We start from the raw sequence: 51,713 nt of genomic DNA, 5'->3' as shown, positions 1-51,713 counted from the left end.
CACAGCATTTCACGCAGAAGGGTACAAAAAAATTGCCTTTGTGTCCAGTCATAGTGTCGTACACTTCCTCAGATATGGTCATGACATGCCGCAGAACATAATCCTCAGTAGCTGTTGGAGCCGCTGCGTCGGCTGTGCCAGAGGCTTCCACCCAGACAGACCTTCTGACAGCAGATGCAGCTCTGCGGGGAGCTCCTAGGGTTTTTCTGTGAGGCCTGGGCTGACAGTCAACTTTTCTGCAGAAGGTAAGCTGTTGTGGACGAGTTATGTCACCAGGTAAAGGAGTTATGGGAAGAAGTAAGCAGGCTGCATATTCTGCAGCTTCAGAATCTTAATCCCCCACAGCAGTGGAGCAGAAAGATGGGGGAAGGGGAGAGTTAGAGGCCATGCAGTCAGCAAAACAGGGCTTAAGCGGGAATACCTCCAGCAATTGCATGGAGCTAAGAAGGTACCTACAACACAAGACTATGGGGAATCCTCTTGCACCCCTTCTGGGAAATCATGCTCGGATACCTCTCTGAAGTGCCTGTACACCAATGCATGCAGCATGGGGAATAAACAGGAGGAATTAAAGATCTGTGTGTGGTCGCAGGGCTATGATCTCATTGTAATTACAGAGACATGGTAGGATAGCTCACACAACTGGAATGCTGCCATGGATGGCTACAGGCTCTTTAGGAAGGACAGGCCAGGAAGGCGTGGTGGGGGAGTCTCCCTTTACGTGAGAGAGAACTGGAATGTATTGAGCTCTGCCTAGGGATGGATGATGAGTGGGTTGAGAGCTTATGGGTAAGGATTAAAGGGCTTACTAATATGGGTGACACTGTTGTGGGTGTTTGCTACAGGCCACCTGATCAGGAAGAAGCAGATGAGGCCTTCTATAGACAGCTGGAAGTAGCCTCATGATCACAGGCCCCGCCCAACTCTCCAGCTTGTCCAGGTCCCCCTCAATGGCAGCACAGCCCTCTGGTCTATCAGCCACTCCTCCCAGTTTTGTATCATCAGAAGGTAGGGGCCTTGGTGATGAAGGATACAGAGAAGGTGGAGATACTGAATGCCTTCTTTGCTTCAGTCCTTACTGCTAAGGCCAGCCCTCAGGAATCCTAGACCCTGGAGACCAGGGAGAAAGTCTAGAGAAAGGAAGACTTTCTCCGGGTGGAGGAGGATTGCGTTAGAGATCATTTAAGCAAACTGGACATCCACAAATCCATGGGCCCTGATGGGATGCACCTACGAGGGAGCTGGTGGGCATCATTGCTAGGCCACTCTTGATCATCATTGAAAGGACATGAAGAACAGGAGTCACTCCAGTCTTCAAAAGGGGCAAGAATGAGTACCCAGGGAACTACAAGCCAGTCAACCTCACCTTGATCCCTGGAAAGGTGATGGAATAGCTCATCCTGGATGTCATTTCTAGGCATGTGAAGAATAAGAAGGTGATCAGGAGTAATCAGCATGGATTCACATAGCCTTCTATGATGGGATGACTAGCTGGGTAGATGAAGGGAGAGCAGTGGACGTTGTCTACCTTGACTTCAGCAAGGCTTTCGACACTGTCTCCCGTAACATCCTCATAGGCAAGCTCAGGAAGTACGGGCTAGTGGGGTGGATAGTGAGGTGGATTGAAAATCGGCTGAATAACAGAGCTCAGAGGGTTGTGCTCAGTGGCACAAAATCTAGCTGGAAGCCTTTAGCTAGCAGTGTCCCCTAGGGCTCAATCCTGGGTCCAATCCTGTTCAATTTATTCATCAGTGACCTGGATGAAGGGACAGAGTGCACCCTCAGCAAGTTTAGTGATGATACAATACCAGGAAGAGTGGCTGATACACCAGAGGGCTGTGCTGCTATTCAGAGGGACCTTGACATGCTGGGGAGATGGTCAGAGGGGAACCTCATGGAGTTCAACAAAAGCAAGTGCAAGGTTCTGCTTCTGGGGAGGAATAACACCCTGCACCAATACAGGCCGGGAGCTGACGTGCTGGAAAGCAGCTCTGCAGAGAAGAACCTGCGAGTCCTGGTGGACAACAAATTGGATGTGAGCCAGTAATGTGCCCTTGTGGCAAAGAAGGCCAATGGTATCCTGGGCTGCATTAGGCAGAGCATTGCCAGCAGGTTGAAGGAAGTGATCCTTCCCCCCCTGCTCAGCCCTGGTGAGGCCACATTTGGAGCACTGTGTCTAGTTCTGGGCTCCCCAATATAAAAGAGACATGGAGCTACTGGAGTGAGTGCATTGAAGGGCTCCTAAGATGAAGAAGGGACTGAAGTGTCTCTCATACGAGGAAAGGCTGAGAGAGCTGGGACTGTTTAGCCTGGAGAAGAGAAGGCTCAGGGGGATCTTATCAATGCGTAGAAGTATCTGAAGGGAGGGTATAAAGAGGATGGGGCCAGACTCTTCTCAGCAGTGCTCAATGACAGAACAAGAGGCAATGGGCACAAACAGAAACACAGAAAGTTCTGCCTGAACATAAGGAAAAACTTCTTTACCATGAGGGTAACTGAGCACTGGAACAGATTGCCCAGAGAGGCTGTGGACTCTCCTTCCTTGGATGTGTTCAAAAGCCATCTAGACACAATCTTGGGCAACGTGCTCTAGGTGACCCTGCTTGAGCAGGGGGGTTGGACTAGATGATCTCCAGATTTCCCTTCCAACCTCAACCATTCTGTGATTCTGTGTATCAAAGTCCACTTCACTTCCAACTTACTTCCAGCCCTATGGAGACCTTGGTACTAGTTTTATTGGTCCTCCAGGTTGCCTCTTGTTATTGCTGGCACATGCATTTTGAATTTCCTTGTGTGGTTGTGGCATAGAATGAGCTAGAGGGATGCCTCAAACAGCAGCATTGGCCTTCAGAGGAAGATGAGAATGCACAAACCTACAAGACCTCCTGGGATGGCGCTAAAATGCTTTATGTAGCAGAGCCAAGCATGGCATAGTTTCAGTCACTTGCATCCATCATCCTCCTTTTTCATCAGAACTGTGGTGGAACTCTAGTTACACTAGAGAAACAAACCACTCCTGCTTCTAAAATTCTAAACAACCCAAACAAAAAGACCCCACAGGCCAGAGGTTACACTAGAGAAACAAACCACTCCTGCTTCTAAAATTCTAAACAACCCAAACAAAAAGACCCCACAGGCCAGAGGTAACAGAGTCACATGCTTTGTTAGAGAAATCTTCCCTGCCACCTTTTCTGTTGCAAAGTTGAATATAGATTAAGTTCAGCATCCCTTGTCGTTCTACACATTGTGCAATAGTGACACAAATAACTGATGAAGACCTCTGCTAATGACATTTGGGGGCTTGTTCCACTATGTGTTCTCGTCCGCTTCTGTAGTCTACATCTGGGAGAAACACAACCCTGAACTAGAGGAGGGGACAGTCCTTTCAATTTCTGCTGTGACTTGTGAGTTCTGCTCTCAGCAGCATTCAATAGAGATTGGAAGCTATAATGCTATATACTGTCTAAACCCATGTCTATATAGTGCCACAATAAGACAATTCAGAAATATTTGACCTGATTTTACATGTAATAAAATAAGTTAGATAATCACTGTGTGTTAAGAAGAACTAGTTAACCTAGTGTTAATGCAGACACCAAATGCTAGAAGATGACATTATTACTCGATAAAAAGTAAGACATGGTCTGTCTTTGTCAAGGTTACTTATAATTTATCTTTTTCGATTGGAATCAGAAATGGGAACATTCAAGAAAATCAGGAAGAGTTCTGTTGCAATACATTTAAGCCAATGCAGACTGACAGATTACCTGTGAAATATTTCCAGCTTTCAGAAATATAAAAAAGGAACTGTGTATGCTTGCTGATCTCTGAGATTTTAGCCACAGTAGCAGACTAGATTACATTTGCAAAGGAGTTACCTGTTTCGTCTGCTGTCAACTGAAATTAAAAGCTGTTGTCATGGTAATTCACCTAGTATGAATAATTAGGAAACAAAGCATTACTACTTCACTTTTACTGCCTTTTGCTAGCAAACCTTTTAAAGGTGGTTATTACAGCATATTATCAGTTGACGTTTAGAACATCTATCTTCCAATAACATTGCATAACAGTTTCAGTTTAAGAAAACCTGTTTAAATTGAGAGAACACTTTTGCCCAGAGACACAATGCAGTTGTTTTATTCTGTAATTTTATAAAATAAAACTTGCATAAACCTTTGCCTAATCAGGAGCAAATAACCATTTAGGAGAAAAAGAGATAGCAATAGCAATGGAGTGTTTCATAAAAACATACATGAGTAAGTTGCAGCATAACAGCAAAGAGACTGAACAGGGTAAGGGAAAAATAGACACTTCTAAATAAGAATTTAAAGGTAACAATAAATCAACAAAGTAGAGAGCTGCAGGGACTAACTTACAAAGAGAAGAGAAATCAGAGGGAAAAACGTCTTCCACCAGCAAAAGCCACATGGTATCTAATGAAAAGTCCAGGCCTCAGTGAGCAAAGGGAGTAACAAGTAGAGAACTGTGGGAACAACATATCATGGATAGGGCCATTTTGAATGAAATCTTACCTTTTGTTTTAATCTACTTTTTAAATCCAGAAAGTGAACTGATCATAAAAAAAATACAAGAAAGTGAACTTATAAAATGAGTGAATTAATAACAAGATAATGCACATACAAGCCTATCTCAGTATGATCGCTTAGTTAGAGAGAGACTTTTATTTGAAAAGCACATTATTATTTTTGTCTGATGAGATTTTAGGGGACTGTGTCCCACATGCTTCCATGCTGATCACTTCAACAGTACAAATGGACCTCTGTACAACAGCATTAAGTCTTCCAACTCAGCAGATCAAATGATATCTCTTCATAGAAATAGCTCAAAAAGATTTAAGTGTATCTTCTTGGTAGCATATGCTAGAAGGCAATGACAAACCTGTGTTCAGATCAGGAAGAATGCTTTGCATAAGAAGGGCTGCTGCTGTACGGTTCACAACACCCTCCTTCTTACCATTCTAAGCCATGGATCTAAACATCATGTCCAGGTCTAGGATGTCACAGGAACAATTTTTAGGGAACCCTTAGAGGTAATTAAACTATTACAACAGAATGTAAAACTTTGTGTTAGGCTCATCTTTTCAATTGTCTTCCAATAACAGCTTCCACAATTGCTTGCTTCCATGTGTTTTGTGTGTGCATGTGTGAACATACTTGCTGACAGATACTTTGCATCACTGCAAAAATTGGTGCAGTTTTATGCAGAGAAGGTTTGTTTTCCTGACAAAACTGACTGATGTATGTGAGAAAGACAGTCCTGCCAAGAGAAACCATTACTGATGAAACTTAGTAGTATAGAACAGACTGATACATTTTCATACTACAATAATCAAATTTTTCAGGGGTGTTTTTTACCAAAACAGGCTATAAAGTGCTTCCAGTAGGTAGTCAGGATTTCTTGCCTGCTGAAAGACTGTAGCTTTATATGACAAGTCATTTGAATATTTTCTTCATTCCTCAAAATGATATGCTGCTGAAATACAATTAAAATAGTTGAAATGCCAGGTTCTATAGTTGCTTCAAATGGAAAGTTCACCTGAACTAGCAGCAAAAGGGAATCCAAAATAGTATTCCTCCCCACCTTGCTTCTGTTATTTTTTAATCTACAGGCAAGTGCAGAGTATGTATTTCTGTGTAATTAAGAATGTATCATTAGACAAACTAAATTTATCTTATGCCATTTAATAACCTTTATAAATACATCTAATCAAGTTCCTATATGCCTCTGGGTATTCTAATATAACCTAGCTACTAGAATTCTCAAGACCTCATTTAGGATACTGGAAATACTGGTACAAAAGCCTTGGCCAACCTTCACAAGTTATAGTTATATATGATTACTAACAGAAAAAAAAAACAAGTATTCAAGCAGTGCACACCACAAAACATCTTTTTTAGTAGGAAAACTTTGGCAAAGATATAGATGCTCTGAAAAGAGGTGTCTTTCCTTAAATAGCTACAGCTATTACTTACTACTCATGAGAAAGCATACATATTTTCTTCTTCTGGAAAGGGCAGCATACAAAGTTCATTTTCATACTATGTGTATTTAAGTGAAAGAATTTTGCAATATCAGATGTTTTCTAACAGATAAATTCTGTCAAAACCCCATGGGGGGACTAGTAAAGTATGACAAATAAATGGGATACTGTTCAAAAATATATATAGGATTTGACCAAGTTAATTATATACTCTTCACCAGTATAGTTTAGTCTTTAAATGCAAGGATGAACTGTCCAAGTAAATTCTGTGTTTTACCTATGGAAGCTTTCAGCAGCATAATATAATGAGAATACAGAATCACTAAAACCAAACAAAATTTTCTTCTGCTATTTTTAAATAATCCCAATTAACCAGAATTTCTAAATTCACTGACATTCACATCCCATACAACTTAGCTTTTCCTTGTCTGTAACAAGTAAAAGAGAAAGAACATTGATAAGCTCTCAGAGTATTACACATACTCCATCCTGCTGTACATAAATCTGAAGTTAACATTACACAGACAAAACCAGCTAACCTTTTACTTAAGATAAATATTTAGCAGCATAGAACAAGAGCAAAATTGAGGTATCAGTACACATTTTCTGTAAACTTTGATATCAACTGAATGAAGGTAGCTATGCATCCCTTGAATTTAGGAATTGAAGGAAATATATCATTCTGAGATAAAAACAAGTCAGCATAATTACTGTGATCATAGATCAGAAGATCATATCTTAGACCATATGATCATAGATTATAGAAATATATATATTTTTCTTTTTACAAAATTCCCCTCCTATAACCATGCACATAATTGCATATATCTGGTTCAAAATATGTATCATATAATAATAATGGGAAAAATGAGAGCATTTTTATTCTCAAGGATTTCAACTTTACTTCATATTGGATGAAGTTATGGTGGTAAGGTATTTTTAACATTACTAAACATGAAAGATTATATACAGGTGTTTATCACAATAAAAGCTGAAAATGTGTTTACATACACATTTTTGACTCCTAGTACATATTGCCTATAGAAATTGTGCACAATTTATGTTGCAAAAAAAACAAATACAAATTGTTGTATGTTGTTGTTGTGGTATACATATATATGCATGTATAATATCTTTTCCTCTTTTATTCATTCATACCAAGAAGTAAAATCCATTACTATCAAGAAGATTCAGTAAGAGAGTAGTAATAGCAGTTAGGGGTAGTATTCTGACTACGCACTGTTCCAGTACCATACTCGTTGCAACTCCTATACGTACTCAAAAGGGCATTAAACAAATCACCGTCTCACTCTCAGGTATGCCTTTTTTTTTTTTTTTTTGGTAGGAAGCAGCAGTCGGATTAGGCATTTGCATTTGATAATTTTACCAAAGCACTGCCGTCTGTGGACCTGGAAGTCTTTCCTTAATTCAGGAACTGAATACTAAACAGTTTCTCTCAATTGTTTACTACTAAAAGAATCTTTGCCTTTTCATAAAAGACTGCACAACAGAACAAAAATAATTAACATGGGCATTAGAGAATAAGTTGTAGTAACCAGATCTTTTTTACTGGTTGCTTGTCCCTTTAGTGCTTGTTTTAACAAGTATCCCCAAAGATATATATTAAAGATAAAATGTGCTTATTAATTAAAATAAACTATGTAAACACCTAAATTAGGTATTGAAATCGCTCTTTGAATCCTGTAATATGTATTTTGTTCCTCTAATATAGATTTTGATACCTAGCTGTTTTAGATACCAAAATTTAAAAATCACCACAATAATGTGATGAGGCTTAGAAATACCTGGATATGCAAGACCAGGTTTCTAAAATTCTCTTCAAAACATTCTTTAAGTAATCCTAATAAACTTTATTATCTGTGAGCTCCATTTTATTACCGATGGACAGATCGTCCTCCTCACCATCCCTTCCCCAAGGAACTTGATCACTGAGATTTCACCAAAACAGCTAGGATCAAATGTCAAATCATGGTGTCATGATAAAAACAGAGGAAGCCTCAAACTTCCTGTAAAACACTAAGGAAATTTGTAAACACAACAGTCTGAAAAGATTAAACAAGTTGATAATCAAGTAATGCACCAACTGATGCCTGCTTCAAAGGAATGGGTATTCCTAGATTCTCCCTAAGCTGCACTTCTTGAATGTTGGCTGAGAGCACAGTCTGTCATCCCCAACTAAAGATCAGCAAGAACTTCAGCATGAAGAGTGCCTGGCAGTCTGATGACTCACCAGTAGGATAAGTTATCATCCCTGCATGACTGGCAGTGTCTCTCCATTTCTCCCTTTGACCGCTTCTGTAAATAATGATAGTAAATAAATAATGATAATGAATTTTTACTGCACTTTTTTTTTTAGTATCACTGAATAAATCCTTAATAATAGCCAGGATTTCAGTGCAGTAAATACTGTATAAATATGGCAGGAGGGAGAGGAAGAAGAAATAATTAAGTAGAAACTTGGGTAGTGAATTCCTTCAGAGCCCAGTTCCTGAATGCACTACATTTTTTTTTTTAACTAATATCTAAAACATTAAAGGTACCAATTCTTCCCTTGGATACGTTACTTCGACTATTACATCAGTGTAAATCAATATCAGAGGCAGAACTTTGAGCTTTGGACAAAGCTTAATCCAATACCATACTGGAAAAGTCAACATCTGGCAAATTTATATTAGCAGTTTGCTTTGAAGAACACAGTCCAACATACACCATGTAAACACCAGAAAACACTCAGCAAAAGCTTGATTCCTATAGATTTCCAAAGTACATTAGCAGCATTTTTTAAGTTTCTTGCAGAATTCTTCAGATTCTTTAGAAATTGTAAAGATTTTTTTAACATCACAAACATACAAATGACACACACGTGTCCAAAACTCAAAAGTCAATATACTTGGGCTACTATCATGTTTTTGAAACCCCTCTGGGATCTCTCAAATAAAAGACTGGGGGTGTGAGAATTGTCACTAATAAAGCAAGAAACAAATACTAAAAGATTGCAGGTTTTTGGAATATAAAACCACCTAGATCATTATCAACAGAACGAAGAGACTGGATTTTTTTTAAAGCAGCACAGTAAGTGTTCTATAAAAATCTTAAGATTTTGCATAAAGTTAGAAAATGTTACACAGAATTGTTAACAGTGCTAAACTGGCCTAAGCATCTCAAATAAGGAATGTCCTCCCAAACTGTTGGGTGAGAAAGCACATTTTGAATCTTATTTGAAATAGTTATCAAATTTGAAAAATAGATGATTAAACCTTAATCTGTTATTTGGGAAAGATACCTCTAAGGCTGTCTCTATAAATGGCATTAATTATAACCTATACAGTGTCCATGTCTGTGTAAGAGTGCAAAGAGGAGGAATAACAAGTAGTCTATCACCTAAGAGCAATTATATTCATCTAATGTCCTTCCCTGCATTAGATTCTCCCATAAGTATGGGGGAGGGGAAGAGGGATAAGGAAAGCAAAACAAATCAACTTCATTTGTGTATGCACGCAAAACAACACACAAAACACTGTCCAAATTGTAAAATAATGGTGACTGGGTTCATGGCACAATCCTCAGAACAATGTGGCTAGATCAGATGAAAATAACAGAAGACTGTATGGGCAGAAAAGGAAGCAACAGAATTCCTATACAGTATGGTACTTTCCACGATGTGAATTCAGATACACTAGCTAATGTATTTATGATGGTGCTCCAGAGCTAGAAAAGCATTTCCCTTCCTATCACTGTGTCCAAGAGATTTGGGGTTTTCTTTTTTTGTTTTTTTTTTTTAAGAGGAAAAGCAGTAATAATAGTAGCACTGATGCAAAGGCTTTGTCACACTGACAATTGGAGAATATTAGCTGGCTAATGCTTGTAAAGTGTTAGCTGTTCTAGAAAGCAGACATTTCAAAAACACCATTACCACCAGAACAAGATCGTATTTCAAGCACAGCTCAATACACAAATGGAATCAAAATTTTTCTTGACTTCGGGTAGTCTTCAAATTTCTCAAGGTACCATCTGAAAAACAAAGAGAAATCTGGTTAGTATTGCATTTTCAAAATGCTGTCAAGGAAATTAAAGTAAGTAACTGTACAATGCTTTCAAATTATTTGCTGTATTTCTTTGGCTCTAAACCAAAAAAAGGTCTCTAGCACCTACTCTGGGTAGAGTATCACACTCATCCTAATGAAATCTAATCTCCAGCTACAACAAAACAAAACTACTGCTGCCAGCAATGGGAAATCATAATAATATAAATATAAAATTAAATATTATCTAAATTTAATATAAAATATAAAATAATGGATGTTGTGAGAGCAGGCAGGGAAGGAATGGCCTGCTGTTGTAAAATATATAATACTGTAGAAGCAGAGGAAAAACATAATAGCCAAGGGGATAACATGCATTGAATTTTATAACTACATGTGGGAGCAAGAGATACTTTACATACTGGAACAACACTCCTGTTTTGGATTGAAATATCTCCAGTTCCAGTCAGGACATGGATAATTCAGTCAAACATCAGACTAGCCCTACTGTTAATTCCCCCCAAAGACCTTCACTATTCTCAAATCCACAGTTTCAAAAGTGCTGCTTTGAGTGTTCTGCAGATTTTCGCTTTCAATCTAGAATAAGCGCTTGTGCCCTATCTGAATGGTAATACACGCAGGGGAAGCCCTGTGGATCCTTCTATAGGAGACATGCATTGAATTGACCCGCAGCTGTGGCATACCAGCATTACATTAGTTAGCTACTTCAATCATTTATTCCAAGTTTTTCAAACTGAACAGCCAAAACCAAAATACTTCACTTACGTGGATTTGATAATCTTTAGTTCTGGGGGTTTTTGCACCCCTTTTTCATATTTATGGATTTCTCCTTTAATACAAATTATTTCCTTTAACAACCTTTATCTTTCTATAATTTTCTGTAAGTAAAGAACTCTGAAAGAGTTCCATCAAGACTTAAGATGGAAGGAAACAAACCACAGAATGTGAGCCTGAAGAACACAACATATAAGGAGAAGTTCAGGACTGGGATTACTTAGTCTGGTGATAAGGAGCCTAAGGGGCCTGTAATCGCTGCCTACAGTTCCTGGAAGGGGAGTTACTTAAGACAATGGAGCAAAACTACAAAAAAAAAAAAAAGCAAACTCCTACAGTTGAGATGCAATAGTTCTATGCAATGGTGCAGGCTGGGGACTGACTGGCTAAGTAGCAACTCTGCAAAAAAGAACATGGACATCCCGGCGAACAAGTTGAACATGAGTCAGTAATAGATCCCTGCAGTTATGAAGGCGAACTACATACCAGGCTACTTTAACAAGTATGGAGCCACCACGTCAAGGAAAGCACTTATTCTCCACTATTCCGCAGTTGAGAGGCTGCATCTAGAATACCATGTCCAGTTTAGGGCTCCTAGGCCAACAGAAACATCCACAAACTAGAGCAGAATCCAGCAGACAGTCACTAAGGTGATTAGGTAGCTAGAACGTATGATACATGAAGAAAGGCTGAGCGAAACGGGTTTGTTCAGCTTGGAGAAGAGAAGCTTAAGGTGGAAACTTATTAGAGTCTTCTACTACCTACAAGGAAATTAGAGAGAAGACAGAGCCAGACTCTTCTTGGAGGCACACAGCAAATATGTGCCTCCACAAGTGGCAGGGGGTATAAGCTGCATCAAGGAAAATTCCAGCAGGACATAAGGAAAAAATTCTTCCTCTCGAGAATGGGAAAGCACTGGATGAGGCTGCTCAGAGAGTTGTCAAGATCTCCATCCTGGGAGACGTTCAAAACTCAACTGGATGAGCCATGAGCAAGCTGATCTAGCCTTGAAGTTAGCCCTGGCTGATAACTGGATTGGATGACCTTCAGATGTCTCTTCCAAAGCAGACTGTTCTATGACTCAGCTCATTAGTAGTAGATAATAAAACAAGGGGAAATGGTCACAGGTGACAACTTGGAAGGTTCAGGTTGGGTATTAGGGAAAACTCGTTCATGGAGAAAGTAATGGAGAACTGGAACACCTCAGAAACAAGGTGAAGGAAAATCTCCATCTCTGGAGTTTTTTCAAGACTCTGCTAGACAAAGCCATGGCTGACCTGATACACTGTTGGCAATGGCTATTTTCAGTTGATTTCCTCCTTAAATTGAGGTTTATTTCTTATGCAATTGAGTTTCATAGTAGGAATCAAATCAGGAAGCTGAAAATAACCAAAATGTTTAACACTTAAATTATAAGATTAAGGTATTCAAATTATCTTAAATGTGCTATTCCTTAAAGAGAATAACTCCAAGAAACAAATTTTCCCTCAAACTTGATTCTTCTGTTAACAGAGGAAAGGTCAGCATGTGATTACAGTACATTATCAGTTTGATAGATTATTTACAGAATGGAGACTTTATTAAATATTATTTATTCGGCAGCATAATTGTTGCCACAGTTTTTTCTATACACTTGATAGATTATAAACCATGACCATAATGGAAGCCTACAGAATGATTTTCGATTTTTTTTTTTTTTTAAGAAAGAAGTTAGAGCTGCAAGGGAAAGAGGACTATAGTACATGATCAAGTAAAGACAATTTTCCTAAATGAGTCTATACTCTTTTCAGGTCCAGCATGGACTGTGTTCATTTAATGAAAAGTCATTGTTTTGACCTCACTGTACACTGTGTGTTCATTCTCCTTATCCTTACTACTACTGTGTTGAAATCTTGCAGAATTTAGTACTACGCAGAGAGTAGTCTTTATTATTCAACACTGCAGTAGCCAAGTCTTTCACAAGACTTGTTCTGTAACATCCCTACAGGATAAGGCATGATTTATAAAATGGAAATGAAGTGTGGCATAGAGACAACAAAAATTTTAAGACACAAATACTTACTGGTGGTGTTGTTTTGCCCGTGAACCCAAGATGAAAAGTGTGCACAATGCAAATGCAAGGCTTTGAATGGTGCAGCAGGCAATGGCAAACCCAAACCATTCCAAGATCTCTCCAAAAAAGTTGGCTCCACTGACATATTCAAACATTCCTCCTGAAAAGCAGGACAGATTTATTCTAATAGCACCTTAGTCAAGGAGAGCTTCAAAGCTCTCTTACTGGAAGTGTAATAGGAGCTATGTCATCCATTTTTTAGTTAACATAATTTTTAATGGCAGAGGAAGCAATATTTTTCAGTTCAAGTTGTACTATGAAAGATCATTTCTGACCTCATTCTAGAATACAGATCTTCTCGAGCTCCAATTTTTCCCTTTAAATCATGAAAGAGAAAAGCATATTTACTAGTATCAGAAGCCATTTTATGCCTCTATAGATAATTACTTTACAACAATACCAAACTGACTCTTTGATCATGAACTCAGCCTTTTAAAAATGTAAAATACACCTGGCATTAGTTAGGATATAGTGTTTAATTTCTTTATTCTATTGAAGTACTTTAGAAACTAAGTTAAGGATAAACACAATATTATTATTATGAATTAAAGTTGCTATACCTTTTACTCAGGCAAACTTATTCTTTGGTTAAAGATGTGTTGCTCTTTTGTTCCTATCTCCACCTAGGTCTAAAGAAAGCTTACTTTAACTACTTCAGTCTTGCCGTTCAGTGAAATAAAAGTGAATTGCAGTCTGTATTAGACACGTTGTACAGCCAATTATGCATAAACTATATTTACATCTATTAAAGATACAAACCAACCTTGGAGAAACTGCATAATTCAGAGCTATTATTTCCTACTCTCATAGAGCATAAAATGCCTAGAATACTCTAATGCTTCCAAGACTGTCAGTAAGCCTTACCCATTCATTAAGCTTCATAAAAAGTCCTTCCATATTCTGTATTGTCCCTTGAAGGACAAAACTAACACAGTCTAACTTCCTTTGGATTTCTGTCCTCTCTCCCTTGTATTTTCCTCACAACAGTAATCCTTGCTTCTTCTGATTCCTTGAGATCCATCCCTCTTCAGATATGGGACAACAGCCATGGTGGACACAATTGCTTAAGCATCTGAGTACCTTCTGCCTTTCCCTGGCAGTGGGATTATAATTTATGTCTTTTTTTTCTCTACCCACCTGCTGAGTCTCCTAAAAGTTGTGGAATGCTGTGTTAGATTTGTACCACTTTTTAAAACAGAATCAAAATTGGCCAAGAAATTCAAAGGTTTTTGCAAACCACATGGTATCATGTAACTTACTCCTTACAATACTTGGCTTAAGAGAAAAATGTTTCCCAAACTGTGAAATTAGTTCTTAATGTAGATAACAAACTCCTGCTTCTAATCCTATCCTATCATATCTCCCCTAAACTACATGAAGCTTTAGAAGGTCTTCTTTTGTTATGTAAGTTTCTGTAATATTTTTTACTTACCTCTTGGTATCGCATAACCAGTTTCCCCTGGTTTTCTCAGATTTCTGAGAATATGATCAGAATGAATATTGATTGCCATGCCAATCAACCACCCTAGAAAACCTGAAAAGAAATATTTAAAATAGTAACTTTAATATGCTGAGTTAAAGTGCTTGATCAGAAAACAACCTACAGTCATATATTTTATACTACATATTAGGCAACATATTATCTCAAAGCAGTATTAATGCAAGCACTATAAGCAATTCCAGTGACATTATGCACAATCACAATCCCACACTGAGCTCTTCTGTCAGTAGAGCTCACAGCAATTAATAGGTCTCTTGATAGGAACAGTACTGTGAGTATAAAGTTTTATTCTTATGTTGCTAGACTTATATAAAGGTGTGTATATTCTCCCACCTTCTGTACAGAAAATCAAATACACAAACATTTTAAACAACACTGAAAGAATCAGCCATTCTGATTCCTACCAAAAGAACATATTTTAATTTCTTATTTTCCACTGACAGTAGCTAGAGTTTTCACAGCAGACAACTTCTGTACAATAAAAGGAATAATAAGATACAGTGGATCCAGATGCAGGACTAGCAAAGACAGTTTAAGCATGTGCTTCCAGAAGTTAGGCTTAGTCTAAACCTAGTCTTGCTGAGCACTGTGGCTACTGAGCTTGTATCACATTCCTTTAATAATGTTCTACAAAGAGAGAGAAAAAGGTTGTACTTTTCCAAGACCACGGAAAAGTTTCTGTCTTACTGTCTCAACTTCAACTAAGTATTATTCCTTTTTCTGTGACCTAAACCTGAAATGTAGTTTAAGAAATCTGCGACAGAGACTGAATGCTAAGAGTTTTAGGCTTCTGAGGTAAACAAAAGGATTACCAAGTCTGTACAGAGTTTCAAATTCACAGATCTGTCAACCTTGCAAATAGTAGATCAGTGTGAATACTGTTCATATTATGTGATCCACAGAACAAAGATAAATATTCAGTCACTTGTCGCTTCTCAGCTGTGATCCCACTTCTGCTGGGTAGAAGTAAAATACTCAACCAAGAAAATGTATGTTTAGGTTGACATTCTTTTGAAGAGTATGAAGATAGTTTATGCTCATCTTTGACTTCCTTTGAATATGTGTTTGGTGACATTAGCAACAGGGAGAAGTTGGAGGTACACAGTAAATGGTATTATATTACCTTGGTTACAAGGTTATCTTAAACATGAGAATTGAACCACCTGTATACAACCTAATTGTGAAGACTGATGCATGAGTAGGCTCTCATGAAGTCTTATAACCACCACCACTATCACCCAGAAAAACATGAAGTAGAACAATGAAAGTGAGAACTGGAAAAAGTGATGAGTGTTCTCACAGGCAGCCTGTGGGGTTTTCTTCAGCTTACCATTTACTTTTAAGAAAACCCCAGCTACAACAACATCCTATACTAGCCGAGGCCTTTCATTACAGAAACTGAAAACACTATTTTTCTGTTCTAAGTCACTTAGTTGTGGGTCCTATCAAAACAGCTGGTCTAATGAATTAATCCCCACAATCCTCAAAGACCTCCAAATGGGCCAAACACTTGATTTCAGACACTCCACAACTCTGTTGTGGACAGATTCCACAACAGAGTTGCTGGAATCCACAGTGCAAGATCAGAGGCCATTGTTTTTGCTTGCTTTCTTGTTTTCTGCATATGCTACTCCTAAATCCTGAGATCCATCCTAAAATTTTAATTTAATAACAATTGGAAAAAGACCGTAAAATTACTGGAATGATTGGGTGACAGAAGCTGCAGTAGTGGAAACTACTTTCTCCCTCAAGAACATGCCACTGCTAACAGATTTCATTTGCAAGCATAAACTAAGCTGCAGCTTTGCAGCCTAGTTCAGAAAAGCCTTTAATAAGAGTAAACTTTGATTGTTTGAGATATTTGTAAATGAGATGTATGATATTAAGGCATATATATCATATTAAGTAATTCTAGCTTAATAGGCCTATGCAAACTAGTTAGAAATCATTCTGACTAGCTATGTATTTACACCTTGGCTGCATGCTGCTTTGAGGGGAAAAGGAAATAGTCAAAATGCTATCCTGAGCTACAAAAGAGATAAGATCCTATGCGATCTTTCCACACTTTACTGGAACAAAGTGCTGGAAAAACTGTATTCTCACCATTTTAGCGACTTCTACGCATCATGGACCTTGTGTCAAATATCAAAGGGAAAGATGTAGAGATGCTTCTTCTCCAGTCTTAGCTGTAGATAGGCACCAGTCACCTTGTATGAATTGACTGCAAACTTGGAACCACTCCTCCTGTTATCACCTGGTGCTACTTATGGGCACATTCATGCCACTGGTCCCTCTGATTTGAAATATCAGGCAGTGATACCAGGGTTTTCTACTGGTATCAACAAAGAAACACTTAAAAAATACAGAAAAACCCTGTAGTTTTTGACCCTGAAGTGTTGATTGAATACCCAGTACTGAAAGCCACAGCAAGCTTACTTCTTCTGGAACCAGACCCTCAAGCTCTGTCTGATTTGCTGGCCACACTTTCATCTTCAAAAAAACAAAACAAACAAACAATACACACACACAAGAAAAAAACAAACCCTACTTGCTGCACACTTTGTATTTATTCATTTATTAATTCATGTAGTCATTCATGTATTCATTTTGGGACTGTTCATCCTAGCAAAAAGACGACTGAGGGGAGATCTTATCAATGTGTATAACTATCTGAAGGGAAGATGTAAAAAGGATGGGGCTAGACCCTTCTCAGTGGTGCCCAGTGACAGGACGAGAGGCAACAGACACAAATTGGAACACAGGAAGTTCTGCCTGAACATAGGGTAAAACTTCTCTACTGTGAGGGTGACTGAGCACTGGAACAGGTTGCCCAGAGAGGCTGTGGACTCTCCAACCCTTGGAGATATTCAAAAGCTGTCTAGACACAATCCTGGGTAACGTGCTCTAGGTGACCCTGCTTGCTCAGGGAGGGTTGGACTAGATGATCTCCGGAGGTCCCTTCCAGCCTCAACCATTCTGTGATGTTTATACTGCACTGTTCTTTGATTAACTTATCTGATTATATCACCACTGAAATAATATTAAGTAGAAGTTAAAACACTATTTTAAAGGTCTGTCTTAGGTATTAACAACCAATGGCCATTCTGCTCAAGAATAGTTTTATCTAATTTACTTAATATTGAGAATCAAAGTCCTTGCAATGATCTCTGGTCCTCTGCAGACAGTAACTTTTGCATCACAAACTCAACATAAGATGGTGTTCCTCTTATGTCATTATTCATATAAAATGTATTATACAGCAGAGAAGCAGATGTACCTATTTTTGCTCATGGTCAATTTTATTTAATCAGTCAGGTACCTGGAAAGTCCTAACTCATCATTCAGTTTTCACATCTGTCTTGGTGTCCTCTAACCACAGATCTGCTCAATTCAGGCTGGGGAAGACCTGTATTTTATGACTTCTGAGTTGTTCTAGCACTATCTACTTCTTTAAAACTAGGTAAGTTTTTGTTTTGTTTTTGGTTGCTGCCTTACCATCATTATACCTGGACAGATATGAATGACCTCCCTGATGCACATGGGAAGAGCATAGCCTACCTCTTTCTGAAAACAGATTCAGCCAGCTAAAAGTAGTCAGAAATTACTCCTTCCACATGAGAAATAGAATGCAGCTTACTACGTGTAGACAGAAGGTCTATTTAGACAGTTACTTTTTGAAGAACTACTGCTGAAAGGCTGGAAAAGCCTGATATTTTCAGATGTAAAATATCATTCTAAAGCTATGTATTTTTCATATACTCAAAAATGAAGTAAAAAGCCTAATGCTTAAAAGTAAATTTGTATTTTGAATTCAGCACTGAATTGTGCTTCAATATGCAAATTGTTTGCTTCTCTTAACACTGATGACCGTATCAATTTGCTAATTGCTAGAGAAGAAAAACTGAGCAGTATCTTGAAAAATTTTAGGAATGCTATTCATGCAACTAAATGAGAAGTGAGTATTTCCTCTATCCATACAGTAATTTCAAAGGAAGTCTATTTGAATTACTCTATTAACAAGCACACAAATTACACTTAAATGTAACAATATTTCTACTAAATTACTTAAGTTAGTATAAGCATGATAAAAAAATCTATACTGAAAGTTAGTATCATATCTAAGAAGAAGAATAATTTTCTTAAAAGAGGAAATTAGATTTAATTTATCATTAGTTCGAAATGCTTTGGAAAATGTTATCTGTGTTTTCTGTATTTATCATATACCTGGAAGGTATAAAGTTTAAAATCTGAAGTTTGCAAAACACGATATGAACTACTAAGAAGATGTCAGATAACGCAACAAGACTGGAGCTTGCTTTAAGAGTGCCTAATTACTCTAGAATTAAAATTAGTTAAGTAATAAGCACCCTCCTAAGTGAAAACTACTGCACCTCAAAAAGAAACAGTCAAGTCTTTCTTCATAAGCAACGAGCACATTGACATAGGCTTTTTCCACAGCATACCTCTTTTGTTTGAAGACCACTTTTTTCCCACAGTGCTGAATAATCATATTCTCTGCATCTGTACTTCAGGGTCATTGTACTTGCCTATCCTTATTCTCAGATCCTCATTATGGCTGAATAATGAGTCTGCACTCTACAAAGTCAAGAGTCGGGTATGCACTATGGTCTGCATGACTTGGCTTCCACCTAAGGCAAGTCTGGATATGTAGACAGGAAGGAAGCCATAGTGTGCTCTAGTAGAGTCTCTGATCCACAGGTTGAATCACACAATATAGATGAGCTCACTAGACTATTAAATTCAAGAGGCTTTTTTCCTTCATCAGTATGCTTTCTAAGAAGGGATCATCTGTAGCACCCAGATGTCAGATACTATGATGGAAATTAAATATCCCATATTCTCCAGTCATTAGAAAATATCCAGGTAAAGACTTTGCCCATGCAGTCATTAATCATGCCTATTCTGGTGACAGACTGAAGGTGGAATGCATATTGGTTTGTCCAGCCTTGTGCAACAAACTTGAAGACAATGTTCTGTTGCCCAACACCTACTGACTTACAGATGCTGCTCTGCTTGGCAGAGCTACTGTGATGACAGAATTCTTTTGAGACCATGGAGGGTTAGCCATCAAAATTAGTGGTTGAACAGGTATTTAAAAAAAAAAAAAAGTGAGAAAAGACAAAGGCATACTGCAAAGGGATCAATGAAGTTAAATCATGCAGAGAAAGGAAGGAGTTCCTAACTAGAAGCGTGGATGAACTGGGGAAGAACACAAGGCTGACAGGGAATAACTAGCAGCAGATAGTTATACAGGCAGGTGCAGATGGCATTTGGCCCTGTATATAGCACTAACCATTTCATGGTACCATGGGTGCTCTTGATGAGTTCATAAGCTTTTTAGTGGCACATGTGTGTAAGATACATACTGGAAGACTGTGATGGTAGTGTTCTCACATTGGTTTGGAATGTAATGATTTTATCTTATCAATTGCTGTATTGCATTTGAAGCAGATTTTAAAGTTTCCATCAAAGAGTCTGGTTCACTGCTCTCTGAATTAAATTGACACATAGTACATGGAGACCATGAGGGAACCACATTAAAATCATATTGCTGCTCCAAATCTATTGCTAGTGTAGACTCAAGCTACTGCTTTCCCAGAGTTAACTCCTAAACATCTGAAAACAGACATTCAGCCTGTATATTAAGGATCCACAGAGGGAGAACACAGTTCTTCAAAACCCTCCACCCTGGTAATTAATCAGCCTTGCTCCTCCAAATCTTTATTTTCATCACACATTTAGTTCACTTCAACTTCCAGCTACTGAACCTTGTTTGTCTGCTGCTTTCAGACCCATTTCTGTTCCTCACGTAACTTCTTATAGACTGCAGCAATAATTTCATAACATTCCTTGGCAAATGAGTGTTCTTGCTATTGTTTTTTCCCCCTAATCTTCTGCTCAGTTTTGTCATTTTTTCCAGAGGCATAATGCATTGCCAGATGTTTTTGAAAATTTAAAGCATGGTAACCCAGTTGTTCAAGGTGTATCCTGTGTACAACAGAGCCATTCTGCATCTGAGTGACTACAGGCACTAACTGCAGGTGTTTGGAGTTGGATGTATGGAGGTACCTAGCTGGGATGAACACAAAGTAGTAATTATAAATATCCACTATTATGGCTAAAAAAGAAAAAAAAAAATCAAGTTATATTGATCTGCATTGAAAAGAAAAAGTTGGAAAGAATAGAAAAAGAATCATTAGGCTTGACTGTTTAAGAGTCCTACCAATTTTTTTTCCAAATATTTATTGCAATAATAGTCTCATTAAAAAAGCAAGTGAGTAACATTATCCTAACAATTGAGAAGCTGAACATTTCTGATACACATAGCATCTATTGTAATAACTTTTTAAAACATTGTAGCCTTGTAGCCACAGAGACATCTGCCTTATGCTGAGTAGTGCAGGAAATATATATTAATATAATCTTCCTAACTGGTATTATTTGCCCCACACATACACTTAAATTTTCAGAGCTGCAAACTGCTATACCTAAATATTCTTGAAATAGAGCATTCAAAGAAACTCCAAACCAAAACCACTCAACAAGACTTTTATTACCTTAAAGTCTTTCAATTAGGGGGAACTGATTTATGCTTCTTGACTCAGTTTACAGCACTGTATTGAGATAACCTTTTGATTAGGCACAAAATTAGGACACCAGAAGCCTAAATTTAATATTCTGTTACAACAGATTCTTTGTACAATTTTGATCAGGTCCATTGGAACCAGGTTTAAGGAGACAAGAATTTCAAAGATACAGTCAAGCATCAAGAGAATTTCAAGTATATCCAAGTGTCCAGCTCCCACTAAGGCACAAGGGAATGATTTCAATTTTTCCATTTTTAGAGAATAAACAGTATCTCCTCCTAATCTGTGCAAGAGAATCTATTTAGCTTCAAATCTCTTCAAGCGTACATTCTTCATACAGCATTTAGCATAATAGTCCTCTGTTCTGATCTGCAAGAAGACTGTAATAAAGGTAAAGACTTCTCTGCCTGAGAAATCTGTGAGAAACACTAATTTGCTCTGGCTCCAGAATAACAAAAACCTGTATTGGGTCAGATCAGTGATTGACACAGCCTAATATTCTGTCTTTGACTGCAAAGCTGAAATATTCTGGTTTATCTTCAGCTGTGAGAGCCTTCAGTAAAGACTTCATTGAAAAACCATATTTGATTTTTGGTAGCCACAAGCAAGAGAAGATGTTTAAGAAAGAATACAGAACAAAATCAACATTTTTTTGCTATATTTTCCAGTCTTTTAATTATATGGGTGACATCAGGTATAATGTAATCGCAGTTCCTGGTAGGACTGAATGATTGGCCCCTCCTCCCACGTGAGGTAATTTTTTCTTTGACAAAGCCTGATCCTATGACAAGATTCTTTGGTTTGTGAAAGCAAATAGCCTAATGACAAGGACTTTTAGGACTAGAAATGATATAACAGTAGTTAGCAGCTGCCCTTAGTAGATTTTTATTCCATTAATTTGTTCAGTTCAGTCTGAAACCATACAAACTTTTAATGTCTATGACATCATGAAACAAAGAATTTCAGTTTAATCTTCATATTACATAGAAAACCTCTTTTGTTTGTTTGTTCTAAAGCTGTCTGCTGCTAGTTTCATTTAAGGCCCTGACCCTTATACTGAATGAGTACATGACCCTTATTCACCTTTTTCATGCCAGTTGTGGTTTTACAGAATAAACATGGGAATAAGCTCATCTAATATCAAAGCCAGAACAGTAAGTCTCAATTCAAAGCTGGAATTATTTTAGCTTTTTATTGTACACCTATGTTACAGCAAGCAAGACAAAGTTATTTAGAATACTGAATAACTAATAAAAATAATTATAAAATATGATTGAAGATATCAAAATATAATAAGTAGACATAAGAAGCAAATCTTCTACAACTGATGTTCTCAGGGCATGTTTCAACTTACCTGCAATGAAAAAAGGCTCTTTTAACCAGGTTGAAGGGTATTTTGCATAGTTGCTTAAGCTTCGTCCTTGCAAGTATCCATTGTAAACACAGAACAGAAGTGCTAGTACAAAAGTGAAAAGTGGTGTTGGCTTTCCTTCCCGAATCAGAAGGGGAAATACAAGTGCCCTATAACAAACAGGGAAAGAAAAATTACATTAACAAGTAGAAGAGATATTTTGGTATCTGAACCTGCAATCCATATTCCATATCCTGCTTTCCAAATTCTCATTAGAGTCTTTGATCCCAGTTCAGAAGGATAATTATGCTTTAACACCTAAAGATTTATCTTGCTGCCTAATGGAAGTTACAAGATCAGTCCTCTCCCTCCCCTTTTGAGAGAAATTTTGAACTTTTTATCTAAGGCAATTACTTTGAGCACAGTAATAAAGAAAACTGATGTTAAGTGCAACATTTTCTCATTTGTTACAAAATCCTAAATGGTACAATCAAGTATTCTGAAGTGAATGCAGTCTCATAATCTCTACACAAAATCCACCAAGACTTCCAAGTGTGTGTGCGTGCGGGGGGGGAGTGAACCTGAAAAACACTGCAGTGGGTTATAAGCCTTCAATCCAACAGAGACACCTTGCAACAATTTTGTCATCATCCCAAGTAATCTTTAGCTGTACAGAATGTGAAACACTATAATAAGGTGAGCCACTATGAAAACATACAGCTATATATATTTTGTATGTACATATATATATATATACAGAAAGAGAGAGAGAGAGAGAGAGAGAGAGAGATAAGCCTATCTCCACAGCTGAGCTGGAACACTAGAACAAATAAAAAGAAAAATTATGGCTAGACCAGACAACAGACCAACAAGATACACCTAACATAGGGACATACTTGTGATCTTTTGCATATTGTGGGCATTTTTGCTGGAGATTGCAGTAAGTGACATGATTTGTGAATTATCTGTCACACATCATAGCTTGTGCAATTCATTCAAGTTGCAAAATTTGCAGATCTACTAGATATTTAGATATCTTCAATATCTACATAGTCCATGTGACCAATGAAAAATCTGAAATACCTATGCTCTTGGCAGGGAAGAGGGGAAAACAGTCCCCTTGAACAGAATCTAACTGATCTGAGTTTCCTTCCTGCCATGAAAAGTGATTTAAAAACATTAATCAGTGGGTCTTGAAACCTTTGCCTACTCCACAAAACCTGTCAGAAACATGATGAATTCACAGTTGCCATTCTACTTGGGAACAGAATCCTGATTGCTTACGTGGAGAATTACACGAGTAAACAAACAGGCTCCAAACAAAAAAAGTTAAGCGAGGCTTGTGCTCTGCCCCATATAACTAACCAAGTCCAGATCACGCATTGACTTGGTTAGACTCCACGATGGTAGAGCACTGGGATTGAAGTCTGAACACTCTGCAAGCATTTGCCAACTACCCCAGGGCTTTCAAAGCAGCCTTTTCAGAGGAAGAAGCAAAGCCATAACAATGCAGTCTTGGGTTGGCCAAATCAGGCAGTCACCAGGCTAACCATACGTGACCTCCCTCTTGACCACAGGCACCCGGATTACTTCCTTCAGTCAAAAGAAATAGCCTCTCAGAATAACTACTAGCAGACAACTCGTAACAGCCGCTCAACTTTACACTACTAAATCTCTGCTGGATTCGTATGGTGGCAACATTATCTGCTTATTACCACCAGTAACTACTGTCAATAGCTCAAAGTGAACAGAATAATATTATCTGAGCTCCAGCTCATCCAAGTAGTTCTAGGAAGTACCAGAATGCCATTAACACATAGCAACATGGGCCAGTAAGACCTGGCTTTGCCAGTATTTTAATAAACACTATTTTGAAATGCAGAATTGCAGAATAGCTCCTGTGTCATATTAAAATTACATATTTAGTACTAATCTGAACACACCTTGTGGAAACATTTATCCTTAATATTATCTTGTGAAGCAATAGCATAAAGGTGCACCATCACAACAGCTGTGACTGCAGCATGTCGATACAGCACACTAGATAAAGAACACCTAACGCTTCATCTGTACTCCATTTCTTGAGAGTGCCCTAGCACTTCATTGCACACCCAACAACAGCAGCAAAACAAAGCTGCTTGCAGCACTATGATTTTTTGCTCAGCTCACATCAAGGCATTAAACATCTTAATATAAAGAAACAGAAAATACTTCAGCTGTAACCATAGCAAGCAATTTAAGTTAGTTACCGGCTGAATGCTAACGCCCGCACTCAGAAAGCTCAGGAAAGCAGTCAGGTATCCGTGTCAGGAAGTGGCCGTGAAGCAGCACAAAGACCCCCTTCTCCCCGCTCACAGGCCCCTCAGAGTGCCGGCCGAGCTGCCCGCGCCCACACCGCGGCCGGCAGCCGCTTCTCCCCGCGGCGAGCCACCTCCAGTTTCCCGAGCGAGACCACGAGCTAGCAGCCAGGGGACTGCCCAGCGCAAGGGCTCCGCCAGCGCTCGCCGGCACCACCTGCGCCCCCGCCGCGCTCCTCCTCCCGGCTCCCCGACCCGGGGCCGCAGGGCCGCCGCGGCGGGCTCCGCGGACGGCGACGCCTCGCGCCCCCCGCCCGGCGCCGCGGCGACTGGAGGCCGCGCGCCGCACCTGTGCGCGTAGTGCACCACGAAGAGCCCCAGCAGGACGCCGTTGGGCCGCTCGGCGACGCGCGCAGCGCCGCTGCAGGCGGCGAGGCCCAGCGGGATGAGCAGCGCCGGCAGCTCCTGCAGCAGCCAGGCCGGCCGCGCCGGCAGCAGACAGCCAAAGCGCCGCGAGGAGTAGCGGCCGTAGGGCATGGGGATGAAGCAGAGCAGCAGCGCCGAGGCGGCGCCGAGGACCACCAGCCCGTAGGAGAGCAGCTCCAGCAGCCGCTGCTCCGCCGGGCCCGACAGGCGCTGCAAGAACCCGTCCGCGCCACACACGGCTACTGTCCCCGCACCCATAACCGCACCGCATCCCCCCCCCCCGCCGGCGCCTTCATTCATCCCGCGCCGCCGCCACGCCCAGCGCGGTGGCGGCCCAATCAGCGCCAGGGGACAGGCCCAGGGGCGGGCCGCTCCTCAAGCCCCGGAGCTGTTCGGCCTGCTTTGCCGGCCGGCCAATGGGATGGCTCCGCATTCGCGTGCTGCCGGAAGAGAGCGCTGCCAGGGTGATGATGTCACGGCGGGCACCGGCAGGCGCACTGTGGCGCTTCTGGTGCTGCGCTGTGCCGGCTCCGCAAGCAGGCAGAACCGGGACAGCCCGGGCGGTGCCGCAGCGGAGGGCCCACGCATGCGCGGAGCGGCGTCGAGCACGTTGTGCGGCGCGGAGCGGCTGTTCGGCCCCTCTCGCGAGCAGTAACCGTCCCAACGGCGTGGCGCGCGCTGGGCTTCGCCAGGCGCCTGGCCACCATGGGCCGCCGAGCGCGCGACCGCAGGCGGCAGCAGCAGCGCCAGGAGCGGGGAGGCGACGGCGGGGACCAAACGGTGAGAGCCGGCCGGGCCGGGTCGGGCCGAGCGTGGGGTGGGTGGCGGCAGCGCCTCGTGGCTGACGGTGCCGGTGTTGCAGGGCTGGGCCGGCGGCTACCCCGAGATCGTGAAGGAGAACGAGATGTTCGAGCGGTACTACCGGGAGCTGGGCATCGTGCCGGCCGGCGAGTGGGACGCCTTCATGGAGGCGCTGCGGGAGCCGCTGCCCGCCACGCTGCGCATCACCGGCTACAAGAGGTGAGAGGCGGGACAGCCGCGAGGGCCTGGCCCGGCCGGCGGGGAGCGACGGTGGGAGGCAGTGAGTCGCTCACACTTGTTGCTGCGCGCTCCTGGACCGCTGCTCTTATGTCGCATAGGTGGAGATTCAGCGTGCACTCTTCCTAGCGTTTTTTTTAACTTTAAGGTCTCCACTATTTTTACGGCAGACAAGCACAGTCATCTGAAAAGATGTGCGTTAATCTAGTCTTCACCAGAAACCCTCTCTCTCCTTTAGCCATGCTAACGAGATTCTCCATTGCTTGAAGAACAAGTATTTCAAAGAGCTGCAGGACCTAGAGGTAGATGGCCAAAAAATTGAAATACCACAGTCGCTAAGCTGGTAAGTGAACTAAGGTGCTCTGTGGATTCACGTCGTCTAGTTTGATGGGTTAGTTTGTCCTTTCTTTTTTTCTTTCCTTTCCCTCTACCCTTTTTCTGTTGTCTTTTTTCTTCAGGTATCCGGAAGAGTTAGCCTGGCACACTAACCTGAGTAGAAAAATCTTACGCAAATCACCAGAACTGGAAAAGTTTCATCAGTTTCTGGTTAGCGAGACAGAATGTGTAAGTTTAAGGGCAGTTGATTCTGATGGATCTTGATATTTGTTTATATGCTGAGCTGAGTTTTATTTCAAAACATTATCAAAAATTGACTGTACCTTTTCTTTCAAAAGTTGATTGGCTCAGGAAAATCTGGATATTTTCCTGTATTGCGGTTGACAGTGATTCATCCTGTAGTTCCAGCACATAACTGCAGTTATATATACTAATCTCAATTTTTGTTTGGGAATGTGACAATGTGTGCCTCTAAAATAATTAGTTACTGTTAGAATTGATTACTGTTAGAAAACTGGCATTTGAGTTTTTGGAAAAAGAGTGTATGTATGTATGTATGTATTAAGAATGGATGTTTCTCACTTGTGCTTGGTTAAAGCCAGTTCCTCATCTCTTTTGAGCAGTACATACATCCCTAGAATTAATAAAACCACAGTATTAATCCAGCTGAATTTTCTGGCAACTTTGTATTTACCCCATGTTTATGTTTGGTGTTAAGTGCTAACAATTTATTTCTAAGTTTACAACTGTCTTATTGACTGCTTTTTTAAATATACTGTGAAGACTTCTAAAATATATATACATTACAAGAGAAATACTTTCATTGGTGGAATAAAAAGGAGTTTGTGGGATTTTGTTTTTGTTTTTTAAGGGAAATATCAGTCGTCAAGAAGCTGTTAGTATGATCCCACCTCTGCTGCTTAATGTTAACCCTCATCATAAGGTAAATTTAAAATATACTGTATACTGGCATTTTTTCTTAGAAGATACCTAAGTTAACCTAGAAATTATTTCAGCATCCGTATGGCTATCATCTTATGTGTTAGTATATTTCATGCTTTCTGCATGTAGACAACAGCAATTAACTGTTTTTCAGATAACAGGTATGTTGCCAAAGGAACAGCTGCTTTTTTGTCTATGTTTGGTATCACGTAAGAAATACTCAGTTTTGAATTAGTTGCATAATCTTACTTTCAGTGTGTAATTGGACTTAGTTGTATATGAGTTAATGTGTTCATGTTTCAGCTCCTTTTTAAAGAAGGATGACTAAATATTTTTAACTCTCTGCTATCCATCACAATAGGAACAGGCATCCTTTCCAAATGATAGTGTTTTCTACAAGTTAGTTTTCCTTTCTGTATGCCTTTTGAAAAAGTTGCGAGCTTCTGCTCCATAAACCTGTTAGGCAAAGTTATTTGGGTGAGGTGAAACACGCTTTTGATTGTAACTGAAGAGCATAGGTTGCTTGCTTCTAACTGAGGTGACTAAGGAATGCCTATGATATTTTTGTGTGGCAGATTGTAGGAATGATATCTGGCAGCAGGACTGGTAACAAATGTCCTGTTCTAACTTTAGTGATGTCTCCATATGCTACATATGTTTGCAGAATGCACTTGTTTGCAGTCTGTCAGGTGGTCTTATTCTTTCAGGCTGTGTTAGTGGGCTAGTTAAAAGTGCTAGGAATTTTTCTTTATTCTAGAATACTGTGCATAAACCTGGACTGTAGCTATTTCTTGTTGGCTGGTCCACCAAATTTGCAAAGGATACAAAAAAAATATTTCTGAGGCATTGATCCAAGTCCCTTGCTATCTCAAGCAGCCACATTGTGCACTCCTTTCTTAAAATTTAAGTTTTAAAACTTCTGACCTGTATGTTTTACTGACCCGTTCATACATATTTTTATATCAACAGTGCTTAACGTAGATAGCACTTCTGTTTACTTACTCTATTTCTGTCCCCATTTTTTATCCTGTCAGCCAATTTCAGCTAACTTTTACTGCTAATGGCTTAGAAGATAGTTAGATTCCTATGTTTCGTGAAAATTCATAAGCAAGCAAGAGTAAAAACTCAGAAAAACAGTATTAGCTATCAAATTGCTTGCTGTGAAAGTGACTCTGTAAGTGATTCAATCACAATCAAAGTTTGTGATGAACCAGGAGCAAGAAATATGCTAGCAATCAGGTCTTAGTGGCTTGAGAGCGTTGTGTTGCCTGAGGGTGGTTGAATACTTCTCAGGTGTTTCTTCCAGGGTATAGTAGTAGACAGTTTATGCTGCCCTGATTTTTGCATTAAAATGCAAATATGTAGGGAGGATAGTAATTCATTTTTACAAAATATATATAATCACCTGTCAGATATTCTCGGATTAATTTACTGATAGTTAAAGAAAAATATAACTTGTTCTTGAAGGTAAGTTTACCCTTAGTGAGTGAGTGTGAATGTGTGTGTGTGTGTCTGTGTCTGTGTTAAGTTCCAATTAACGTCAGTCAGAATTGCTTGTGAGCTGATAGAAGGACCATGTCCCTGTGTCTGTGTTCAGATTTCTCTTTCATTTTTTTTTTGTCAGCTGATGCATTTGTTCCCTACAAACGATAGCCTTTTGCATTTTGGACTCTGCATTCCTGGAGGCATATAAAGAGCAGAAGTGTACTTTGTGTTTTTGCAAAGCTGTGTGGAGAACAATCATAATTCTGCAATTGTATGCAAAAATATTTAATTTAAACAAGAGCCCAGAGTTAATTTCTCAAGTACATTAAAAATAAAGGGTAGATTTTTTTAACCTTCTGTGTTTTGTAGATTCTGGATATGTGTGCTGCACCTGGATCTAAGACTGCACAACTTATTGAAATGTTACATGCAGACATGAATGTTCCTTTTCCCAGTAAGTTTGGAAAAAGCACCTGAAACTTTTGTGACTTTAGATTTACATTTTTTTCTTGTAGAAGATTATTTTTAATATCAGAGATAAATAATAACTGCATTTAACTGAATTCTCTAAGTGTTGGGGTTAGATGAAATGGAAAAATAAGCATAGAATGCATTTCAAATTCTTTGAAGATTATGCCAAGGTAGTTTCCCACAATTCAGGTAGTGCATGTGCATCCTGTTCTCTGGATCTTGTTTTACTTCTGTCTTTCCCTTGAAACTTTGTGGGCTTCCTTGGCTTGAAATAGAGAGAGGAGTTGTATATTTTCACAATTCAGACTATACTAGGTGCGACCAGAACTTAATTTTTGTGTAATAACTAAGTTTATTTAATTAGGTGGTGCCCCACGAGCATTTATGTTTTAGTGGTGTCCTCTATACAGCTTACTGCATCAGTCATAAAATAAAGGATACCATAGTTATCCTTTTTAAGCTTCAGAATCTTTACTTGCAGTTAGATTCTCACAGAAAATACTGCCCACAGAAACTGTGAGGAGGGTTTTTAGTTGTTTGTGGGGGGTGTTGTTATACAGTCTCTGCATGTCAGTAGATTTTCTGTCTTTGGAGGCAGTGGAAGTTTTCTCTCTGTTGTGAGAACTTTTCTTTGAGAATGAAAAATGGGAAGGCCTTGCTTGTGTCTTATATCAGCTGCACAGAAGCCAGAAATCTTGAGACTGTATTTGACATATCAGTTCAACCTCATGGTGCTTTATTTTATTTTATGTTCAGTAAAAGGTCTTTTACTTACAGTCTTCTAAACTAATAAAAAAATCTCCAGTAAAAGACTTGCACAAATATGAAGATGAGGCAATAAATTCTTTAAAATTATTTTACTATTGAATAGTAAAGCATCTTCCTGATATCTTATGTTTCCAGAGGGTTTTGTAATTGCTAATGATGTTGACAACAAGCGTTGCTATTTGCTGGTTCATCAAGCTAAGAGGTTAAACAGTCCCTGTATCATGGTGGTAAATCATGATGCCTCAAGCATCCCTAATCTACAAATAGACATTGATGGAAGAAAAGAGGTCCTCTTCTATGACAGGATTTTGTGTGATGTCCCCTGCAGGTATCTTGCATGTATTCTTCAGTATACAGATTTTACTGTACTAAGTGCAATATTGAAATTTTTTGTTACCAAGTTACCCTTTTTGTGTTGCTAAGTGAGATACGATTTATAGTGACTTCCAAAACAGGTGAATCTGTTAAACAGTCTTGGGTAAGGGTATACCAAATCAAGGCAAATTTTTTTCACTCCGAATAGTTCTTTAATTTGATTAGTTAAAAGGCTGTGAATTTTGATCTCCTTACAGTCAGAATGTTGAAATACAGCTTCGAAGCAAACAGTACAACATATGAGATCTAGTTAATATGGGAGAGGAGATGTTAATTTCTTGCTAATATAAATGACTGATACAAAATGAGTTGTATCCACATATAATGCAAATCTGTTCAACCTCTGTTATAGTGGAGATGGAACCATGAGGAAAAATATTGATGTATGGAAGAAGTGGACTACACAAAATAGTTTGCAGCTCCATGGGTAAAAATGTTCTTTACACTTATGCACTTTTTTCATTTCTCTCCTCCTTTTCCCATCTCTTCAGGATTTGCATGCATTCATACATTGATATATGACAAAGCAGAGTTTAAGACTAGTTGCCACTTTCTGCTCAAAGTAAGAGCTTGTGTGCTCTTCTGAGAAAGTGTTAATATTTCAGATGTGAGGTTGACCGCCAGTGAAGTTTGTGAATCTAAACTGTTTGTATACTTAGGAATATCTGGCCTATTAACATTCACTGAATTATTAATTTAAACAAGATAGGTAATAAAGTAGGGAACAAATCATTTGGACGAGATTCTTAGCATTTAGGTAGGTAAAATACTTTTAGAAAATACCTGATATAATCACAGGAACTTGTAAAATTTAGTAGTAATGTTTCAATGTTTAGAATGTTAGAGATCATACATACAGTTTCAACTACCAGTCAATGGCTGATTTATATTAATTGATGGTGAATGAGCACTTAGCCTAGTGCAGATGCATGGTAAAAAGCAGTAATTTAAACATAGATGAAAGAGCGTAGAACATTTTAATGTGCATTTGTAACAAGCTAAGAATGCAGTCAGTTACTGTGACTTAGCTGCCATATGATAACTTGCTACTACTTGATAAATTATTCATACTTGCAGCTTTTATTTTAATTGTAAGTACGCAGCTAGGGTACAAGCTGATAATGCACCATGGTGATACTTTTCCCAGAAGGCCAATACTAGCTAAGCTGTATTGTCATTATTATTTTTAATAGTCAGATTACTCTTCATTTTAATTCTAGATTTCTGAGAAGAAGAGTAAGGTATTTGGGTTATTTTTCCAGTATTGGACACTTCATAATAAACTTGATGGGGTGCTCTATAGAGCTCTAAAATACAGAATGTTATGTTAAAATTTATGTAAAAAATATTAATGCTTGACCTAATTGCTTGATCTAAAAGTTGCAGCTGTGTAACAAATGTAATTGTAAATGTCTGCAGTATAGAAATAGCTGACTTAGTTTAAAATTTTCTTTAATTTGTGCACTGGTGACAACTGTGGAACTCAATATGTGCTAACTTAGTCCAAGGAAAGAAAAGCGTCTGCAGTATAGTTTCACCTGTAAAAATTTTTATGGGAAATCTTTCTGGTTCCTGAGTGATATCTGGCTAGATCAACAATGTTTTGTTAGATTGCAGTTAAGAATTGCAACCCGTGGTGTGGAACAACTTGCAGAAGGTGGGAGAATGGTATATTCTACATGTTCACTGAATCCTATTGAAAATGAAGCCGTGATTGCATCTCTGCTGGAGAAGAGTCAAGGTATGAATGTGACCTTGGAGAATATGGGAAAATTCTTTTCTTGGCATGAAAAAAAGATACGTGGATAATAGAACTAGTAACGAGTATAATATAGGTAACGTTCCTAATATGCAAAACTATGGTATTTTTTTGGCATCTTTAGGATTTTATTGGCATTGATACAAGCAATCTTCTTAAATGGGCTTAAATCATGTGTGAGTATAAAACCTGAAGAATTTCTGTTAATACACAAAAGACTTCTACAAAACAATGAGATTGAGTTTTTATTATCTGGCTTCTACTGACTGATTCCACTGATTGGAGCCTGTTTCTGACATTCATGTTTCCTTTGGATAACATAGCTTGGAACCCTGTTGCTGTTTGCTGTAAGGATGAAAAGCCTAGAATAGGTCACAAGCATATATAAGCAGTTTGAGGAATGTTACTGTGCACCAGCAAGTGAGAGTCACTGATATTTTTAGGATCCTTTGACCCGCATGTTGACATCCTTATAATCTTAATGTCTTTAAGCCTGTGTTTTTCTGCATTTTGATTTGCATATGAAGTTGCTGTTAAATTTCCATCATCTGAGATAACGAGGTAGAAAATTTGAGATGAGCTGGGAACCTGCACTGCCTCAGCTTGTGATAGTAGGGTTGAGTAGCCCCTATTTCTAGGTCTGAACTGGTGGACGCTGTTCTCTGAGTCAGTAACCTGAAGTTTGGAGTCATCTAATTGGATTTTGCTTGAAAAGTTCCACAAAGTTTATTAAACTGAGCTTTGTACTGTGCAGAGGTAGCTACATTATTTCTGGAGCTGAGCTGATTGTGGAAGTAGAATAGCCTGTTATGTTTTCTTTATACTGATCACTGTTCTAGACCCAAGGGGTGTGTGTGTGTGTGTGTGTGTGTGTGTGTGTGTGTGTGTGTGTGTGTGTGTGTGTAATGTCATGGTCTCTGAAACAGCAGTTCAGCTAAAATGCCTGCAGGTAATTAGGAACTGACTATATATTTTCCACTCAAAAGATGTTTTTATTTAAAGATAGTTTCTTTGGCAGACTGAATGAACGGAACAGCATAGATCTGTTTCCAGTAAATTACAATATACATTGTTTATTGAACGTTGTAGTAGGCCAGAGTTCAACTAATTTATAGATGACCAGGCGAGGAGCACAAAGCCGTATGGATGTAGACTGAGAAAATGAGGGCAGCAGATGTGGTTTTTGGGGCAAACTCAGTGCTTGGAAGTGAGGACCATGACTTCAGTCTTTGGTGATGGCATCTGGATCTTGTCTCTGCCCAATGGAGGTGTTCTGAGGCTTACTTTAAGACTATGACATGTCCCAGAGAATGAATGTCTGCCTTGGGGCTTGAATGCAGATGTAGCTTTAGGGAAGGGTAAAAGTACTGCAGTGGTCTGTTAGGGACATTGGACCAGAGGAATTTGCCTCATATGATGAAAATCAATCCAGAAGGTTTGTTGGTTCTTCTGTATTAACTTAGTATTTAGTGCTTTGTGATACTGCTGCCCATGGAGCAGATAAGAAACCTTTCCCCTTAGGGCTGAAGGAGTAAGGAAAAGGCGCTTGTACCATGTGAGTACTGCTGCAGGGGGTTATAGTACTTCTGATGGACCATTTAATGCTTGATGCAGTCTGGAGGCATCAGTTGAAGCCATGGTATGGGTATTCAGGAATATTCAAAGGACAGGCAGAAATGTCAAGTCACATGAGTCACATTTGAAAATGTCATGGGAGGGGCTTGCCTGTGAATTTCCATTTCACTTTTTCATTTATTTGAAAGATTTACCTTCAACTGTTACATACAGATGGTCGCTGTAAGAATAAATGGTTGATCATGTAGAACAGGCTGGTAAATTCTGGAAAACATGAGGAAAAGCTTACCTAATTTTTAAATAATTAAAGAATTCAGAATCATGAAAAAAGGTTTAAGGTTATTTTTCTCTAGAGCCATCGCCTACTTAAACAGTCAGTTTTTATATCATTGTTTCTAGATTCAGGACTGCTCAAAGTTTTTAATCTGTAGGTTAAATAATTATAATTCTGCTAGTGTTTCTTGAAGTAATTGGCATATTTTAGGTACATAGCCTTTTGTTCTGTTAGGCTGTTAGTACTTATTCTCCTACTAAAAAGTTTGGACTTTTCCCTTCCCTTTCTTAAAAAAAATCCCTCTCACACTGGAATATAGTAAGATTTAAATCCATAAAATCAGAATCTATCAAGCATTTTGAAAGGCATAGTCATCCCAAAAGAGTACTTCTCTGGAAAACACTTAATGAGTCTAGTAATTCCAAATACCAAGTAAGCAAGAATAAAAACTTTTCTATAACTGCACTGTCTGGAACAATGATGTTTAATTCTATAGTTTGTGGAGTATTACTTTATGCAGCTGTTACAAAAAATATCCAACCATTAATTTTTGGTTAATTTATACAGATTGCAAACTTCCATAGTTATTGTGAACAGCTCTTCCCATCTTTCTTGTTAAGTTATGCTGTAGTAATTGTATTACATTTTGTTGCTTGAAAGGCTTAAAAAGAAGTTTTTCATGTTACAAAGTCTTAAGACTTTATGGAAAACTGTTTATAAAAGTTAATTAGGAGTCCAATTCTCAATTTTTGTTTTTAAAAATTTTTATATTCTTGGGCTTTCAGGTGCCTTAGAACTTGCTGATGTCTCTTCTGCGTTGCCAGGTTTGAAGAGGATGCCAGGAATTACGAAATGGAAGGTTTTTGTCTGATACTTCTGTAAAGTTCTTGGTCTATACTGGAGTGTTAAATTAGAGGAGAGTTTTGAAATGTACAATTTTAAGTCATTAGATTGAGCTAAAATAATGTTAGTGATTTGCTGCTTAGAATTTTACGCTATATAATATTGTAGAGGAGAGGACTAAAATTCTTTCTGATGATAAGCAAAATACAGCTTATCTCCTTTGTCTGCTTTCTTCTTTGTCCTTTATCTTTCTTTGCTATACCTCCTTTACATTCTTAATATAATGCCCTTTCCTTGTGTGTGCCATTTGTGTCCTGTAGATGGCAGCATCATTTATTTCAGCCACTTTATTTTTTCTTTTCAATCATTAGACTCTCTGTTAGATTCTGCACTTTTGTAGCTGGTCCATTTGAATTATTCCAAGAAAGGGTTTAACAGCTTTTACTTCCAAATAAGCTAGAGAAATTGCAGTAATGTGAGTAATCCTAGTATATTAATAGAACCCAGAACCTTTTATTCCAGGCTTTATTTGATTTCAGTTCTGGAAACAGACTAGTAGGGAAGGGTAAAAATAACCCAAGCTTCTTCAACTTCTTCTAAGAGTACGGGCAAGAAAAGTAGAAGACCATCCTGGTGGTAGGGAAAGAAGCTCTGATTAAATCTTAATTATGAGTACACGCCTTTGCAATGCGATTGGTTGTTCTGTCATCTCCCACCATTTCACTACTTGCAATGGTACAGTCTGCAGCATTGTGCCTCTATGAAGCTAGGCTAATGAGCAAGATACATGGAATGAAGATTTACTTACGCTCTGCCATTAGAAAGCCAGCCTAGAAGCTGGCTGGTTTCTTTCCTCTTCTGATCTAAAAAGTTTAAATTGTACGCTCGTACCTGAAGGAAAAATGTGAAATGGATAACTGGCTATATGATCTTCATCTTAATTTGTTTGTGCAGTATAAGGCTACAAAATATATTCATAAAGATTGCTAAGAGTATATTGTGTTCCAGGGAAGACTTATTTCTGTCATTGCTTTTGAAATACAAATCTTCCTAACAGATATACTTTAAAAAGTATACTAATAAAATCTGTAGAAAGTTGCTAAGACTGTCTTCTCTTCAGCCCTTATTTGCTGCTACTACATTCTTTCAAGTCTTATTGGCTAGTTCATTATTGAACACATTAGCTTGCTTTGATGCTGTTTTTACTTGGTATAGTCTTTTGTTTCCTGGAGAAACATCTGCTTAGTGGGTGCTGTATGACTTAGTGGTTATGTTGAATATTCCTGAGCATCAGCTGCCTGCAAATCTCTATAAACAGCATAAGAAAAATTAGGTTTTGTTCAAGGGACACTGAGGTGCTTGCAAATATACTATACTCTGTCCTCAAGCCAGCTAAGGAATTAATTCTAATGACTTCTTTCAGAATCTTAAAGGAAAAAACTTTTTTAACTTCAGATACGGTAAACTACTTTTGCAACGCTGTTAGTTCTCCCCTTATGAGAGGCTAGTGAAATGGCTGATAGGGAAGAGATTAGCATATTCTCTTACCTTGTCACTCCAGTGGTTATGGTTTGATGTTAGACTGCTAAACCAAAACTGAACAGATTAGGGCTGTTAGACAGTTACTGCATCACATCCAAAATCGTTTTAGACTCATTACACTTCCAATTATTTATCAGTCCCGCTGTTTGTTTCTGTCAAGCTGAACTTGTGACTTGCAAAGAAGAGCAATTTAGAATCACAGTCTGTCTTCTCTCCATCTAGCAATATGACATGTAGTGGGTTTAGACTTGAAATATTAAATCTGGAAGTACAGTCCATTTTGTTTCAGTAGCAGGAACATGTAAAGGCATGATATTTTAGGTGTGATCGGATCATTGGCACTATAGCGCAGTTACTGAGAAATACCATACTGCGTGATGTTGAAATCTGTGTTTGAACTTTCTTAGTAAAATTGTCGTCTAGATAAATCTTAGATTTCAGTTTCCAGTAGGCCACTTAATCAAATCTTTAAGAATCACAGAAAGTTATATGGAAACATTTCAGTATACCTGACAGTCCTGAAGTCACCACCACTGTGGTGCTACTATTTTTTTTTTTCGTAAAAACACTGAATGACCCTTCACTTCAGTCATGAATTTCATGTGTTTTCTTTCCCACACATCTGTAGATGTGACTTTCCTTACAGCCCTAACATCCACTATGAAAAACAGACTTCTAGAGATCTCGAAGTTAAAATTTTTCCTATTTTATTTTTTCTTCACTTTGCTAGTCTTGCTAAATCAATATTCGGAATGCCTTGTTAAAGCAGTTGTGGCTTTAACCTTTTTACTTGTACTCTAAAGAACTGGAAAATACACAGGGATATGGTTCTTCAGTAGCTTTCCTTAAAAACACTCCTGTGAGCTATATAGGGCTGCAACATGGGGCCCTATGCTTACCAGGCTGTGTTGCAATCTTGCATCTTACTTATATGATAAGAAATACTTCAGGTTCTTCATTTCCAGTCAGCTAGTCTCTAGAAGAATAGTCACCCTTCTTGCTTGTATATTGCTTGGAAGGTACTCCCAGTAGAATGTCACACAGCCAGTCTCATGGAGAAAGAGAAGTGACATATCTTAAATAATCTGTATAAATTCCACTGCTGTCCTCTCCCTTTTGGTTTTTGGGTTTCTGTATATTCTGGAAGCTAATGGCATTCACTGCAGTTGATTCTGCGCTAGCCTTTACTTGACTACTCACTATTTGAAGTGTAAAGAATGAAGCAAAGAGGTGTGGCTGGCAAAAATTTCCTGCGCTTTAGGTGAACACGTGCAATACATACAGGAACAATGCATTTGAAAGAACTTAATTTACCGTACCAGAAAATAACTTCTCTTTTTGGCATCCGAACATTGTTTGAAAGTATTTTAATTAAAACTTCTAAAAATGTTGGCCCAAATTGTTCATGTTATTTTTTTTCCCTCCTCTGAAGGTAATGCTGAAAGATGGGCAGTGGTTTGAAGAGTGGAAAGATGTACCTTCTAATAGACAAACACAAATACGTCCCACTATGTTTCCTATAAAAGAAGAAGAGAAGCTAAAGGCAATGAATCTGGAGCGTTGGTAAGTTTTCCCAGAGTAGACTTTATGAAGCTTAGATGGTTACCTTTTATGGTGATGGGCAAATTATAGTTAGGAATTCAGGTTGAGGATGTGTTGCAGCATAGACCTATGCTTTTATTAGTGAATATATTCATATGTAATGACAGCACACAACAGTTAGATTCTAGTAATGTCAGAGAAATTATTGGATGTGGCTTACAAGGAAAAAAATTTTCATGCATATAGGTCAAATTATTTGCAACCAATATAGATACATAGGCAGAATTACTAGAAAAGTAGGTAAAACTTGAATGTTTCAGCAGTGTGACTAATTTTCTATGAAAGACTTTCCACAGCTATTCTAAAAATACAGTGTTTAGAAATGACTCATTAAAGCTCAGCAGTGAATGGTGAAATGAGTATATTGCACTGATGCAAGTTATTTGCCAGAGCGCTCTATTTTAGATCCTGTTTCTACCTTGATCAATTAATCTGTGCAATCCTAATAGGGATACTTAGTTTACTCTAGAAGCAAATATAAATGTGACACTTGTAGTACTCTGAAAACCCGAAAGCTGATGATGAACAGATGGCAACCTTTCTTTTTCTAGTCTTAGGATATTGCCTCATCACCAGAACACAGGAGGCTTCTTTGTGGCTGTATTAATAAAAAAATCTCCAATGCCATGGAATAAACGCCAGCCTAAGGTAATTTCTCTTAAAAAAGCTAAAATGATAACCTTTTATAACATTTCTGGAATTTTTTGAAAGTTTTCATAATAAATATGAGACTACTGTTCTGTTTGTACCCTTCAGTTATGTTTCAGTGTGTCAGGTAAAGGTAGATTCCTAAATCCCGTAAGAACTTTAACAAATCTACTTTGAAAGTAGGAAAAAACAATTCTGCAACCATAGTTATATAGCGGGATAAAAGTTGAACCTAAAATTAAGGTTCTGAAAGAATGCAGAAGCAGATTAGATTTGGTAGCTAAAGCTGTTACTGCCTTTAGCTGTGTGTGTGTGGTCCCTCAGCTGCAGTTTTTCTACTGTGTTGTAATAAGCTAATTCTGATTTCAGTGCATCTTACTCTATGGTTGTAAAGTGTAGCAGCTTCAGCCATCTGGCTTGAATCCACTGTTGTCAATTGTCTGTCTTTCTTAACCAACACGATTTAAAGTTGTCTGGTTTTGTTTGATCTCTTAGATTATTCGTATCTTTGAGAAAAACCTTCTTGTGTGAATCTCTTATAGCTGTTCCCATTGATTTGATCTGCTTCATTAGAACACCATATGAGTAAAATTTAGGAGGCGGTAAGGAAAAAGCATGCATGCAGAAACAAGCTTCATCTGAATAATTCATACTGTTGTGAATTTTATGCTCTTACACTTTCATCGAAAGTGTGCAGCAGGATATGTGTGTTATTCTGAGTGCTAGGAGGAAAAGAACTGATCTTGAATTAAATTGGTCTTTTCTGTGAATTCTCTGCGAATGCTTGAGCATTTTATAAATGGTACAAGAATACCTTTCTTGGAAAGTCAGTGAGAAATTGTCCAGAGCAATACTACAGGTAAATGCAAATTTTGATGGAATCTTGACTTAGAGTATCTCCCTAAATGGATCTTTTTAAGTGTACAAATTAATGAGAATTAAGCATGTGCAAAGAGGGAACGTAGATACCTTTTATTACCAGTTAGATACTACTTTTGCTTTGTTGAAAGTACTTACTGTAATTTGAAACAGGTTAATCAGAAATTACCACAAAGAACAGGAGATACTGTAGAGACAGCAGCTAATTCAGATGATGGTTCTGATGACATCACTGAAGAACCAATACTTGCGGAAAATGAAGAGTCTAAGAAAATGCAAAAATTGCAGAATTCAGACACTGAGCAAAACAAAAAGGAAGGCGTGTGTGGGTAAGAGACCATGTCTAAGTACTTGTATTGTAACAGCTTCCTAACTGCTGGATATTCTTTAGTTCTTAAATTATTGGATTCATTTAAAAAGTGGGTCAATAAGCAGTTATTGAATATACTCATCTGTCTTACAGTGCCATGTTTTCTGTCTTATATTTCAGCAAATTAGGAAGACAACCACCTCACTTGCAAAGTCCGTTAGGCCTTTCTTCTGTGTTAAGTAGTTAAACAACTACTTTCAGAAATTAACCTTTGGAAGATCTTTCTGTTATTCCCTCACAAATCTCTGCTCACTTGTATGGGCTTTCTGTTCTCAAGCACTGCTTTCACTTTCTTGTTTTAAGAAAATAAATTGTGGGTAGTGCTGTTTCAATTAATGAAGCACAAGAAAATGCATATTTTTATTTATTGCATATTACCGTTACTTGTAAAGTAAGTATTGATTAAGTGAACTAAATCTACCAGTTTTAAACCAAGCATTTTTACTAAAATTTGGCTATGCTATTTGTTTTTTAGACCACCACCATCTAAAAAAATGAAGTTGTTTGGTTTTAAAGAAGACCCATTTGTGTTTCTCCCTGAAGATGATCCATTGTTCCTTCCTATCCAGTAAGTAAAAAAAGTTTCTGTTTTAGCAGTAAGAATCCTAGTTGTTTAGGGATATTAGTAGTTTAGTTCATCACAAAAGAGCAGTCTAGTTGTTCATACATAAAATGTTTTCCCTAACTTAACACCAGGTGCCCTTCTCCTCAACACTTACATTTTTCTTAAATGAAGATAGCCAACTAAAATAATGTGGATTCAGTAGGCCACAGAAGATAGATAGCACTGGAAATTTTCAAGTTTGTCTTAGTGTCTATGGCAGCTAATATTTTCTGATATCATGAGTCTTAGAAATGCTAATACATGTTCTGGAGCTGAAGTGTCAAATGACTGAAGGTTTTTGCAGAGATCACTCCAGGAAGTAGGCTAATCAGTGCATTTTGAATATCTGATTTCATTGTTCAGTTAATCGAGCATTAATGAGTGTTTTGGTCATAGGAAGTTTTATGCGTTGGACCCTTCATTTCCCAAGATGAATTTACTAACTCGAACTCAAGAAGGGAAGAAGAGACAGCTGTACATGGTTTCTAAGGAGATAAGGAATGTGCTTCTGAACAACAGTGAGAAGATGAAGGTATGGTTCATCTCTTCAGATTTTCACAACAGAATTCATAAGCATCAGTGGATGCCTCCTTTAACCTTGTTGCAGAGCCTATTGCTAAAACAGAGAAGTAGCCCTCTTTTTTTCTTTCTTAGCCTGAATGTTTTCCTCTTTTTCCATCCTCTTTTAAAGAGATAAAGAATTGTCTCTGATAGAGAAGTCTCTGTCTCCAAGATTAAAAACAAAAGGTGTTTTTGCAGTTGGAAGGGAACTTAGAGTAGAGGAAGGGAATATAACTGCTGTATGTGTACCTAAATTGTTATAAGGTCTCCAGATACTTTCACAATCGTAAGTTTACTTTGACACCATTATATGAGCCCCTTAATTATGAAAATGTAGTAAGGTTTGAAAGCCTACCAAAATAACAGATAACTTCAGTTGAATTAATAGCTGGTTATGTTACACTGGGGCAGTATTTGAAAGTAATTGGTTATATTTTACGATGGTATGGTAGATGTATGTGTACTTGGTAAAACAATCGAACATTTTAAAAAGTTGTTAAGAAACTGAATGATCATGTCATAAGTAGTAGTTTGTGTGAATCAGAAATTGTGGGAAAATAAATTTACTTTTTCACATGACTTTCATTGGAAAACACCTCACAAATGCTAAGGATTTATCTTAAAAATCATGGAATAATTTAGGTTAGAAGGAGATCATCTAGTCCAGCTTCATTTGTGCTCCAAGCAGGGCTAACTTCAAAGCTAGATCAGAGAAGGCTCATGGCCTTGTCCAGTTGAGTCTTGAAAATTTCCAAGGATATTTAGTACTTCCTTAATATGGAGAAGATGGATAAGTATTTTTTCTTTTGTACTGCTGACAAGAAATGGCTACATAATTGACAAGATTATAAGAAACTGATACATTGTATTAGGCACTAAGTCTTTGGGTACCACAATGGATAGTGTCCTAATGTTAAGCATTTGTGTGTTTTTAAAATCCTGCCTTGATTGACTTTCCCAGAATCACCCAGAAAATTCTTGCTAAAATTAAAATTAGATCTTAATAGTTCAGTGCCCTCATTTTAAGGTTACCACTTCTTCAGTGTTCAGTTTTCAACAACATGGAAAAGAATAAAAGTTGTTAATCTTGAGAGGGATCTACATTTCAGTACTGGGATTTGTTTTCTTCTCTCCCTCTCAACAACTAAAACTTGGACTGCATTTATAATATAAGCCGATCTAGGTTTTGGATTTTGCCATGAATTTAATTCGGTGTCCAACATAAATGAGCGTACATGGCGGCAGAACTATCTTCCTTCCTACATTTAGTTAAACAATTGAAGCTAAACAAAGTTAAGAGTGCTAATTTAGAATTTATGCTCTTTAATGATGCTTTTTTGGCTTTACAATTTGCAGGTTATTAACACAGGGATAAAAGTCTGGTCTCGTAACAGTGATGGTGAGCAGTTTGGATGTGCCTTCAGATTAGCACAGGAGGTAATTAAATAGCATTGTATTTTCCTGTTTGGTTTCCCATAGAACCTAGAAGGCATCTGGCAGAAATTTTGTCAGATTAAGGACAATTTGTGTTTTCCGTATAGTTTAAAATGTTGTGAAAATTATTTTCTGATATTAGCTAAAGCAGATACTCAGTTTAACTTTTTTTTTCCTTTAGAAAGTAGCGATTGCATTTTGAAATGTATGTATTTATTTAACAGGGAATATATACTCTATACCCATTCATTCATGCAAGGATTATAAATGTCTGTATAGAAGATGTTAAAATTCTGCTAACCCAGGAGAATCCATTCTTAAGTAAATTTAGCAGTGAAACACAGAAGAAAGTCAAAGATATGGGTAAGCTTTCTGGTTTGTGTTATGACCAAATGAGCATTATATAGTATTTTTAAAACATGGAAGACTCTATGAAAATCTAGTCACACAAGCTGTATTCGCTAAAAATATTGGCTAAATTTATCTTAAACATAGCTGTTAATTAGGTCATTAAATATTACAAAAGCCCACTGTGTTAGTAGACATTGTAGACCGTTCTGGTCACAGCCTTTGAGGTTTATGAACTCCAGAGAACAGAAGACTTGCCAAACCTGTGACTTTTATGAAGCAATACTGATGAAAAAAGGTTTATGATACTGATTTTTGCTCCTGTCAGTGCTCCAGTCGAAGCTGTTTTTGTGGCATCTGCAATGGTTTCTCATGATTGTGCATATCAAATTTATTCAGATTTGATTTTCTTAACTATGGGAAGCCCTGTCTACTCCTCACATTAGATTTTTTTTTTTCCCACTTCCATACTGGATGCTTGTAAAAATTCAGCCTGCTTTTCAGTCTTCATATCATTTTATTTCTAGTCATCACAGTTACTTGTACTTCAGTGTTTGATAAGGCAAAATGTGATGGATAGACTAGCTAAAGAACACTTTTTCTAATGTTTGGGCTAGCATGCTCTCATGTTCATTTTACTTAAGTAAAGTTCCTTGCTGGAGTCACTGAGAGGATTAACCCACTCTTTGGTTTTGTGTTTTTATTTGTTGTTTTATATTTTTGGCAGTTGTTTATATAAAATGTATACGAATACTTTTGTCTGCAAAAAAGAGTAAAAATTGGAATTGTCTATAGCTTACTGTATTCATGTGGAAAACTCCTGCCCAGTTGTGACACCATATTGTGTGGCTATCCAAAATTCCTAGTTGTCTTCAACACTTTCAAATTACAGTCGTTTTAACATTATACCAAATAACATATCCTTTTTATTCCCCCTAGCAATGGGAAGTATAGTACTGAAATATGACCCTGACCCTGAGTAAGTAGATGGATTGCTCTTTGTTTATTTACTTTTAAAATTTGGACAAGACTTTCTTTTCACTCAGAAAAACCAAATGGAGGCATAGAGATGCAGTGTGGTCTACAGTAAAGTCAGCGTCAGACAGCTTCTTTCCCTGTTAATTCTTTGTATATTCTGTCTTGCCTGTCTACTGTCAAAAACAATTGTAGGATTTAGCCCTGTAAAGGACAACCAGTAGCTTTGCCCATCAGGGCTCCACAGTGTCAGTGCATGCGGTTCTTTGTTTTCCTGTTGACTGCAGAGTTTGGAGTAAAGAAAGTTAAATCTTCTCACTGTTCATTTTTGTTGATGAAGCAGTATGAGAAGCTCTTGAGTTCTTTTTAGATGTAAGCTTACATCTCACTGCTGCTTAAATTAATTTTGAAAATATTAGTACCAGAAAATTGTTTTACATGATGCCGAAATTAGTAGCTTCGAGTTTGGGGTTTGTTTTTTCTTTTTTTTTTTTTTTGCTTGCTTGCTATAGGCGAGCAGGTACTTGTTTAGATTTTAAAGTTTAGAACAATGTACTTGCATAAATAAGTATAAAATGCATATACTACTAAGGATTATGCATTTAATTATAAGGGTATGGCTATAAAGTAAGTTTTCAAGATTAATTTTCTCATAGTTAACCAAACATAACTGTTTTTTTTGTAGAAAACCTGATACTCTTCAGTGTCCCATAGTGCTGTGTGGTTGGCAAGGAAAGACATCACTCCGTGCCTTTGTGCCCAAGAATGAGAGACTTCATTACCTGAGGATGATGGGAGTTGAGGTGTTTAAAGCAAAGAGGAAAGAGGAGGAATCAGAAAGTAAAACGGAGGAAGAAGTTCAGTACAAGCAAGCACAACCAGAAGAAGGAATGGATATGGAAGATAAAGAACGTGGTTTAGTCACAAAAATGGAAGCAGAAACAGGTGAAGAACCTTCCCACACTCCTGTGGAAAGCAGTGCTATGGAAGTAGAAAATAAAACTGAGGATTTAGATCAACTTAGTAAAAATGCCAACAATCATGTAAGCTAGGAAAGCGAAGACTGATATAAGTAGCGTGGATGATTAAGTTTCTGTCACTTAACAGCTTCCATGAGGCTCACATCCAGACTTTTGCCTTTAGCTGGGAAGTTCATTTTAAAGTTTCAGTTGGAATATGAGGCTCTCTTTTTAAAAAACGTTTCACCTATTTTATTTTTTAAAAGAAAACTATGAAGAGATTTCTCTTCATGTCTGTCTCGTTTTTACCATTTTCAGCTCTGTACTACCGGTGGGCTTTTGTGTCTGTTGCTGGCAATGGACCATGCACCAGTAAAATCTGAAGCCTATCTTGGAAATGGAATAATGATACCTACAAATAAATTGCCTGTCATACTGTTCTGAATCTTGTGAAGAATCTTTTCAGAATAAAAAACTGGGGTTTCATTCAAAAAGTACAAGCTCTAGCGAAGCATTTTTTTTCTCTTAAGACCACTTACCCCATCTCAGCCCCAACCTGAGAATGATGCTTATGCAGGTTTTTTAATGGATAAGGATATAAGTGTGAGTATGCACACAAATACATGCATAGGATACATCAAAAACAACCATTGATATAAAATACTGGTTAACGTTTACTCAGAATGAAACAATGTACAGTGTCCTGAAAAAGAAATACACAATACGTACGTATGTGTAGTGTCAGAGACTGATGTCCAATATTATTCTTCAGCATGGCAAATTCCTTGTCAGGGAGAGCTAATACCTGAAGATTTATTTAAGAACACTTCCACTGAGCATGCCTCAAACTCTTGTCCAGAAATTTACCTGGTTAAGAGTCTGTGACTCTCCCTCAGGCCTATTCCAGTCATCTGTTTCTTTGTCATTTCTTCAAGTGGGAGTCATCTCTAATTTTTGCAAGACACATGTTCATAGTTGAAATAATAGTTAAAAAAATAGGTGGTGATGTACAGACTGTTGTAGAGAAGATGCTTCAAAGATGTTATTTAGGTCAAAGAGAGTGATTCACTTAATGCAACTGGAAAAAGAGATTACCATCTCAGAATTTTATAATATAAAATATAATATAACTTAGCTTCTGCAGTATTCTGTGTCTTTGTATCAAGTTGACCTGAAAGGAAAGTGACTGGTGGTACAAGACAAGTATTATCCTCCAGCAGGACTATGTGATGCAAGTATTTCACGGACTGTGCTGGTTGTCAGACTGAATTTTATGATTCTTATTTTTACTGGCGAAACCCTAATATGGCTTGGATCCATTTGCTGTACCTTCCTACAATAGACTTTTGGATGCTTGTCCTTGAACTACTTCATCAAGAGGGGTATTCCTGAGGGAGAGGTATAAAACTGAAATAATGCCATGTCCTCTGATAAGATATTAAGTCTCATGCAGTGAAAAAGCATTGACAGGAGTCATTTTCCTCTTGAGAATCCATGAAAGTAGGTTAATAAAAATTCAGTTCCTGCCCTTTTATTTTGCTTGTTGGAGCTAAACGCTCTATCATATAATGCTCTATCATATATTTTCAAAACTAAGTTTTGGTTCATTCTTTGAATTGAAAATTGTGATTGGACAGGGGTTTTTTTGGCAGCTCCATATGCTGGAGAACAGTGTAGCAAGAAATTTTTTTTGAATGACATTAAATTCTTAAGTACGTAAGAAAAAATTTCTGCTGTGGCAACTTCAAACTTCAAGCATTACATTTAACATTGGTTTTCATATCTTTGCATTTATCCTGAAATTTTAAGTATCAGGAAGGGTGGAAGATTATTGTAATTTTTAAAGTCCTCTTCAATATCATGCAGTCTGCACTATTCACCACTGAAGAGGGCTAATTCTAATGCAGCCATTAATTTATAGACCTCATTAAAGCATAAAAGTATCAGAGATCAAGTATTAAAATCCTATAAAGAGATCAGAACTTGTTTTGAATGATGCTTGCTATTTGTAGCTATTGGTTCTTTATTTATTGGTACTTCTTATTCTAAACACTAGCTGGTCCAGCTTGACGTTTGCTAATGATTGTTTCCTCCCCTAAACATCCCACAGTAAGTCTTGCACAGTCCCAAAATGCTCTTCCCCATCATCCTGCAGTGAGTCCCATGCCACTGTAAGCTGTAACCCCCTCAACCTGTAAGGTTGTCTGGGGACAGTGTTTCCCATTGACTCATCTGGTGGGTGTCACACTTGGACAAAGCGCTGTTTGTCCTCCTGTGGTAGCCCTGGGAGTGCTGAGCCTTGCTGCTTGTTTCCTCTAATTAGGTTAGTGCAGTTCCTCTGCCTGTCATTGTTCCTCTGTTCCTTTGTGTTTAAGCTTTTAATCACATAACCTAACTCCATACAGATCAGGTATTTTGCTGTGCAAGGTGCTAGGGTGTGTCCTGCTCCACTGACTTTGAGGTCTCTGGTATGACGAGCAGGTCTTTCATCTACCCCAGGGATTTTATGCCAAGACTTCCTCAGGGCCTGGAAGCTCTTTAAAACAACGAGGTTTCCAGAACTCTTCATAGAGAGAACAGGAGAGGGAGTTCTAGCCCAACCCCTGCCCCGCAAAACTTAACTGTTTGTGCAGGTGGTGGGAATCTTAGGTGCTATAGAGGATTGGATGGACCTCATCCATTGCATGGGATGTCACTGCATCTCCTACATCCCCCACTACAAGAGGACTAACTTGTGTTCCTCATTTCTCTCCCATCTCAAGCAAATCCTGTAGACAAGTAGTTCCTGCTCATTCCTAGTCCCCTGATGGTCCTTCCCAAAGTTCAGCCCTGGAAATCACTCTGTGGTTGCTCACCTATGCATTGCTTTGGCAGGAGGTACAACACCCATGCACTCAACTGCCAAACCACTCCTCAGAAACATGCCCATACTCCTGCTTCACCAGGTCCATTTCCTTTTTTTTCAGATCTTCAGAAATTCTGCTGAGCTTCTGGCCACACTTCTTTCCTCATGCTCTTTTTATGTCCTTTGCACCTGTGCCTCACTAGATAATGGGACGTCCTCACTGGCCTCCATATCTCCCCTGTACCGCAGAGCCCAGAACTGGATGCAGCGCTCCAGATATGGCCTCACCAGTTCTGAGTAGAGGGGAAGGATCACATCCCTCAACCAGTGCTCTTCTTAAGGCAGCCCGGGATACTGTTGGCCTTCTTGGCCACAAGGGCACATTGCTGGCTCACATCCAGTTTGCTGTCCACCAGGACTCTCAGGTCCTTCTCTGCAGAGCTGCTTTCCAGCATGTCAGCCCCCAGCCTGTACTGGTGCATAGGGTTATTTCTCCCTAGGTGAAGGACTCTTCACTTCCCTTTATTGAACTCCATGAGGTTCCTCTCTGGCCATCTCTCCAGCCTGTCAAGGTCCCTCTAAATGGCAGCACAGCCTTCTAGTATATCAGCTGCTCCTCCCAGTTTTGTATCATCAGTAAACTTGCTAAGGGTGCATTCTGCCCCATCACCCAGATCATTAATGAATTTAAACAGGATTGGACCCAATATTGACTGTTAAGGTACAACATTAGTGATCATATTTCCTGTGTGGATCATCTTTAATGTAAAGATATGTACTTCTCCAACTGAAAATATGTATGTTAATGCAGAAAGCAGTTGGAACTTGTGAACATGCCTTCACTCAGAGGACCAATAAATTTTCCTAAAATTATGGATTACGGAGGTAGAAAATATGTTTCTCAGCTCTGTCTGCATTACAGGCTAGAGTCAAAGGGCATGGCTACACCATTTTAAAAAAAGGAACAGCCAGAAGCTTGCAGATCCCTCCAACCCCCTACATACCTATGTCCTGCAGGCAAAGAGTATTTGAGTGCTTCAAGTCTTGCTGTCTGGTATCATGGAGCTACTCTTGGGGACGGTCTCAGAGCACTAATGAAACAGCAATGCAAACTGCTTCTCATAGCCTCATCTGAGATCCTTTTTGGATTTCTGAGGGGAGAGTCTGCCTTAATTTCAAATCCTCTTAAATCTGCAAGATAGGATTTTGGATAATGGAGTTGCTGATCCCAAGGAGAGTAGAATCCAATCAACTACTTCTCCCTGCTAAAAAAAGGATAATTAACCAAAATAATAACTCTGACATTTGGATAGATGGAGGATAGTGTTTTTCCTTAGGTTTTGTCACTACTAAGGCCTCTGGATAGGCAAGGCAGCCCAGTATGTGCACTCTTTAGTGTAAGGCCTTAGGAGTACCATTAGGTCTGTCTATTTGAAACAGATTTCCTGTCATGCTGATAAAAAAAAAAGCTCTCCAACCTGAGGAGAAAGAGGATATCTTACTACTTTGAGCTTTCATCCTCTCCCACAGATAACAGGCAGAACTGAGTGTTACTGGCCCATAACCAGATATCTGCTTTTTCTGAGAAAACTATTTGTCTTCTCTAGTGTCGTTTCTTATTGTTTATAGGGTATTAAACATTAATCTACAGAAATGCTGAGTCACCTGAGATAGAAGACACCTTCTTCTGTACTGTTGTTAACTCGCAGAAAACAAAAGCCCCCGCCCACCCCTTCCAAAATGGCTGAACAGCGCTACTACTCTTCTCCAACTTTATTTACTCCTATGGACATTTTTACACCACCTCACATTTTGTAGTCTCAGTCAATCTGTTCTCAGTTCCTAAACCTGTTGTTTGTATAGGCACAGGCCCTACTGTACTTATACTAAAACTTTTTTTTATTTATGTATATCTCTATATTCTACCCTTTCTTAGCTTTGAATCTGAGGGTTTTTTAAAGTGTAGAGGGACAAGTGCATTCAGATGGTCTGATTTACACCTTAGTAACATGTTTTCTTTTACACCTTAGTTATATTTGGGGGGGGCGGGAGTATTTAAATTAATCACTGCAAAATGAGCTATCTGAATTTGAATTTTTATTATTGTAATAACACATAATTTTGAGTTTGTGAAAAGTGCCATATTGACAGCCTTGAAGTTAAGCTGATCATTCCATTATTTCCTGGCTCCTCTCTTTCAGCCTTTTAAAGACATTTAAAGAGAGGAGGTCTTTTCTAATCTCCCATGACCTCACTCTTTTTTCAGAGTTTTTTCCACAAGCATAGTCATCTGAGGATAACTGCTAACAGGTCTGACACAGTGGGAGCCAGTTCTCTAGGTAGCCTTAGATGATGCTTATCAGGCTTGTTTCATTTAAATACATCTAACTTATTTCATTACATCTAACTTATTTCATTATTCTCTGTCACGTTCTCTCCCTGGTCACTGACATCTTTGTCATGATATTATTTGCATAAACAGTCTCATCTTTTTAGAAAGCTGGTTCATCTTTTTAGGCATATTAGTTGTTATTACTCTTTAGAGAGGACAGATTCAAAACAAGTAATATGCAGTCCAGCTTGAAATTATGTGCAAATTCCTTTCCCTTGAATATATTGACCAATGTTTTCTTCAGGTCATTCAACAGGGTAACAACAAACTGTGCACACAATGATTTCTTGTTAACCTGTAGTTCTCTTGCTAAGTTGTAACTCATTTTTCATGTATTTTTTCCTTATATGTGTTTATGCTTTTATATTCATCTTTAGTAAACAAGAAGTTTTCACTTCTATGATTTCTTTTTCTGCTTGAGAGTCCACCAGTGGAAGACCACCGATATTGTCAGGAAGCTGGAGCACATGCCCTGTGAGGACTGGCTGGGAGAAATGGGTTTGTTCAGCCTGGAGAAGAGATGGTAGGGGAGATCTAATTGCTGTCTTCAGGTAAGTAACAGGTGGCTACAGGAAAGACAAAGCCACTTGTCAATGCAAAGCGACAGAACCAATAGCAAAGGGCACACGTTGCAGCAAGAGAGATTCCAGCTAACATAAAGGAAAAATTCTTCCCCACAAGAGGAGTTGAGCACTGGGGCAGGTTGCCCAGAGAGGTGGTGGATCTCCATCCTTGGAGATGTTCACAGCTTGGCTGGATGAGGCCCTGAGCAAGCTGACCTGGCCTGGAAGTTAGCCCTGCTTTGAGCAGGGGATTGGACTAGATGATTGCCACAGGTTGATTCAAACCTTTATCTTTCTGAAATTCTATGATCACTCCCCAGATGAAAGCCTTTAGGAACATATGGACAATCACAGCCAACTGGGAATTTTCTGCTTAATACCACCTTTAGACATTCTCTGGCAATTCAGACATCTATGTATTGCATAGTGATTAGGGGAGCATGTGAGCTTGTGACAATCTCTAGACAGCAATGGTTTAACAGCCACTGGAACCCTACTGATGCATTATAATATTTCAGTATTGCTAATGCTTTTCATTTAATGTCATCCAAGTAAATTCAGTGGGATTTGCCAAAATGCAGTAGGAACAATTTCATTGTTAATTTAACAGAGTCTAAACGATGACTGAATTGAAACTGTTGATGAAATTGTTAGTTAGATTGCTGTGGTAGAAATAGGCCTTTGCCTTGGCTTTTTGTATTGTCAGAATTATCATTGTGTCACATCGTCACTTCAACAGGACTATAAAAAGTAGAGGGCTGGTGAATTGTGTTGTGTTTCAAAATGCTGTGTTCCTAGCTGAAAGATGCTGCAGTACATGTGTGAAGTAATATGTGAGACATCTACAGTTTTGAACTGTTCCTATTTTGATTAAGTGATGTAGAGCTTATATGTTCAGCTGTAAATGTTACATTGTCTCTGGAGGCAGAGGATGCATTGTACATAATGATTATGAATTTCAGGTAGAGATGGCAGAACCAAGCAAGTTTA

At 38.5% G+C, this 51,713-nt stretch overlaps 2 protein-coding genes across 2 annotated transcripts; one reads left to right on the top strand and one right to left on the bottom strand.

The window, feature by feature from the left end:
* Positions 1-4,663: 4,663 nt before the first annotated feature.
* SRD5A1 (steroid 5 alpha-reductase 1) lies at positions 4,664-25,469 on the bottom strand. The gene is made up of 5 exons (XM_026107109.2): positions 25,059-25,469; positions 22,416-22,582; positions 14,385-14,486; positions 12,902-13,052; positions 4,664-10,033 (listed from the first exon to the last, which is right to left on the bottom strand). Exons 1-5 carry the CDS (start codon positions 25,433-25,435, stop codon positions 9,967-9,969), a joined length of 864 nt encoding a protein of 287 aa, XP_025962894.2. The 5' UTR covers positions 25,436-25,469; the 3' UTR covers positions 4,664-9,966.
* A 109-nt stretch (positions 25,470-25,578) lies between these two features.
* Positions 25,579-45,423, top strand: NSUN2 (NOP2/Sun RNA methyltransferase 2). The gene is made up of 19 exons (XM_026107114.2): positions 25,579-25,915; positions 25,998-26,155; positions 26,412-26,516; positions 26,632-26,737; positions 27,381-27,452; positions 29,306-29,390; positions 30,311-30,503; positions 30,903-30,977; positions 32,161-32,291; positions 34,944-35,017; positions 37,976-38,106; positions 38,697-38,793; positions 39,826-40,001; positions 40,518-40,610; positions 41,043-41,178; positions 42,564-42,644; positions 42,866-43,004; positions 43,929-43,968; positions 44,650-45,423. The coding sequence occupies exons 1-19, from the start codon at positions 25,841-25,843 to the stop codon at positions 45,014-45,016; spliced, it is 2,334 nt and encodes a 777-aa protein (XP_025962899.2). The 5' UTR covers positions 25,579-25,840; the 3' UTR covers positions 45,017-45,423.
* Positions 45,424-51,713: the final 6,290 nt, after the last annotated feature.

The sequence above is a fragment of the Dromaius novaehollandiae genome, chromosome 2 (assembly GCF_036370855.1).
Source record: "Dromaius novaehollandiae isolate bDroNov1 chromosome 2, bDroNov1.hap1, whole genome shotgun sequence".
NCBI classification, from domain to species: Eukaryota; Metazoa; Chordata; class Aves; order Casuariiformes; family Dromaiidae; genus Dromaius; species Dromaius novaehollandiae.
The sequence above is the reverse complement of the archived record's forward strand: the minus strand, read 5'-3'. Positions and strand labels throughout refer to the sequence as shown.

What these genes read in the sequence shown, in the direction of transcription:
- SRD5A1 (XM_026107109.2), bottom strand. Translation starts at nt 25,435, where the DNA reads ATGAATGAAGGCGCCGGCGGGGGGGGGGGATGCGGTGCGGTTATGGGT. An exon ending in AGAGCCTTTTTTCATTGCAG is followed by an intron (nt 14,487 to 22,415) that starts GTAAGTTGAAAC and finishes ATTTCTTTTCAG; the next exon opens with GTTTTCTAGGGTGGTTGATT. An exon ending in CGGGCAAAACAACACCACCA is followed by an intron (nt 10,034 to 12,901) that starts GTAAGTATTTGT and finishes TTTGTTTTTCAG; the next exon opens with ATGGTACCTTGAGAAATTTG.
- NSUN2 (XM_026107114.2), top strand. Translation starts at nt 25,841, where the DNA reads ATGGGCCGCCGAGCGCGCGACCGCAGGCGGCAGCAGCAGCGCCAGGAG. An exon ending in AAAAAGGAAGGCGTGTGTGG is followed by an intron (nt 40,002 to 40,517) that starts GTAAGAGACCAT and finishes TTTGTTTTTTAG; the next exon opens with ACCACCACCATCTAAAAAAA. An exon ending in CCTTCAGATTAGCACAGGAG is followed by an intron (nt 42,645 to 42,865) that starts GTAATTAAATAG and finishes TTTATTTAACAG; the next exon opens with GGAATATATACTCTATACCC.